Source organism: Ursus maritimus, unplaced genomic scaffold (genome assembly GCF_017311325.1).
Source record: "Ursus maritimus isolate PB19 unplaced genomic scaffold, ASM1731132v1 scaffold_15, whole genome shotgun sequence".
Taxonomy (NCBI): Eukaryota; Metazoa; Chordata; class Mammalia; order Carnivora; family Ursidae; genus Ursus; species Ursus maritimus.
In genome coordinates this window covers 24,681,728-24,753,816 of record NW_024423897.1, presented here as the reverse complement: position 1 = coordinate 24,753,816, position 72,089 = coordinate 24,681,728, and the positions used below count along the sequence as shown (strand labels likewise).

Here is a 72,089-nt window from a genome sequence, read left to right as displayed (position 1 = left end):
TATGGCTCATGAATTCTCTGGGCGAGGAGTTTGGGCAGGAGACAGCAGGGATGGCTTGCCTCTATTCCATGAAGTCTGGCACCTCGGCTGGGAAAACTCAATTGGCTGGGGATAATTGGAATATCTCGGGTCTGGAAACATCTGGAAACATCTTTCTTCATTCATAGAGCTAGCACCTGGAATCGGAATTCTGAGACCAGTTGGGATTGCTGACTGCATGTGGCTTTTCCACATGGCTTGTGCTTCCTTACAACATGGTGGCCTCAGGGTAGGCAGACTTCTTATATGGTGCCTTGAGGTTCTAAGACTGAACAAGGTAGAAGTTGTCTGGCCTTCTGTGATCTAGCCTTGGAAGTTATATAACGTCATTTCTACCATCCTGTATTGGTCAAAGAAGTTGCAAGCCCACTGAGATTCCAGGGGAGGGGACAAAGTCTCCACTCTATGGGAGGAGTGTCAGAGAACTTGCAGCTGTATTTTAACATTCTGACAACATTTTATTATTTTTACATAACATGGACAGTATACTGGTTTGAACAGTGTCCCCCCAAAAGGTATGTTTAAGTCCTAACCCTCACTATCTGTGAACGTGACCTTATTTGAAAATAGGATTTTTGTAGATATAATCGGGTTAAGATAAGGTCATACCAGACTAGGGTAGGCCCTAATCTAATGACTGGTATCCTTATAAAAAGGGAGAAGTTTGGACACAGGCACATGGATACATGGGGAGAAGGCCATATGAAGACGGAGGTAATGATTGGAGTGATATTTCTATAAGCCAGGGACTATCAAGGATTACCAGCAATGACCTGAAGCTGGGAAGAACCAGAGACATCCCCTAGAAACTTCAGAAAGAACATGACCTTGCTTACACCTTGATTTTGTATTTATTTATTTATTTATTTCAACTGGAGTATAGTTGACACACCATGTTACATTAGTTTCAGGTGTGCAACACAATGATTTGACAATTCTCTATGTTCTGCTGTGCTTACCACAAGTGTGGCTCCCCTGTGTCACCAGACAGTGCTATTACATTGTCATTGATTATAGTCCCGATGCTATGCCTTTCATCCCCGTGGCTTATTCATTCCATACCTGAAAGACTGTACCTCCCACTCCCCTTCCCCCATTTTGCCCATGCCCTTATCCTCCTTCCCTCTGGCAACCATCTGTTTTTTCTCTGTATTTATGGGTCTGTTTCTGATTTCTTTTGCTTTTATTTTTGCTTTTTAGATTCCACACATAAGTTTAGTCATATGGTATTTGCCTTTCTCTGTCTGACTTATTTCCCTTAGCATAATACCCTCTCCATACACCCATGTTGTCACAAATGGCAAGATCTCATTCTTTTTTATGGCTGAGTAATATTCCCTTATACACTGCTGTACCACATCTTCTTTATCTATTCATCTGTCAAGGGACACTTGCCTTGCTTTCTTATTTTGTCTATTGTAAATAATACTGCCATAAACATGGAGGTGCATATATCTTTTTGAATGAGTGTTTTCATTTTCTCTCGGGCACCTTGATTTTGGACTTCTATCCTCCATAATTGTGCAAGAATAAACGTCTGTTTTAAGCCACCACAGTGGCTTTGTACTTTGTCCTTTGTCACGGCAGTCCCGGGAAATGAACACAGTTACCCGTGTCCGCATAGATCTCATTGTCATTTCATAGTTATACAAAGTAACCATTCAATGCTTAATCATCATTTATTTAACCAATCTTAAGTAGATCTAAGGAATTTAGCCCAATAATTAACATGAAATTATATTCTATGCAATTGAGTGGTGAACCACAGCCTTCCTTTGTTTTCCTCACAGGGCCAGCACAGTTAGCACAGAGCTGGCATTCAAAAAAGTATCAATGAACTTGTTACCACCAAGAGAGTATCAAAAAATAGGAAATCTGATTACCTACAAGCATTATATGAAAGGATCCCAAATATTAAGGATTTTAAGAAAGTCCTCTCACTTCTGGAAACCTGCTTGGTCAGTGACTTGAGGAACGGTAAAAAACTTCAACCTAAGAGAGTATTCCCGTAAAGCATCAAATATTTTAAAGAGAAAGCGGTTATAATTCAAAAACGTTAAAACCCATTGTTGTGTACAGATGTGATACTTCCAGGTCCCCGGCCAAAATAGGAATTTTAAACATCGAAGCCTCTTTGCCAAGTGTTAAGAAATGATTCAGAAATGTCAGCCTGGCAGACGACTACGGAAACCTACCCCGTGCATTATAGACCTTTCCTGCTGTTCCTTTATGACTTCTGGGTTGGATGAGGCCTCCTGTGTTTTCCTTCTCAAGTTCAACTCTCTGTTTCTTGGCCCCATTTGTGACTTCCTGGACGCAGAGGGAAGGCATGGGGTAAACCTGGAAAAGAACCACGGGCCTCCTCCCTTTCCCTCGTGGGGCCAAGTCAGAGCAAAAGGCCGAGTGGCCAGCTCTGGAAGCGATGAGGCTGCAAGCCCTTCCAATCTCGTGGTTTCTTCCTTTTACAGACCGGGAGTCTTCTCAAAATGTGCCTATAGAAAAAACATAAATAAAGCCTGTCTTCATTCTAAGGTGCTTGGCAGTGTGTTTGCCATTTCCAAGGGGTCTTTAGCTGCTCTGAACACAGCAGACTGGACAACTGCTGTGCAGCAAGAGTCCTTAGTCCTTATTTCAGTCCAGAAATCCAAAGAAAGTTGTGCCGCACGGTAGGTGTTCACGGAGGACTAAGGGATTGGGTTGGGTTGAAATCTTCACTTTTTCTGAATATTTGGAAGGCGGTGTCCTCGGGGAATGCCCTGAGAGATATTTTCTCTTTTCTCTAGGGGTCAATGGAAATGTACCTGCTACCTGGACTCTTTCTGCCTCTCCCGGATGCCGGGTTCCGTGTCTGGATGGGCAGGGCTTCTCCTCTGGCTCAGGATCATGCTGGGTTCCAACAGGCTAGGGAGACGACGTGTGTGTTTGGGAGAGGGGAGACTGTGTGTGCTGCACACCTGCCATTTCTCGTACCCCCAAAGGACAGTGGGCTCTTTATTTGGCCCCTATTTTGTATCAGGCTCTAGGATCAAACGGAAAACTAATTTGGCTAGAGGGAAGGGTACTATTGCAGTCACTAAGCGCCGCCCCCAGATCTTATCCCCTTTCTTTTTTTTTTTTAAGAAAGAGAGAACTCATGAGAGAGCTCACTCACACATGTGATTGGGGGTGGGGGTGGGGAGGGGCACAGGGAGAGGGAGAGAGAGAATCTTAAGCAGACTCCATGCCCAGTGCAGAACCCCATGAGGGACTCTATCTCTTACAACCCTGAGATTATGACCTGAACCAAAATTACAAATTGAGGGGCGGGGTGGGGGGTGCATCTGAGTGGCTTGATTGGTTAAGCATCTGCCTTTGGCTCATCGAGCCCACATCAGGCTCCCTGCTCAGTGGGGAGCCTGCTTCTTCCTCTCCTCCCCACTCATGTGCTCTCTCTCACTATCTTGGTCACTATCTCTGTCTCTCTCTCAAATAAATAGATAAAAATCTTTAAAAAAAAAAAAAAGAGTCGGATGCTTAACTGACGGAGCCACCCAGGTGCCCTGAGTCCCCTTTCCTCTTTGCTGATAGAACACTAATTTTGGGGAGGAAGGTAATTGATGGGAGTGACTCCAGCTGCCCAGCCCCAGGTGATTGGTTGACTCATGTTGCTAACCTCCTTTTCACCTAAAAGTGACCATGTAATTGTTCTGGCCAATGAGAATTAAGTAGAGGTCTCCTAGGGGCAGAAGGCTTTTGTTTGGCCTAATAAAAACGAAATATGAGGCTAGCAACATTCTATCTTTTTCTGTCTTTTAACTGCCTTGAACACGGATTTGATGTCTGGAGCTACAGCCACCATTTTGTGACAGTGGGGAGGAAAGGCCTAGGAAATGATCTGTAGACAAGTGTGAAGGAAGGGGTGAGGGAGTCCCACAGTCTCTGGCTCCAACATGGTTGAGCCTCTGAATCAGTGTCAGTTAACTGCCAACTCCTTGATTACTGCTGCCTAAGCTAGTCTTAATCACCACATGGTTGAATGCATTTCTAAGTGAGGAAACATGCTTCTCAAATTTTATACCAAAGTACCCCTATTAGTAGAGATATAGTGATATTGAACATAGAGTATATTTCAAACTGGCCTTCCATCAGCAAGAAATGACTTCAGATTTTATCTGAAACACACACACACACACACACACACACACACACACACACACACAGAGTATTCTAAATACAATATATGGATAGTTATATTAATTTATAAAAATATTGAAATTGTTATCAAGAAAAGAGTTAGAAAGACCTTTTTCTTCCACATTGTAAAACTGATGCTGGCAAGAAGCAGTTTGCTTAGCCTGGGGCTTTTTTTTTTTTTTTTTTTTTAACAATTGAGGTATAATTAACATATAACATTATATTAGTTTCAAGTGTACAACATACTGATTCAATATTTGTCTATATTTTGAAATGATCACCACAGTAAGTCTAGTTAACATCTGTCACCATACATAGTTACAAAGTTATTTTTTGTTGTGTTGCAAACTTTTTAGATCTATTCTCTTACCAACTTCCAAAATGCAGTGCAGTGTTATTATTAACGACAGCCCCCACGCTGCACATTATCCAGGGGCTTCGAGTAGCCCCTGGCACACTGCCCATATCCCCAGAGGTACAAATACCACGGCTGGAAATACGAATAAAACAAGCAGCAGGAGAGAAAGATAACGAGGTTGGTGGAGCTACAAGAACAATGGCCTCGGCATGCCAGGCTAAGGAATGTGGACTCAATTCCCTTAGAAACGGGCCACACTACAGAAGATAGAGCATTAGGGAGATTATGCAAAGCCAAATGGTAGAGCAGTGTGGTGGCAGGATTGGAACCAAGTGCATACGGGGTAGCAGGTAGGAGACTCTGTCGTGTGTCAGGTAGGACCAAGTTCCACTATGAGTGGCAGATAAAATAACAGCTTGAACGAAGTAGGTTTTTATTCCTTCCTCAAGAGCCAAGAAGTAGCTCTGAGTTCAGTAGTCCAGTGCAGGAAGGGTGGCCCATGTCTAGACAATGCTATTCTGGTGATCAATGGCTGCATAGCAAACCACCCCAATAGAGCGGCCGAAAACAAGAGCAATCCTTGACTTTCCTCATGAATCTGCAATGTAGGCAGGATGCTGTGGGACAGCTTGTCTCTGCTCCTGACAGCAGCCATTTGGGTAGCCCAAAGGCTGCAGGTTACTCAGTAAGTGCGATCTGGAACCATCAACGGGCTTGATCACATGCACACCTGGCAGCAAACACTGGCTGCTGCCTGGTGCTCATGAGGCTGTGGTTGGAAACATCGATGTGTGGCCGCCCAGTGAGGCTGCTGGGCTTCCTCCCAGCCTGGTGGCTGGGTGCAGACGGCAGTATCTCAAGAGCAGAAGTGGAAGCTGCCATTTCTTTAGACTTAGATCCAGAGATGGGCAGAGAATCACATTTGGCTAAGGAATCACAGAGCCTATACTCAGGGAATGGGGCATAGGCCTCGCCGCCCAAAGGGGGAGGACCACCAAAGAATTCTGGGATCATGATTTAAAACCATCATAGATGTCATTACTTAGAGCCTAGTCCCAGAACCCCCACTGCTGGCTGGGGAGGCTGGGAAATGTGATATTTATTTGGGGTTCTACATGCAGCTAAAACAGAGATTTGTTAAAAAGGAGAAAAGAGAAAATGGATATTAGGGACAATCAGCAATCTTTGCCACTGGCAACACATTACAAGGGACTTAAAGACTAGGATTAGGGTGGCAGGAATGGAAGTGAACAGGAAAGGTGGTGTGAGGGATGTCAGGGAACAAGAATCAGTAGGATCTGAGATGATTTGGACTAAGGTGTGTGTGTGCGCACATGCACAGAGGGCTCGAATCCCAGAGACTGCCTAGAGACAGCCAGCCAGATGCAGAGTCAAAAACTGTTGTGTTCACTTCATTCCCAAGGCCCATCTGGTACCAGATGAATCTTTTAGACTTTGGTCAAGACCCACATGACCAGGGCTTTCTCTTCCAGAGAGCAGGGCCAGGCTCAGAGAATCCTGAAGAATAGCAGATATTAGTCTTCATAAATGGTTGCAGTCCCGTCAGTTCCTCTGCCACCTTGCCACACCCCTTCGACCTTTTGACTGCTCGACGTGTGGAACGTGGTAGAAGGGATGCTGTGTGACTTCTGCAGCTGGTTCATAGATGGTGCTAGAGCTGCCACCTGGCCTGGCCCTGGTGGGACCTGAGGTGCTCTGTGGGGAGTCCAGCCACACTAAAGCCACCATGCTGGAGGGAAAGAGAGAGAAGCTCAATGAGCTCACCTGCTGGAGTCTTCCTGGTCCTGGTCCTGGGCATCTCCGTGGGCGAGCCTTCAGATGACTCCGGCCCCCAGCCTTTGAGTTGCCAGTTGAGGCTCCAGACAAGTTGCATCAGAGACAAGCCACCTCCCCATCCTCTTGTATATTCCTGACCCACAGAAGCCATGAGCATACTGAGTGGTTGTTCTATGGCACTGAATTGTGGGGTGATGTGTTAGTCAACCATAGTGACTAGACCCTCAAGGATTGTGAGGCAGCTGTGGGTGGCAGGTATCCCTGAGGCTTGGAGTCCTTCAGATGTAGTGATTTGGACCCACCTCAGCAAGGTCGTCAGTGAAGCTCTTGGGGAGTTTTTCAGCCTCTGAATCCTGATCTGAACTAAATGGTTGGGTTTGATCACAGTAGACCTCATGCCTCTGGGGAGATCAACAGCCTTTGCCCAAAGGGCAATGGTTTGGTTCTGAATCTTCATAATGATGATGTTTGGCGCCTTCAATCCCCATCCACTTCATTAGAGTGGCGTGTGAACTTGAAACTATGGCTGAACAGTGCATGGATCATTCTCCTTCCTCCCAGCAGGGCCATGGCAGCTTTATTTGGTGTGCAGCAAGTAGCCGTGTGGTTCTGCATGAGGACTGGATTCTGAGCTTAGCTCAAACCGCAGCCCTCTAACTCCATCAGTTCCTCCCATGACACCTTGGCAAGTCATTTATCCTCTCAGAAAGCATTTCCCGTGTCGCAGGATTAGGACGAGGGTGAGGAAGACAGATGTTTCATGAATGCATCTCAACGTACACACACACACACACACACACACACACACACCCCTGCCCCTCTGCCCACCTGCTCCAGCAGTTGGCAGGAGAAAGCATCAGAGGTGATGCATTCTGGAAGGTACAAACTGAAGCCAACTCAAGGGGACAGAGCAGGGTCCTAGGAGTAGGACTTTTGCTTTTGGTAGGACTCATTTTTATTGAGGACAATAAATTGGAGCCCAGAGAAATTAAGCAACTTGTCCACAGTCACACAGCTGGTTTCTGGCAGAGTGCGGATCAGTATTGAGGCCTCTGCTGTTCTTTTGGGGACATCAAGCTGAATGAAGTAACCCAGGAGGAAGGGGTGCAAGAGACTGAGGCAGATGTAGGGATGGAGTGGGCTCCAGTAAGAGCTGAGGGCTTGGCTGTCCTGAAGGCTTGGGAAAAATGGAGAAAAGGTGGCTGAAGCTCTGGAAAGGCTGGGGGAGGAGTTACAGCTGTTTCCTTCCACCCAGTTCTGAGTTGTATGTGCACGGCCTGACAAGTGGCTACAACGCCTTGTGTGGTTGTTGGAACTCACAAATTTCTAGAGCCCACAGTGTGAAGAAGTAAACTAGGTCAGATCCAAGGGTGACACGGAAGAAAGAAGAACACCACAGATTTGCAAGTTAGGTTGCTCATCATCACACAAATATGCCCTTTTCTCCCAGGCCGGCTGGGCCCCAACTCCCTCCCATCTATAATCATAGCTCTTCAGGAAGGGGATCGGTTTGTAGCTGTGGAAAATTCTGGACAAATCCATGCACTATTTCTAGACGTCCGGTGAGCTCCGCAAGTCTTCACCCTAAGCCCATTAATCAAGACTGATGACTTAATTTACTGTTGAAACAAACATGTCAATTGTAATGTGATACATTACAAACATCTCTGCTTCCCAAATGGCAGGGGAGTTACTGCCAGAGAAGAAAGGAGAATTAAGCCCTCTCCAAACAAAGACATTCTCCCTTTGTATAACCAGAGACAGGAGATAGGATCTCAGTGTGTGTCCACTGGCTTCTGTGCTGGAGATGCCAATCATTTCTTCCCTGCCCCCCAGAACTTGCAGCAGAGGCCTCAGGAACTGCCCCCCACCCCAAATGTCGCAGCTGGCCAGCCCTTGCGGAGTCCTTCCGATTTTCCAGCTGTGTACTTGGGGATAGGAAGCCACGGTCAGTTAGCTGAAGGCTATGTCGACCGAGGAGCCAAGGCTGCTGTTGTGAGCAGCCATTTTTGGCTTGATCCCTGGGGAACCTGAAATGAATCAGATGTACAACAGCAGTGAGAAGCCCCAGCGCTCCAGGGAGAGAGACAGTGATGGAGAGAATAGGTGACCTGGTTCCAGATACTTTCCTGTTGTCTGCATGTGACCTTCTGTACTTCCTCTGTCGACTGGAAACGAAAATTAATCAAAGATGGGGAAGAATCTTAGTACACGCCCAGGAGGACTTGCTGGGCAAGGTCCTGGGGAAGGGGTAGCTGGCCTCAGGAATATTGCAGCGTGCACGTTCCTCCCTTTCAAGGAATTATTTTTTCTTGAAAAACAAACAGTAGTTTCTAAATATAGGAGTTGGATAAAAGAAATATATTTTCCTTAGGAACAAGATGTTTTTTGCATTTGCCAGATGGACCTAATAGTCATCTGTCAGTAATGCATTTGTTTCCCTCATGGAGACATTTAATCATTTAATGAGTTCATATAGGCTGGCTCAGGTAACACTGGCCAGAACACACACACACACACACACACACACACACACACACGTGCGCACGCGTAGTTCCAAGGGAGGCATTTGCCTGATGGGGATTATAAAGCTGGTCAATAAAATAAAAAGCATTTACAGAACAGCTTTGTGAAGTCCAGCCTTAATAGATACTACGCCTCTGTCATTTCCCCTCATAAGACCTAGATTTACATCTGTGTTTCACATACACTTTTGAAGGGTTGCCACAGTTAACAAGTCTTGAAAAGTTTGTTTTGATGGTACTTAAAAAAAAAGTCTGGAATTTATGGATTAAGGAAATGATGGGCTAATTGGCTTCTCAGGGGGACTGCATTCTCTCTCTCATTTTTTGTTAGATGCTTACTCTTGCAATTTATGATTCCTGTTCATGATTTTAAAGCTCCTAAGAGCCAAGCAGTTCTAGCCCTTGCTTATTTAATTCATTCAATAGCTAGGTCAAACACATCCCTTCTATTTGCTAAAGACCGGGAATAGATGTCTTAAAGTGTACTAAGATTTCAAGCTAATTTAAGTTTTATCTCTAAGGTCCCTTGCAAGTGTGATTTGTCTACAAATTACAAGTGCAGAAAGAAAAAAAATGCCCACTTTTTGAATTTTTTCCTGCAAATACTGATCGAGCTCATCTTAAGTACCAATCTGTCTCGGCAACGTTGAGAAGAATGAGGCACGGTCCCTGAACACAAGTAACTCACAGCAGAGGCATCTCGCCTGGTAAAAACAGGATGTGTTTCTTGGGGAAATTCTCACAGTAGGACATATGACCCTTTGGTTTGGAGAACACTTTGTTCAAAAGTAAGCCCCGGCCGGTCTAAGTGGTGTGAAGTAGGGGCCAAGGGTTCCCCAGGGCAGGGCCATTCAGGGGGTTTAAGGCAGGAGGTGGGACTCGAAAGGCTGCTGAGCAAGTGTTGGGGAGCTAGAGGAGTGGAGGGAATGGAGAAAGGCCCATCCAAAGAGCTGACCTGAGCCCCAAGGCAGCAGAGGCCACTTGAAGAACGTTGTGGGAGATGAGATCAGCTTGTTCCGGCAGGTTGTAATGGCCCTTTGAATCCCATGGCCCAGGGTCCACCTCTGTTCTCTTCTGTATTCTCTCCGTGCTAAGGCGTAACATGAACAAGCTCTGAATAAACAGAGTTGCAGGCCAAGATCTATTTGGGAGGAATAATCTGGTTTCACTGTGTGGGAAAGATCAGAATGCAGGAGACATTAGAGGTGGGAGACAGGGACCAGTTAGGAGCAATTATCTAGGAAAGTAATCAGTGCTTTAGGAATTTAGCTGGGATTGCTGATTTTAGTCTGGGGTTATAAATTCAGAACAACACAATGCTGAAAGGGAGGGTTACTGAATAGGACCACGCCTGGGTTCACTTGGGAGGGAATGAGGACAGTGTCTCATCCAGCTGCTGCCTGGGCTCCCTCCTCTGTCCTATGGGTTTACCCCCAACCCCTGCTCCCAGGGCTCCCTTCTCTTTGCCTTGTTCTCAGGATTGGGGTGCAGGGGGAGCTTCTTGCTTACCATCAATCAACAATTAGCAAGGCTCGTTGGCAGCTGACCATTTGGGGGATCTCTGGTCCAGGTGGAGCATCCCCTAAACCATCTTCCCTGTCAAAGTCCTCCATGTAGGTGCTGGTTTGACTTAACCCAGTCTCTCTTTACTTACTATTGTAATGTAGCAAAACATCTAATTGCCTATGCCCATTCAGATCTAAAGATACAAAGTATGCTGTGTTAGGGGACAAGCCCAAAGACATGGCCGCAATCATCGCACCTGCCCCAGCTGACACCAGCCTGAGCTCAAGGCCCCTACCAAGGAGGTGGCATTTCTAGCCCTTTGCAGAGCATCATTCGGGATCTGAGAGCCAAGAAAGCCAACATGTTCAGGTTGCATATGAGAGTTTGTCTCTACCCTGGCAGAGGCCTGGGGACGGCCTCCCTACGAATGCAAAGTGGAGAGCTTTGGAGTAAAACTCAGCTCATTGGTAAAACTCTGCTTTCCTTTAAAGGCTCTGGTCATCTTGTTAACAATTAGGAAAGAGAACAGTCTTTTGGAAGTAGACATCCTAATCTTCTATCTTTTATTATAGTTCTAAAAATCTCCCAGATGGCAGCAGATGCCTTTGTCCTACATTGAAATTATTTGTGACCAGGTCAGAAGAGTCAGTCTTGGGAAATCACAAGACATCCCATGAGCACTGACCAGAAGTTAGATACTTTTAATAGCAACATGTTTTTTAAATTTTGTGTTTGTATCATTTTGTTCTAAATGTAGAATCTATTTGGAATTTGGAAAAGAAAAAAAAAGAAAAGCAAAATATATAACTCACTATCACGGGCTTTAAAAGAAATAATCCAAACTTGGTATTTGGTTGTGGGAGAGAGGGTTAGTAAGGGTGTCTGAGTCTCTTCCCCTACCCAAATCCCACCCACCCTGGAGCGTTTGGTCCAAGTTCCTTCTTTATAAAGCCTTTCCTGAGTCAGAATAGTCCAAATTCACCTCTTTCTTTCCTGAACTGCTATAAAAATTAGTCAGTACCATACTATTTAGTTCATTGTTAACTGTTAACTCTAAATTTTCCCACTTGTTAGCTATGTGGTATTGGACAAGTTACTTTACTAAACTGTAGTTTCCTTATGTATAAAATGGGAACAAAAATAGTACCACCTACTAGAAGTTTTTTGAGGAAGAAAGTAAGTTATGTAGAACCATATGCCCCACTTCATCCACTGGGAATGTAAGTAATGTAATTCCACCCACGCCCTCAGAATATGCCACTTGAGGGCCTACGTGTCCAGATTAGGAAAGTTCATCATCCTATTCCTTCCCTGTGGACCATTTCCAGTGTCAGCCTGGAGACCCGGAAATGCCTACTCAGTGTCAAGGGTCAGTCCTGGATCTTCTCTCCTTGTGTTGGGGTAGGGATGGTGCAGAGAAAAGTAAAGAAGAAAGAAAAGGCTGCATATGGACTCCTTTATGCTATGTCACCATAATAAGTCTTAACCTAAAATATTTAGCTTCGAGTTCTGTGGGTCCTTCTAGCTTATGTCTAAATGAGGATGGGGAGGAGTGCTCTTGCCCCTCCCCACCTTAAAATGGGGGAATTTTGTTATATATAAATTTTATTTTAAGAAAATTAAAAAAAATTAAAGAGTGGGGGAAGGAGACCACGTGCTGGCCCCACATAATAATTCCACTTAATAAAATTATGACTAAACTCTCAACACCTTCACCCTTTGTTCTGAACTATAGAATTCCTAATCTTCCCCTTCCCTGCACCAAGTTCCACCGCCCATTGTGTAGACAACAGACCACATTTGAACACTGTATTTTGCAGGTGGAATTGCATACAGTGCCTAAAGGGCATTACTGCTTTAGGATTTAATTGCTAAGAACTTAAAATAAAAGGAATGAACCAGGGCTTTTACCGCCATTTTGGACACAGAGCTATTGGGAGAAAAACCTCAAAGGTGGCCCACAGGTTGTGAGCCAGACTGGCCAGACTTCCTGGGCTTCCTTTTGAAGGAAGGGCTGGGGCACAACTGGGTACTCAGGGGAGTCTCCGAGGACTACAGCTTCTTATCTTCTGAACATAAGTTTAACTTCAACTTGGCAAATTAACTGGCTTTGGGACTTAAACTATCTTAATAAAACCCCTGGTTGAAATTCAATGACATAGACTGAGCTGTTGGCCAACTTCATGTCAGTGAAATATTTATTCCTGTCTGGTGTTTGTTGGTAGCTGGTGGTACTTAAATCACAGAAACTTTATAACAAATCTCGTGAGACAATTTGAAGAAAGAGCAAAGAAAACTGGCCCATGGAGCAGACACAGGGACTGTCAGGATAGCCACTAGCATGTGGGGCTGGCCCTGCCGTCTCAGGTTCGTGATGAGCTATGAGCGGGGAGAGAAGAACCTATCGCTAATGCAGACATCTCTCTGGCAGGGGATTGTCCTCAGCTCCAAGCAAGGATTTCTCTCAGCAGTGTGCATTTCACCAAGCTTGGTCAGGGGCCAAGAACTGTGACAAGCAGCCACATCTCTGGATGTGGAGAGAAGAGATGACACAAGCAAACAGCTTCCAGAAAGCTGAAGGAGAGGAAGGGTAAGAGGATCTTGGCCCTGACCCGGAAGAAATCAGTTACTCATGGAGCCACCACCTTCCATTTCTTTCTCTTATAATTGACTGGATGTTGTCAACTTTGGTTTTGATTTCAGAAAGCAATACAAACCCTCTGAGTTCTCTTGAAGAGGTTTTGCTCCTCTCTACCTATCCACCCTCCCCCCACCAGGATCTGTGTCACAGAGATTAAGCTAAGGTGACAGTCCCCAGTGTGGTGCCTCTGCAAGTGGAGGCCTTTTTCACTTTTTCCTTCCCTAATCTCTTCTTGGCTGCTAGATTGGCCTTATGGAAAAACTAGGTGACAACCACCAGCTGGAAAACTCCCTGACCCTCAGGGTCCCTTCTCTCCCTGGTAATGCTAACACCACTAGACCATTTAGAAGACCATTCTAGACCATTCTAGAATCTTGGTCTTCCCCTTTTAAAATCCAAATGCCTGTGGAAAGGAGCATAAAATCATTTACACAGCATAAGACTTCTCTTATGATGTCGTCCTACTTTAAAAAGGAATATGGCATCATGGGTGACGTTAGCAGTGGCATCCTTCTTTCTGAGGGCTAGTGCTCTAGCTTTCCTCCCCCACTCGCTCTACCAAAGAGACTCTTAGGAATAAAGAGAGCATTCCTGATTTAGAAGAGGGCTCTTGGAGAGGCCAAAAGGCCTCCAGCCTTGGGAGTTTGTTCAGGGCTGGCCTGTTTGGCTAATTTGGCTGTTGTTTGCCCACTTCGGGACAATAAGCAGGAGAGAGAGCTTCTCCAACTCATCAGTGAGAGGCAGTGGAGCCTGGATGACTGGTAAGTGAAGAAGTGAAGTTCATATTTATTCACTGCTAGCACCGGCCCCATGGCAGTGAAGGCTGGCTGTCGGAGATTGTTCCAGTGTAGGGGTCAGGCAACCTGGGTCTTCAGACCTTCCGGAGCCACCAGCTGCCTATTCTGTGGCCTTACTTGGCAAGTCACAATCTACTTCTGACATCTCAGTTTTCTTATCAGTCAATGGGATTGATAACGTCCACTTTATCCTCTCTGCAGATTTTTGTGCAACCATTAAATGTTGGAGCTTGTGTCAGGAACGGCTGTGCTCCTTCCCCTCCCTCTCCTAGGAGTGGCTCCCAGTGGCTCCCTGGGCAGCGTGTACTTGGGTATGAGTGAGTAGCTTGGACTGATGACCAGAAAAGGCCCTAGATTAGAAGATTAGATTCAGATGAGTACTGTCGAATAGGATGAACTATGGAAACTTCCTGCTATCTATCAATCTTCTATCTATCTATCTATCTATCTATCTATCTATCTATATCTATCTATCTATCTATCTAACTATCCATCTATCCATTTATTGAACGCATATGAATTGAGTATCCAGGGTGTGCCAGGCACCCTGAGGCCCTTTGCATTTCTCCTCCGGGCCTGAATGTCTGCTAGACTCTAGTAGTGAGAAAGCATGAGGGCAATCTTCGTTTTACCCCTTTCTCTGGGATATCCTGGGGGACATTTCTGTCCTAATCATCAGCCCAGAACAAGCCTACATGGGGCCTGGGGGCGGGGGGCAGCCTGGCCCAACCAGAGCGCTCTGACCCCAGTTGTGTCCTGTTCGCATCAGGTAGCCTTGCTCCCGGACACTCCGTAATGGCAGGGGCACCAGGAGGGGCAGGGGGCATTTAGGATTGACGGGGGATGAGAGATACGGATGAAGTTTCACCCGGGGTCACCCTCCTGCCAGTTTCCCATCTGCCTTCTGCTGCTTTTGACCTTTTCCTCACTCTGCTCACTTCCTTCTAACTGATCTGTCAGTTGAAACACTGTCAACTTTCCTCTTTCCTCTCATCTGCTCTAGTCCATGAGGTAATAAGAATGACACATGATAGAGAAAAAAAAAAATTGCAAATCATTTTTTAAAGAAAAAAGGGCACATTAGAAGGTAGGGATTTGGAGACAGATTCGGGGTGTGGTGTGAAGGCCTGTCTGGGCTTTACACAGGTCCCTCTTCTCTCTGTTGCACTGTTTGCCAATTTTCTGAAATCAGTGTTTCCATTTGATAGACAGTAATCTCACATATCCTCCTCACACCAGAGAGCCAGATGGTGCTCTTCAAGTGAGCACAGCTCCTCCAAGAACGGTGGCCCTACCAGAATGGCGACGCCCAGGACAGAGTCCCGGCAATGGTAAAGCCTTACGAGATTTTCGGGTGTGGGGGTGGCAGGACTGGAGGGCTGATGGAATCTCCATAATCCAGGGCGTAAGACCTGAGGTTGCCTGTCTGGGAATCATGCATTGGGCAGACACTCGGGACACAGGGCCTGCGTAAACACTGGTAGCCCCAGTAAGAGGGCAGGAGACAACTGGGAGGGTTGGTGGGGACCCTGGGAAAATGGTCAGGGTCTGGTGGGCCTTGGTAGCCTGCTAATGTTGCAATTCTAGGAGGTTTCTTTTTCATTCTACCTTGCCTCAAACTTTGTTGGCTGAAATGAAGAGTGTTCTTAACAGCAAAGGAAACGGGCAGGATTGGAGGAGAAAATTCATGGAAATGGTTCCAGGTGCCAGTTGGGTGTTTCTTACTTGGGTTTTATTATCCCCATTTAGCATCCCATTATTAAGTGCAATGTACATATATTGCAATACGTCATGTGTGTAATTTATTATATAGAATACAGAGTGGTAAAATATACCACTCATCTGTATATGACATGTACAATTGGAACTACCAGGCTCAGAGCTATTTGAAAATCATCTAAATTTCTAATCCAAAGAACGTTACTTAAAATTTTAAGAAGTCTTGGGATATCAGAACTTGTGTTTTATCTGAACCCAAGACTCAAATTTTAGGTTTGTTTGTTTTTGCTTTGTTTTTTGTTTTTTTTTAGTTAAACCCGCCAGCATGCCTCAATTCCCAGAGACAGATGATGTCATGTAACCAATTTTTCAGCTGTTTGTGCTTCCTTCAGTCCTGGCTCTGGCAGATACTAGAATCCAGACACTAAAAGGAAAAGGATAAGAGAGAAAGAGTCAGTGATGCCTAGGAGACAAGTGTCATGTGAACCTCACTGGGCATTTTTCTTTGCTTACTAAAAAACCAGAGAAAAATCTTCCATTTTTCCTATTCCATAATCATCAGGTGGAATCTACAGAGCTCAACTGAGAAAACCAAACTAAAAGCAAAGAAAGGGGATTTATTTCAACTTAACAAGGGTTTATTGAGTGCCTTCCACATGCTAAGAGCTGGGGTTACACAGATGAACGAGACCTAGCCCTGCCCTGGAGGAGTTTGTGATCTGTGTAAGGACAATAGAATGTAAAGGAGAAAGAACACTAACAATTACTGATGACCTGTTTCATTCATTCATCTAACAAAAACTTCTGAGTGTCTACTATGTGCCAGAAATTGTTCTAGGTGCTGGGGATGTAGGGATGGGAAAGACAATGCAGACCTTGCTCTCATGAAGGTTTCATTCCAGTGGAACAGATAAACAAACACTTTTTAAAAAATGCCATGCTGATTGTATGGAGGTTTGTCAAAGAGTTAAACATAGACTTACCATATGACCCAGCAATGCCACTTCTAGGTATCTACCCCAAAGAATTGAAAGCAGAGATTCAAACAGATATTTATGCACCCATGTGCACAGCAGCGTTATTCACAATAGCCAATAGTGGAAACAACACAGGTACCTTTTGATGCATGAATGTGTAAACAAAATGTGGTGTCTACGCACAATATTCTGTCTTAAAAACTAATGAAGTTCTTACACCTGCTGCTACATGAATGAACCTTGAAAGCATGATGCTAAGTGAAAAGGACACCAAAGGACAGATTATCTTATAATTCCACTTACGTGAGGTACCTAGTGCAGGCACATTTCCAGAACCAGAGTGTGTAAGAGAGGTTATCAAGGACTAGCGCTGGGTGGGTGGGTAATTGGGAGTTACTGTTTAAAGGGGACAGAGTTTCAGTTTGAGAAGATGAAAAAGCCCCGGAGATGGGTAGTGGTGATGATTGTGCAACACTGCACACAGTGGCTCAATTCCACTAAATTGGATACTTAAAAATGGCACAAATGATACATTTTATGTTATGTATATTTTACCACAATGAACAAAGAAACAAAAAATGCCATGCTCATAACTGAAGGAGGGCAAGAGCATGACAAGGTATTGACTTTAGATTGTGTGGCCAGAGATGGACTTTGGAGAGGGGCCATATAAGCTGAGATCTGAACATCAGGACTGAGAAGCGAGCAATGGGCAATCAGAAGGAAAAGCATACCTAGAAGAAGGAACTGTTAGAGCCAAGACCAGAAGGTAGAAATAGGCTTGGAGTATTTGAGGAACAGAAAGAAGCCTAGAAGGATGGGAAAAAATGTAAGGGGGTGTGGTCAAGATGGGGACTTTTTGAAGTCAACGTAAAGAGTTTGGGCTTTATTCTACTGTAATAGGCATTTGTTGGAGGTTTTTAAGCAGAAAGTAATGTGATTTGATTCACAAGATCAAATCATTTGATTCAGGGCCGCTATGTGGATATTGCAGATATCAGAGGTGAAATGGAAGCTGGTAACTAGTTTGGAAGCTATTTCCATAGTGTGCATGTGAATAATGGTGGCTGGGTCCAGAGTGGATTTGGGATGGGTTAGGAGGCAGAACTGACAGGAGTTACTGATGAATTGAATATGGGGGTATCATGAGTGGAAAGACAATCTAGGGTGACTTCTTAGTGTTTCTCACTGAGGCATGAATCATGGCCCCTTTTGTTACAAGTTTGCAGGGTTCTTGTCTCATGGAGTCAAAGAATGAATCTTGTGGACACAAGGGTAAAGTGAAGTGAAAGTTTGTTAAGTGAAGGTGAGAACAGAAAGGAAAGGAAAAAGCTCTCTAGAGAGAGAGGGGTCCTGAATGGGTTGCCACTGTGGGCTTTTACTGGCAGTCTTTTATTGAGAACTGACCAGGAAGCTTATAGCCTTGAAATTCTGGTACCATCTTAGTTTGAGCAAGGACTATTGATAACATCCTTAATGGCTTACTTCTTCGAGGTCTGGTCATTTCAGTGTAGCTGCCAATAAAACAAACAAACAAACAAACAAACAAACAAAACAAAAACAAAACTCCCCAACATTTAGGGCCAGGTGGTCGGATTTGTTCCCTTATCTCTTGTTCGCTCTGTCTCCACCTGGCAGGAATAGTCCCAGAGCCCAGGACCCTCCAGTCTCTTCCTGCCTGTACCTTAACCCTTTCCTTACTCACTTTGAGGGAGATGGGAAATCTTGAGGAAGAGCAGGTTTGAGGTAGGTGAGGAATCAAGTCTGAAATGTCTACTAGGCAAGTAAGTGGTTGTGTTGAGTAAGCAGTTGGATACGCAAGTCTGGAGTTTCAGAAGAGGAAGGGATGAAGCTATAACTTAGAAAGTCCTCAGCATTTAGACTGTATTTATTTAAAATGGTGAGCATGACTGAGATCACCTATGGGAAGAAGTGTAGATAGACCTAACCAGGGGACCTACCACCACGATTCTACGTCGTTAAGCACGTACACGCATTCCATTTTGGAGTTGCTCATGCACTTAAGTGGGAGCACAGTGACTAAACTAGAAGCAGGTTTAGGAATGAGATGGGGAAATCCGTTCTCACAAAGTCTGAGAGGGATTCATGGATGGAACATTTTATGAGGACTTGAGCCATAGGCAGAGAGAGATTCATGGGGAGAAGGCCTCAGGAAAGTGTTACAGATGGAAGGAGTAGTATGAGCTAAGACTCAAAGTTGGAGTTTAGCCATTTTTTTAAAGAAAGATTTAATTTGAAGGTCTTAGAAAAATGTAGAGCTATGCTGCTCACAGTAGAGTGCTATGTACCAGGGATGGATGTGTGTATGGGCCACAGAGCATTCATAGTCCTGGAGGTCAATTTTGCTCAAACTAAATCTTTTCACATGATTTTAACTAAAAATTTTAAATTGAAAATACTGTTATGTCACAGTAAAAATAGATGTATTATGGAATATAATGCAATATTTATATAAATTTTACTGGTATTTCAAATTTTGAATGGCTGCCTCTGGGTGCACACCAGACTCTCATTCACACACACACACACACACACACACACACACACACACACACACACACATTCCCTCTATGGTTAGAGAACATTTCATTGAAAAAAATTGAAAATGACTGAATTGTAGCTGATATCTTTACATAGATAGTTATCAGGTAATTCATACATGAATCTTTTTCTTCTATTCATCTATATATTGCAAATACTAGTCTTCAGATTATTAAAAGGCCTCCTTTCAATTTTTTCTTGCTTTTCTCTGTCCCTCCAAGTTAGTCCCTCTAAAAGTTTACCTAACTTTTGGTCCTAATGATAGTTATGATATCTGACCTATGGTTGGCTATTTCGTTATTGAACATGACTTTATAAGGACCTGGTACTAGTAATGGGTCAGTTGGCTCAGTTCAGAGGCATTCACTCAGTCTTGTTCTTTCTCCCATCCAGAATGTCCTATAATCCAAATAGACTCGTCATCCCTAATTTAAGTGTTTTTTAAATTGAAATGTTTATTGAGATAATTGTAGATTCACGTGAGTTTTAAGAATTAATGCAGAGAGATCCCATGTACCCATTGTGCAATTTCCCCTAATGGGAACATTTTGCAAAATTGTAGTACAGCATCACAACCAGGGTATCTATTTGTTTAAAGATTTTACTTATTTATTTGAGAGAGAGAGAGAGAGCACGAGCGAGAGAGCACAGTAGAGGGAGCAGCAGAAGGAGAGGGAAAAGCAGACTCCCCACTGAGCAGGGAGCCCAATGTGGGGCTTGATGCCCGGACCCTGAGATCATGACCTGAGCCTAAGGCAGCTGCTTAATGGACCCAGCCACCCAGGCTCCCCTCACAACCCGAATATTGACACTGATGCAATCCATGTATGTTTTTCAGATTTCCCCAGTTTTATTTGTACTTATATGTATGTGTGTATGTGTGTGTATGTGTGTATGTGTGTATGTGTGTGTGAGTGTGTGTATGTATGTGTGTGTGTATGTGTGTATGTGTGTATGTGTGTGTGTATGTGTGTGTATGTGTGTGTATGTGTGTGTATGTGTGTGTATGTGTGTGTATGTGTGTGTGAATGTAGGTTCTATACAGTTTTATTACCTGTGTAAATTTGTGGATTCACCATCACAGTTAAGGATACGAATGTTGCAACACCACAAGGATCCTCCGTGTTACCCATTTATAACCACCCTGCCTCCTCATCTCCACTTCCATCCCTATGCCTTGGCAACCACTAACAAATCTGCCCTCCATTTCTAAAATGGTGTGATTTTAAATATTATATAAATGGAATCAGACAGTATATATCCTTTTGAGATTGGCTGACTCCATTTTTTGATGTCTGCTACAACTGTTCAGCCTCCCTCTTCCCCTCTGTCCCACATCTGGGCAAGCTGATAAGAAAGCCTGGCGCTTGGGGGAGATTCAAACCATGTGAACCCCTGCTGTGTGCAGGAGTCCTCCCCCCTGCCCCAGCCCATAACCACAATGAAAACCCCAAGCCAGTCTCGTTCCCAACTCCCTCAAGCCATTTTTGGGTCTCTTGGGAAGCTTGCCTAGCTGGCCTCTGAAAACCATATTATGTGAATAATAAACATTTTCATACCTCCTTGATGTGTACATAGCGTTCTTAGTAATAATATTTGAACCATATTTTTGGTGGGAGTCCATCCTTTTTCTACAGGATGGCTACCATAGTGTAATTTCTTACATATTCATCTAGGTTGTTGTATGTATCAGTAGTTGTTCCTTTCTATGACTGACTAGTAATTCCATGGTATGGACGTACCGCAGTTTAACCATCTACCTGCTGAAGGATATTTTTTGTTTTTTACGGTTTTTAGCTCTTACAAATAAAGCTGCTACGAACTTCACGTGTAGGTTTTATGTGAACATAAGTTTTTACTTCTCTGGGATGAATGCCCAGGAGTACAATTGTTGGGTCTATGGTGTTTATATGGTATATGTTTGTTGTGATTTTTGCCATATTCCCACCAGCGATGGGTGAGTGAGTGATCCAATTTCTCTGCATCCTCGTCAGCATTTGGTGTTGTGAGTATTTTTTATTTTAGTCATTCTGGTAGGTGTGTGGCAATATCGCACAATTTCTTTGATGGTGTTAATTTTTGTAAAATCTGGAAAGATCCCCAAATCTGCTGCATCTGTCCCCACCCTGCAAAAGTGCCAAACTCAAGTAGCCTGACTGTGGAGTGTTACAAGTGAGGCTGGGTCTCTGGAGCAACCCATCATGAAATGTGGAATCTAAGCTTGGATGGTGAGAGATACTTATCACCAGGAGCCACTGTAAATAAGAAGTCTACTTATACTTACATTAGTCATTACTAATGGGATAGGGTTACCCATATGTCTTCTAGGGCAGGCAGGTAATTGTAGGATACAGAGGCTGTGCCAGAATTACGAGGGCTTGGGCCAATGCAAACTGAGGAGCAGCAAAATTCCACCTATAGAAATTTAAATGATTCAAAATGCTGGTCTGGGGTGCAGCTTGCTGCCTTGAAATGAAGTGCTAATCTCTTTAAGGAAAACAGGAAAGTAGTTGTGATGTACTTCTGGAATGTTGGTGAGGTCCAGAGCTCACCGTCAAGAGAATTCTTGAGGTGTCTTTAGTGCAAAAAGGTGATTTTATTTAAGCACAGGGACAGGGAAAAAGAAGGGGGGCGGGTAAACAGAAGAGGGAATGAACCATGAGAGACTATGGACTTTGGGAAACAAACTGAGGGCTTCAGAGGGGAGGCGGGTGGGGGACTGGGATAGGCCGGTGATGGGTATTAAGGAGGGCACGTACTGCATGGTACACTGGGTGTTATATGCAAGTAATGAATCATGGAACTTTACATCAAAAACTAGGGATGTACTGTATGGTGACTAACACAATATAAGAAAAAAATTATTTTAAAAAAGTCAAATATAGAATCTATATGTATAAAAAGATAAACAGAATTTGACCCTGAAAAAAAAAACCACACACACAGGACAGGACCCCTGGGCAGAAAGAGCTGCTGCACTGAGGTCATCAGGAATGGCTGGAGATATACTTGGGAGTTGGGGGAGGTAAGGACAAAAGGAGGTGTCCAAAAGGACTTTGATATGCTAAAGATTTACAGGATATTGGAGGCTTGGTGATTTCTGAGTTAAGGTTGTTTTTCCTTCTAGTAAGGCACTAACATTAAGATAGTTGGGAACTTCCTGGAGGAATGTTATACTCTGCCAATCTCAGGTCCTTGCCAATGGGCTGCAGGTCATAAAGAAATTTAACTTTGTTTACTTTCCCTTCTGCCTTGGTTTCCCACACCATTCATGGAAGGGAGGATGATGTTAGGGCTCCAGGAAATTGAGCTGTGGGTCTCTGGAAGTTAGGCTATTGATAAGAATGTTTTTTTCCTTATAAATTACTAAGACATTGATTGGTACGCTGATGGAGACTCGTGTCCTGCAGGACAGTAATCTCTATCAGCTAACCATTTGGTTTTCCCTTCCCTTAGTTTTAGGGTAGCCAAGAGTAACTGGGAATGTCACAGCTAACCCACCTGGGAGTGGGGGGGCGGGGTTTGGTTTGCAGGATGCCAGCTTGTGCTTTGGCCTCTGCTTGCCTTCTGCTCTCTCATCATTTGTTTAAAACCCATGTTCAGGGGCGCCTGGGTGGCTCAGTCAGTTGAGTGTCTGCCTTTGGCTCAGGTCATGATCACAGGGTCCTGGGATTGAGCCGCACGTTGGGCTCCCCGCTCCATGGGGAGTCTGCTTCTCCTCTCCCTCTGCCCCTCCTCCCCCCAACTCATGTGCCCTCTCTCTCTGATAAACCAAATCTTAAAACAAACAAACAAACAAACCAAAAAAACCCATATTCAGAATCAGATCAGTAAGGGAAGGGCAGAGCCCTCTTGTAAGAACCCATGTTCAGTTTCTTTAGGGGATGGGCTACATGAGAGGAGAATATGGATGGCGGAACTTTCTGGGAGGGGTCTTCATTGAAAATTCTGTTAAGGCTAATGATGTTTCCTTAAAAAAAGAGGTGCTTCTCCTACAGCAAAAGTTGCTGAAGGCATGAAGTTAAACTTTATTTTGACTTAGGTAGTGGAAAGCAGACCCGCCAGCCTCCTGGCCATCACAATGCTCAGAACTTAGGGCTGTTATATATACACAGACAGACACAAAGCAGAAAGGAAAGAGTTTTAGAGATGGAATCTGTGATTATCTTGTTGGGTCTGGGACTAGAAATAGAAAAGGAATGCATTTCTGGAAACAAAAAGAGGGCCTTACCATGATACTGCTGTGTTTTTTGGAGTGGTGTTGTTGGGATCCAGAGCCAACGGCCAAGAAAGAATTCTTGAGACACCTTCAGTGCAAAAAAGGTGGTTTTATTAAAGCTTGGGGACAGGAGCTGTGGGCAGGAAGAGCTGCTGCTGCCTCCTGTCCTGGGATGGTGGGGAGCAACTGATTATATACTTTGGGGTTGGGGGAAGTAAAGGTAAGGGAAGTTCCAAAGGATTTTCACATGCTGAAGAAGACTCACAGGATAGGAGGCCTTGCTATTGTCAAACAAAGGTTGTTTTTCCCTCTAGCAGGGCATTAACATTAAGACAGTTGGGAGCTTCCTACAGGAAAAGTTACACTGTCCGCCTCAATTTGTCCATGGGCTACAGGCTAAAGGACATTTAATTTTATGCGCATTTCCTTCTGCCTTTGTTTCCCACATCATTTTGACCAGCAGGCAGATCAGAGAGGCTGCAGAGTGTTCAGTGGCAGAAGCCTCAGGGCTAAACTTCAGGATTTTAGGGGCGCCTGGGTGGCTCAGTCGTTAAGCGTCTGCCTTCGGCTCAGGGCGTGATCCCAGAGCCCTGAGATCGAGCCCCGCATTGGGCTCTTCCGCTGGGGGCCTGCTTCTTCCTCTCCCACTCCCCCTGCCTGTGTTCCCTCTCTCGCTGGCTGTTTCTTTCTCTGTCAAATAAATAAATAAAATCTTAAAAAAAAAACATAAAAAACTTCCGGATTTTAAAAGACTTAGAGCCCAGATGCCCATCGATTGACAGATGAATGGATAAAGAAGATGTGATATATATATACACAATGGAATATTACTCAGCCATAAAAAATGAAATCTTGCCATTTGCAAAGACGTGGATGGAACTAGAGGGTATTATGCTAAGTAAAATAAGTCAGTCAGAGAAAGACAATTATCATATGAGCTCACTCACATGTGGAATTTAAGAAACAAAACAGAGGATCATAGGGGAAGAGAGGAAAAAATAGAACAAGACGAAATCAGAGAGGGAGAAAAACCATAAAAGACTCTTAATCATAGGAAACAAACTGAAGGTTGCTGGAAGGGAGGAGGGTGGGGTGTGGGGGTAACTGGGTGATAGACCTTAAGGAGGGCACTTGCTGTAATGAGCTTGGGTGTTATATAAACTGACGAATCACTGACCTCTTACCTCTGAAACCAACAATACATTATATGTTAATTAATTGAATTTAAATTTAAAAAAAAAGGTTTAGGAGTAAGATTTAAGGCCAAGGTCAGTGATTGGTAATCTCTAGCGACAGTGAAATAAAGTACTGCTCGTGCAATATAGATCTTATTCTTCCTTAGAATTCATAAACAAGAACAAGTAATGACAAAGATTTAAAAGACACAAATACTAAAAATAAAATTGGTGGAGCCTCTCCTCTGCACCAGACAGTCTTGATCTTTGCAACAATCCTAAGGAGGAGGAATAATTACCCTCCTTTTGTAGGTGACGACACTAAAGATCAGAGATGAAGAAACTCGTCCAAGTCACCCAACCAGTAAAGGACTCTAGGGACCATGGTCTTTCTACTTTGATTTTTATGGAGAAAACTGTGTGGATAGAATGGATGCTTAGGGCCCTGGGACTCCAGTTAGAAAGGTTTGGGAAGGAGCCTGAGGCTTGTTGGATGTATGTGGTGTAGTTTGGGAATGTTGGTGAGGTCCGGAGCTGATGGCCGTGAAAGAATTATTGAGATGTCTCTGTGCAAAAAGGTGATTTTATTAAAGCATGGGGACAGGACCCCTGGGCAGAAAAAGCTGCTGCATCAGGGTTGTGAGGGGTGACTGATTATATACTTAGGAGTTGGGGTAGGTGAGGAAAAAGGGAGGTGTCCAAAAAGACTTCGATATGTTAAAGAAGACCCTTAGGACACCGGAGGCCTTACTTTTGTCCAGCTAGGCTTCTTTTTCCTTCTGGTAAGGCATTAACACTAAGATAATTGGGCGCTTCCGGGAGGAATGTGGTACTCTGCTTGCCTCAAGTATTTGTCAATGGGCTGCAGGTTATAAGGAAACTTACTTTCACCTGCATTTCCTTTTACCTTTGTTTCTCACATCACTATGGAGGGAAGGGTGGTGTTAGGGCTCCAGGAAATTGAGTCTATGGGTCTATCAATAGCCTAACTTCCAGAGACCCATAGGAATGCTTTTTTCTTATAAATCACAAAGACATTTGTAAACTGATGGAGACTCATGTCTTGCAGGACTGTGATCTCTATTAGTTAACCATTTGTTTTTCCCTCCCCTTAGTTTTAGGGGAATGTCACACATATCCCACCTGGGAGTGAGGGGCAGGAGGGTAGTGGGGTCTCAGCTTGGACTTTGTCTCCCTCATCATACGTAGTTCCCACAGTGTGGTGATCCATGTTCTGAACAAAAATTGGAACAGGTAGAGGACCGTTGTCTCACTTCTAGATACCCACCAAGTAAAGAGCAAACTCTTGAGCAGGACGTCGAAGATGTCACAATGTGTATGTGAGTCTGATGCAGTCTTAAGAGAGATCTGTTATTTATTTTTAAATGCTTCTGAATATATTCAGAAATGCCACATTATGTGTGTGCCACCTAGTTTGGGCTCTAACCAAATGTGCTTTGCCAATTTGCATAGTTGATGTGAGAATTTTTATTGGTGAAATTAGTGGCATTTGATTAACATGGTGAAGGTTAGAAATGGGATCTTTTGGTAAATATAGAGCTATTCAAGATAAGTGGATTAGTTAAATAATTTAGAAACCCTCCACTCCTGCATGAATAGAATGAACTTTGGAAAATTCTGGTTGCCTCATGCTACTATACTGGGGACAGAATCTTGCCTCTGGAATCCTGGCAATTTCTTGTGAGAAACTGGTGTGCAAGGCTGTATGAACCACTTTTTTCCCTCCTTTTTACTAATAAATATTTAGTTAATGTCTGTAGATGCAGCAGAATTTGACTGGTGGCTTGCTTTTACCATAACCAGGTAACACGTTTGTAGAAGAGAGTAGCTAACGCTCCCGATTTAACAATTCCTCAGTGGCTCCCATTTCAGCATTGAGTAATCTGGCTCAGGTCAATTTGCAACAACCACTCACTAGGGTGTGAGTTTCTGGAGGGCTGAAATTTACCTCATTTACATAAGTATCTATGAAATGGTTGAAAGTGAAAGGATTTTGAAAGACGGAGTTTAAATGTCAAAGTACCAGCATTTCAGAAAAAAATGGCACAGCATAATTGAATTCTGAGAATGCAGGACCCAAGATTGGCTCTCTCCCCAGTGTCTGGTTCTGAAATGCAGATCCAGTGACTGTGACCTGAGCAGCCTCCATAAGATACACCTCACAGACTCACACTACTAAGCTCTGTAAAGACCCTATTCCCTGAACCCAGGAAAATACTGACTTGGGGCTTGGAATCACCCCAAGCAAGGGTGCTTGCTGCAAATGCAAATTCCTTACCATAGTCCAGACCTCCTGAACTGGCACCTGCTCTTATGGGGCTCACGTGTCTAGATTTTTAACAAGTTTCCCCGGGGGTTCTTATCTATTTAATACAAATGAACTTAACAGTTGTTCAGGGGCAATAAGGAAGCAATAGTACATTAAAAAGTTACATTGATTGTAAAAAGGCCTCCCGATTCAGAAACATTAAAATGTGGGTAAAATGTGCGTCTTAGAATAAAGGCAAAATAGTATTGCATCTTCCTAGATAATACTTTTGTATTTTAGCCAGGCTCTCACTGCCTAAGTGAAGATGGGGTAAATGTGAGGTTTCTTTCTATGTTCTGGAGCAAGCCAATGGGAGATGTATGGGGGTAGGAAGTCTCTCCTGGGTCCCTTAAAACACATTAAGTTGATTTTTATTTGAGTCTCAGATTTAGCTCAATTGCCTTGGCCCCCACCTCCTTAGATATGAAGGAGCTCTCTTAATTTTGAGATTTAAACAACCCCAAACAAACAACCCCACCAAAGCCACCTTCGAAGAGGGTCAGTGCTAAGGCAAAATACACAAGCAGGGCTCTGACTCTGTTACTTTACCAAGAGGCCACAAGCCTCTCCTTCCTGGAGGCTCTAGCCTAGAGCCTTGCAACATATGAATTCCTAACCTAAAGAGTTCCTTCTCTTTAAAATTCATAAAGGCACAGCAGAACAGAACAGAGCACTGAATGGAAATAAATCTATTCACTAGTACTTCTTACATCTCCTATTTAGTTCCTTAGGAAATAAGAAGGGAAATTACAGTTTTTATTTTTCTCCAGAATAATTTTTTTCTTTAAAAAGCAGGGTGGGAATGGTGCCCTTCCCCTTCCGAAGCAAAAGTTTTCCAAATTGCTAGTTTTTTAATTCTCCCAGTTAGTCAGTGGCATCTGTTGAGAGACTGTCCCGTGTACAGAGCACTGAAACAGACTGTAGGGAGGATTGAGTGGGGGAATGCCAAAGGAAAAGGAAATATGGTTTCAACCTCAAGAAACAGAAGTACTAGCTTAGGAGACAGAAACACCCCAAAATGAGATGATTATATCTCTGCATGAAATTCTGGAAAGCATTTATTCATATCTCTGTTTACTAATCTGTCAATAGCCATATACCCCTGTTGGGTAGCCAGCCATGGAGGAAATGCTGGAGATGAGGTCTAAGTCTGGAGGATCATGGTGGGAACAGCCTTCCCTGTTGAGTGTTCTAGATGCAGGTGAAGGTATTTAGCAGGAGAAGTGAGCAGGCAGCAGCAGAAGCCCAGGTGGCATGGATCACACTCTTTGGGGTCCCTTAGAGCTGGTGCCTTCCCATCCTTCACTTACTGGTTGTGTCATGTTGGACAGATCACCTTCCTGGACCTGTCTTCTTGGTTATACAAAGGGGATGCTTAGATCTGCCTCAGAGGGTTAATTTGAGAATGAAAATAATGTGCAATGTTTGGTAAATAGTAGACATTACATAAATGGGCAGTTTGCCTTTGGAGTAGAGAATGATTAAATTCAAAACTGGTGAAATGAGAGAAGAGGTTGAGGTCATTGGCAAAAGGAAAGGAAACCTCAAACGTTTCCACCTTGTATTGATTCCCCAGGAGATAAAATCCACACCATGGAATAGAGCTTTTTTCACTTTTTAGATATTGAACTCTGAAAAAACCAGAACCAAAACCAAAACCATGGCACAGTGCTGACCATGGCACAGGTGAAAATATCGAATAGTCAAATTTATCAGACACAAAGAGGTTTCAATCAATAAGCTGACCCCAATACTGTGGACATAAAGATTCTAAGGTGTAATTAGAAAACAAAGATGAAAGAAGGTCCCCAAAGGAAATAAACATTTAGGCAACGGATTTCTGATAGCAGATGGCACGTTAAAAAATCTCTCATCTGACATGGACTTTGTGTATTAGAGCCCGATGTACTTTGAACACTATCCATGGTCCTTTTTTCAGGTGGAGGGGAGAATGAGGCTTTGCCCTTCAGTTTTTTCCACCTCTATTTTATAGAGAGCTCTATCAGTTGGGGAAGCAGATGTCATACTCAAATTGGAATGACTTGGAAAGGGTTTATTTACGGAGTGCCTATTTGCAGACATGTGGGCATAGAAGAAGCAGAAGAGATAGTGCAGTGGCCCAGGGCTGGTGTCAGCAGAGCTGTGACTGTCCCTAGGTCTGAGACTTTGAGAGAAGGAGAGAGTCATGTAGGAGGGGACTATCTTGAGAGAATATGTAATCTTCGACTGAAGGACATGGTCAGCCAGAGATGACTTCACAGGAAAAGAGCCAGAGGAATAAATATTGAAGGATAACAGGGTACCCAAAATATGCCTCTTTGGCGTAAGGATTATTTTGAACTGGTTGGTTTTTTATTTTTCAACTTTTTTTTTTTCCCTGAGAGAGAGAGAGAGAAAGCCTATGAGTGGGTGGGGGGAGGGCAGAGGGAGACAATCTTAAGAAGATTCTGCACTGAGCACAGAGTCCAACATGGGGCTAAATCTCACAACTGTGAGATCATGATCTGAGTCAAAAATCAAGTGTCTGACGCCCAACGAATTGAGCCACCCAGGTAACCCTTGAGCTGATTGTTTTGAGAAACAGCAGACATAGTAGAAGTCCTGAAAATAGAGTAGAAGTTACCCCTTTGCAAGGCACATTTGCTCTTAGAAAAGAAATTTCCATTTGTAAGTGTGTCTCCCTCTTTGTACAAGGAAGAGAAGAATGACTGTAAATCACAAGAGAATTTTATTGATGGAGAAGGTACCTACTTAATTTGGTGTAACAAAACTTAATTTGGTGGAAACAAAGGTTTACCTTGCTTTTCCTGGTAATCTCCTCATAACTGGCCTCCTCCCACACCTTTCTTTCTTTTGTCTTTAGCTGAAGATGGAATTTAAGCTGGAGTTCTGGACCACCTTGGAGAGTTACTAATTTTTCCTGGGGTATCTCACATGTATACATGACATATACATGTTAATAAACTTCTTTGTTTTTTCTCTTGTTAATCTTTTATTACAAAGGTCTCAACTAAGAATTGAGGAGAGTAGAGGGAGTTGAAGCTTCAACATATGAATTTGGTGGAGGAGTAGGAGACACAATTCAACCTGTAACAGTTGGACATAGGGTTTATACCATTGAACTCTTTAAATGATTGTTATGAATTCACAGGTAATTGGAATAGCTCACAAAACTTCCAGAACCTCTCATTTTGGTTTGATTACCTATCACATTACTCTTCCAAATACCCTTTTCTGGTATTGGATGTCCACTTCTACCACTCTGACTGTAAGGCTCTTGAGACATGGAGACTCTCACCTGGGTCACTGATTTCCAGGTGTTAGATCCAGCTAACTCCATTCTAATCTAGAGCTTCATTCAATCCTGTGAGTAACTTTGCTTTCTTATCTGCAGTATTAGTCAACAAATTCCCATTTTACTCAATCTAAATTGAGTTGGGTTTCTGCCATTTGTATCCCCAACTCCTGACTAGTCCTGCTTACAGATAGAAGGCATTTATTTCTCAGAATTTTGTTCTACTTACATAGGGGCAGTAAAGAATTAGAAATGTCACTCAATAGAGACTTGAGGCCAGTTTTCTAAAACAGCAACCAGCTTATCCCTATTACTAGCAGGTGGGTCTCCCCTTTGAAGGGATCTATAGAGCTGAGAGGGGACACAGCACCCTTGTTTAGTGACCCCTGTGGCTAGTCATGTTTCTCAACACTGACCTTTAGAAAGATGTCACATACAATGTCACTATTCATATTTGGCATTCACAGGATCACTCCAGGTATCAGAGAAGGGTTAATCCTACATCCCCCAGCTACTCATTTTGCTACTCTCCTTGTTCTTGATGAAATGGGTGGGTGGAAGCCAGGATGCTCTGGAGACAACAGTGGCTTCATCAACTCTCTAATAAAATGCCTTGAATATGTTGCTTCAGAGGCTGCAGACAGCTACTGTGCTAAATTATTCACCCTGACTTTTACTGGGTACCTTCCTCCCATTTCAATTACTTGGGATTTTTATAGAAAATTGGCTGTGGGAATTTGACTGCTCCAACTGCCTGGTAATAATCTGGTCTGAATAGTAAACTCAGCATGGGTTGATTCTGGGACAAGCCAGAGCATTCTCAAAAGAATTTGTGAGAAGCTGCCCTCCACTGCAGAGAAAGCTAGGAATCTGTTTATACAAAATGATGCTATTTATTTGTGAGACTTTTGTGCTATTTACACAGTAGCAGGAAAAAATTAGAAATGTCACTCTTAATCAAGATTTGAGGCCAGTTTTCTAAAATAGCAGCTAGCCTTTCCATAAATACTTTGACCATTGTCTAGAGGGGCTTTGAAAATGCTTTTGAACATCTGTATTATAGTATAAAGAAATATTGATGTACACACACAGCCATACCTATAATCGACAAACACTTGGCTGGGTGCTTACTCAGTGCCAGGTACTGTGCTCTGCTTACATTCACGAGCTTACTTAATGCTAACAACAATTCAGTGGATAACGGTGATGTTATCCCCATTTTACAAATGAGGAAACAGACTCTGAGAGATTAAGTGACATGGTGAATTTAACTTAGCTTCTAAGTGGTGGTTTGATTTCAGAGTCTGATTCTTCATGACAAACTGCAATGTTTTAAAGTTAGGTCATGTTTGAAAGCAGAGAAAAATACGTATGAAATTCTTTAATTAGTTTGTTTACACTCCATAGTCAATGCTAATTGTTTCTTGAGTTTTCTTTCATTAGGATCAATAGTGCCCATAAACACAAGAAAATTGCCTTGGATCTCCCCAGACACACTGAATTATGTTTCTCACATGTGCTCAGTCTCACTTGACTCATATCTACAGTGATTCTCTCCTTCTGTAAGAACTGGGGAGTGTCTAAGCTTGAGAGACTAAACTATGTATCCAAGGTTTTCAGACAGTCTAGATGGCAAGACTCACCCTTGAGGGCAGAGGGAGTCCTTTACAGAAACTTGGCTCAAGGAGGAAAGGCCAGCATCAGGAGAGAGCTCAGTTTAGAACTTTTGGGATTTGCTCTTTTTCCGAATCCCCCAGAACATGTGACAGAGTCCCAGGGAGATGAAGTAATAAAATTAAAAGATCCAAGAACCCCTCTACTTATCTCTGTCGGAGCTTGAAAGCAGAACGCAGTGCCCAGCACTGCCGTACTTCAGTGAGGACACGGGCAGAGCACAGGACACAGGGACCAGCATGTTTCTGAAACAGGGCAGGTGGGAGCATCCTAGATCTGGCAGCCAGAGGCAGCAGTCTCCAAAGCAGGAGAGAAGGAGTCAGCAGGTTCCACATGCAGCTACAAGAACTTGTAGGAAGGAATGGTGCTCTCTATTCATAGCCAACTCCTCTCCATTCTCACAGTCACTGAATACAACCAGGAGCTGCCTCAATCAGCTGGGAGAATTTTGAAGGAGCTGGACCCCCCAAAATATGTGAGTGGGTTGGAGTCAAAGAAATACTGTCCTGTTGCCATTAGTGAGATTCTGATGGTCTCAGGAAATGTGGATCAATGCAAATTAAAAAAAAAAAAAAGAAACTTTTTTTTTTTAAATGCTTTTAAAGCTCCCCCTCCTTTTTTTCTTTGTTTTGGAGAACTATACAGTAAAAGACAAATAAGGATCTTTCCAACCTGGTCCTTGGGTGGAACCTTTGGGTTTAAAAAAGATCTTGTTTGATGATGTGTCTTTCTTCCCTATGCCTTCAGCATCTGAAACACAATAGGATTTTTTTTTTTTTTTTGAGTAAGCAGATCTTTAAAAGTGTGTTCAGTTCATTATAAAGAAATGTAAAGGAAAGATCTCAATGTTGATGGAAGGATCACGGATATCTGATAACCCACTGAGCCACTATTACTCTAAAAATACACACTGACTAAATCTATCAGTGTAACTCAGCATTTTACTAGATCTAACTACCCTGGAAATAAATCAATCGACTGCATGCTTTAGAGTATCAAATACCACACTGTGTAGAGGCTGCATAAAATAATATGGTGCAAATGGTCCTAAGTAATAGTACTCACAAGTACTACTGGTGAATTCTGGTACTCAAGTACCTGGTACTCAAGTCACTTCCTAAATTCTCTCCACTTTGTGACTTATCATCATGCGCAATGTGGACAGACTTGGCCTCCAGTGGGTTATTGTCAGCAAGTCACAGTCTCTTCAGTACTTACCTTCTGCTCTTTCTGGTGATCAAATGCTTGGTGGAGGCTTTATTTCTCCCAGGGTATTTACCATGACCCAGACAAGGTAAGCAAGAACATAGAAATGAGAAAACAAGGGGAAATCCCTCCTACATATCACATGTTCTAGAGCACCTGAAGTAATTCAGAGCCTCCAGCTACCTTATCTTAGTGCTTCAGGGACACTTTGGAAGAAAAATTTCAGTCAAGACCTCAATGCCACTATTTCAAAATTGAACTACAAATTCATAATAGCATGGCCAAGACTCACTGATATTTCAGCTTCTTCTTAGCTGTTCAATTTCCTGTTTAATAGGAAGAGAAAATAAACTGTCACTGTCAACAAGGAATACATCAGGGCTTATGTAATAGTGGAAACTAAAAACCCAGAGCAGGCAGGCCTAAAGGAACAGAAAAGTTCTGCTCAAATTTGGTGTCTAGCAGTTTCCATTTCCAGGGTGAATGCTGTCAACACAGTGCTCTTAGCCATCACCCTCAGGATGTGTGGCTTTGCAAAGTCTCTTGCAAGCCAGGTCAGTATAAATCCATTCCTGATGCAGTCATATGAAAGTTATAGTTTTTTTCCCCTATGAGGAGAGTGTCAGAGAGTATTTTCCTTATTTTTTTTGGAAACTTATATGTTTTTTCAGTTCAAACAACCTGAATTGGATGTTATAATGAGTATGAGTTTTTGAACACCAGCATGCCTTTGGGCTTTGCCTCCCCCAATCTCAAGCCATGGTATTTGGTGAAGAGGTCCCCTATTATATCCCTGGGGGTGCATGTATGTGGGGGGGGGTGTGGGGTGCATTGTATTAGTTATCTATTGCTGTATAACAAATAGCCCCAAAGTGTATTGGCTTAAAACAACAAATACTATCTCATAGCTTCTTTGCATCAGGAATCTGGGAGCAGCTTTTCTGTGCCTTTACCCCAAGATCTCTCATAAGACTGCAGTCAGGGTGTCAGTCAGGGCTGGAATCAATCTCAAGGCTTGACTCAGAGAGATGTACTTCTGAGCTCACTCAGATGACTATTGGCAGGACTTTAGTTCTTGCTGGCTCTTGGATAGAACCATCACTTTCTTGCCTTAAAGGCCTCTCCATAGGACAATTTGTAATATGGCAGGGTGAGCAAGTGTTGTTGTAACAGAATCTCAGAAGTGATATCCCATCACTTTTGGCTATATTCTGTTCATTAGAAATTTTAATTAGAAATTAAAACTCATTTCTACTCTACACTCATTTCTACTCTACACTCAAGAACAGAATACACATAAAAATAAAACAAGATGAAATGAGAGAGGGAGACAAACCATAAGAGACTCTTAATCATAGGAAACAAACTGAGGGTTGCTGGAGGGGAGGGGGGTGGGTGGTGGGTAACTGGATGATGGGCATTAAGGAGGGCATGTGATGTGATGAACACTGGGTATTGTACACACCTGGTGATCACTGAACTCTACCTCTGAAACTGGTAATACAGTATATGTTAATTAATTGAATTTAAATTAGAAAAAAAAGAACAGAATACACAAGGGCATGAAAATCAGGTGGCAGGAATCAATGAAGACCATCTTAGAGGCTCCCTATTACAGTATGTGCTGACAAGCCTGGGAAGTAATCTGGAGTGATCCATTTCTTTGGCTACAATGATTGGCTACAAAAATTTAGCTTTTGCATGTGATCAGATGGTATAGGCATTTATTTCAAATCAGGTCAATGAGACTTAACCTTGGAACTTTGGCTGAAACACTTGGAAAAGAGACCTTCTCTTTTCACTGGAGTTTCTAAGACATCATCCTGGAGTCTCAGTGGCCATCTCTGTCACCATCTTAGGAAAGCACCTTGAAAACAAGGCCAACATAGAGGAAATATGACCAAAAAGTAGAACTGAAATATTCCTAGTGTCACTCTTTGAATACCTCGATCTGGGTGTAATTAGAGCCACTTCTACCCCTGGATTTTCTGTTTCATATCCTAATAAATACTTTCTCTCTCTCTCTTTACTTAAGCCACCTTGAATTGAGTTTCTGTCACTGCTACGGAAAGACTACTGATGTACAGATATAGTATAATAATGATACTATAATTATTTTAAAATTTTTCTGTCTGGTAAAAAAGAATCACCAAGAGCTTAAGGTTGAACAGGGATGACAGACCAAATCACTTCTCGCATTTGTAGTAAACTATTTACTCAGTATCTTAAATTTATAGGGCCTGAGCCAGTGAGAGAGTTTCAACTCACTTGCCCTAAGTCCTTGTCATTACAACAGTAGGCAGTAGTACCTTGTTGCCCTTCAGATGCTCAGCTGACTCTGTATCTGGCTGAACTTGGATTTGAGAGGTAGTGCTACTCCAAGTCAGTGTTTCTCAACCAGGGGTGATTTGGCAATACTAGAGAACATTTTTTGTTGTGATAACAGAGGGGGGAAATATCCTACTACCATGTAATGGGTAGAGGTCAGGGATGCTGCTAAACTTTCTACAATGTAGACTGCCTCCTCCCCCAGGCCCGCAGAAAGAATTATCCAGCCCCAAATCTCCATAGCGTTGAGGTTGAGAAATCCTGCTTTGTGCCGTCTGTGGTTACTTGGCAAATTATAGTGTGGGACTATATTTGCTTGTTTCTGGATAAATAATAATACAGGAAGGTTCAAGCTTGAACATGTCAGAACACGATGTCTTGGAGGAGAGTCTTTCTTCATCTTGTCTCCCATGGTGGGTCCTAAAGCCTGTAAAGTGACTCAACAGAGAATGGGTTCTTAATGTTATTCAGTCCCTATTCAAAAACGGATTCCTCAAACATATATTCGTATCCTCTGTTCTGTTCTGTAGAAGGACTTTCAACCGAGGATGGCCTGGGGCGCTAAACAAAGGGAAAACACAATTTAGGATCTCCTGATGGAATCTGGTTCCACAGCATACTTCTTGACACAAATCCACATTCTGGTTTTAAATATTGAGGGCCTTTTCCTCTAGCTGGAAAACAGGCAACTCAGATTTTAATCTGTGACATTAAGATCTGAATGAAAACCAGGAATAAAAGCTTAACCTCACTTTTCTTGCTATTAAAAAATTTAATTTTTCCATGATCACGTGGTATTTGGCTTTCCTGCTTCCATCCCTTCCTGGGGATGTGTTTTGGATCCTATCTAGTATTGCTACTAATGGAGACTTGTTCTTTTGTTTCTTCAAGTGCCTAGCACATAGAGGATATTCGACACACTTTCCACTGTGCTTTGTTATAAGAGATTCTAAGGTCTCCAATAGTAAGTTCTCATGACGGGGTCCTTCTGAGGGTTGGGGGCTATGAGGCAGTTAAGAGCTATTATCTGAGGTCCTGGATAATAGTGTTTGCAGTTGTACCAAGCAGGAGAAAGCATGTGAGGGGACCAGTGCAGCCTAGAATCCAGCCCAAGCTCCCCTTCTCAAGGTCTGTGCTTGACTAAGAGATGTATTCACCAAAGACACTGACCACTGGCCTGGTCACACTCTCTGTGGTGTTATGTTCCTCTAGAAGGGATGCCCCTGCCTTCAGAAGAGGTTAGGGGAGACACCATGAGGACCCAGACCTAAAATGCCCACAGGCTGTTTGAAAGAGACATTTCATCCTACATGCAGATGTCCTTGAGCTACTGGAGTCCATGCCTTACTGCAGGCTTCCATTATCCACACCTACAGTCTGGGCTCATACGCAGTATAATTATCATTTCAGCAAGGTCCTATTAAGTCCTACTACCCAGCTATAAAAATATAGCAGGTGCTTATTAGGTTCTGACACAAACCCAAAGACAAATTGCATGGGCACTGTGCTTAGAGCACGCACCTGTGTCTTTCACTTGAAGTCCACATGGCCTTTATGTTTTACTGCAGGGTAATCATTTGAAAAGCAGAGCTGGGATGTTTTGTTTCCCCTCTTGCAGTTAATTGTTAGCTAAGACACAAGGAAGGTGAATGAAAGAAAACTTCCCTGAATCAAAAGGTGAAGTCATCTGTAATGACTCAGACCCAAAAAAAGTAGCTGAGAGGACGTCATCAAGCCCACTATATTATTACCTTCCCCTCTTGGGTTTCCCTTCCCAGTGAATGACACCAGAGTTCCCCTAGTACTCAAATTGGAAACCAGGTTGCCAGCTTAGACCTCTGTCTTTCTCTCTCCTCCAAGCTTGAAGAATGACCAAATTCAGTTAACTCTACCTCTTTAACACCTCTTATATCACCTCTGCCTCTTTGCTTTCATGACTTCACTGCCTTAGTCCAGCGGTCATCATCTGTTGCCTGGCCTGTTAGAATGGAGAGTATCCTGCTTTCAATCCCTTCTCCTGGCAGCTGCCCCCAAGAATGTGAAAACCTAAGTCTGATCATGTTGTTCCCCAGCCTTTACTCTGCCTTTGCCTTGACCTTCTTTCCCCCCAGTCCTGTTTTTCTGATGAACCTCTAGTTACCTAGCTTTGTGAGTCAGCTCATGTGTCTCTTCCTGGGGAAAACCCTCTGCTTTCACCTTTCTACAAGTGACCACTCCCTTCTTCATACCCTACTGTGTCCTGTACATACTTCTTCAGTACACTTGTGTCCCCTATGCTGGAAACTCCTTCAAGGTGGGATATCTTCAACCTACAGGGTCCTACATGGCCTCTGGGGCAGGGTAGCTGCTTAGTAAATGCCTACGGTTCACAAGAATACTGTTTCAGACTTTGTCGCTGACAAAGAACTTTCAAAAATACCGTCGCAGGATTTCTTTTCCTTCGGTGCCCGTGGTTCTTGGTCACACCGCTTTGAAGAATGAAGAGGTAGACCAGACGAAGAGTGGTGGGCGGCAAAGCAAGGTTTATTGAGAGAGAGTAAAGCACAGTTTATTGGGCAATAGCACAAAGCTCCCGAAGAGGGAGGGGACCCGAGGGGTTGCCAGTTTGGCGTTTAAATCTAGAGGTTTTTATGTACTCTTTGGTGTGGGCTGTTTTAATCTGATTAACCCTCCGTGTGCCTGTCACCCAATCGATCAGGTTTTGTCCACTCACTCATGAACCTATCAGGTAGTTGTTCACGTGGGAAAGGGTGGAGGGCTCCTTCCAGGGTGGTGTAAAGTCTTTTTAAGGGTGGTTTCCTTTTAGGGTGGGGACCTCTTGTCTCTGCCTGCCTTTCTTTGGACTATCCTTCATTACCACTATCTCACTTAAAGGTTTTTTTCTCTGAGACTTGCATCCTGGCTCTGGAAAAAGTCCCTTGATATTTCTGAACTTCAGTGTCCCTATATATCAGGTATAATCATACCTATTTGTGGACTAAGATCCATGTTCTTCTCTTGGTCATGCAGTTGCCTCTCCAAGAGAGACTGAGAAAAATGACCATTTATTTACTTATGTAACAAGTGCAAATGCTGTCTGGCAAAGTGCAAGCTTTACATCAACTGTAATCAGATTCACATCTCAGTTTCCACTTTTCCACTGACTCAGACTGTCTGTGTAGAGTATAAGTCACTGTAAAGATGTTTAAAATGAATTTGAAATGATTGCATATAATTTAATAAATCTGAAGGACAATTAGATTCCTGTCACTGTGTTAGAAGCTTTCACATTCATCAGGCCAATTATTATTATAACCATCGTGCCCAGTGTGCTGTATTTACCCTTGGTGAACCTCCTGCCTGCTGAAGCCAGGGAATCATTTGATTAAAACATTGATTAAGTGCTAATTGTATATTTTCCACAGCAACTAACACAGTGGTTTGTACAAAGCTGTGATCTAAGTCGTGTAAGACTTAGCTCTCTTGGAGGAGTTCATGAACATCTAATCCCTTTAGATATTAGAACTAAATGACTAGCTGGAATTCCTAAAAAATAGGTCTAGAAACTAGGAGCACAGGAAGGCAAAATCACTCTCAGCTGAGAGATCAATCCATCCTTGCGTTATGGAGGAAAATGAGAATTTCCTTGAAGACCAATTACCAAATAATATTAGCTGACATTTATTAAGCCCTTACCATGGTAAACACTTTACAAGGAATATCTCATTTAATCCTTTAGAGAGTCCCATGGGGTTATGATTTGCAATTACATTTTATAGAGGAAGAAACTGAAACACAAGGGAGCAGAATCAGAGGAGTGGCAGCAGCAGAAGTTCAATCCGAGAGTTGGTTTCAGATCCTACGCAATCAACCCATCCTCTAGAAGGCAACCAGGCAGTGTCTGGTGATGGCATTAGGTGTCACCTCTGCAGATGAATGATTTGACAAATCTGTCCCAATTCTGCTGTGCTTGGAGAACCCCCCCCCCCAGTCCCTGTTCTGTGAACATGGATGGAACAACCGATGTGAGTGTCGGGATCTCCTCTCTCTCTCTCAAGTTAGACATTTCCAGATCACTTACGCAAGATGGCTTTGGGTTTTGGAGAGATATGGAGTAGAGCTGTGTGTGTGTGTGTATGTGCACGTGTGTGTGTGTTGGGGGGGAAGGGGGTGGGAAGGGAGCTACTTTGAGGACTCTGCATCCTCGCTGTTCTTCTTGGAGCTTCTTCTCATTTTAAATACTGACCCACCATTTCTTTAGTCAGTCGGAGTACTGAGCGCTCAGGTCTGGATGCAGTGACTCTAGCGAGAGCCAAGGACAAACTCTGATTCACCACCCTGGATCCAGGACCTCAAGGCCTTCTTGTAGACATGCCAGTCAACATCTGGTGCAGAAAGCCGGGCTCAGATTGCAGGCCTACTGCTGTATAGTCACTGCTGAGGGCTCTTTCCAGGCACCCAGAGGAGCACAGTTTTCCAAGAGTCTCTCCATGGAACTTGGAGTCCATTGGAAAATTCCAACACTTACAGAGGCAAAAATGAATTTTAGAAGGCTGTAGTAATTCAAAGCAAAACAAAATAATCCATTTCCCCGAGGGCGTTTGAATTTAGCTTCTGATGAAAATAAGACTGTTTCAGTGACATCATATAGCCGTGTTTATCTCATCCTGCCATCTCTGAGCGGGGCCAGCTCAGTGCTTGCTCCCAGCCAAAACCAACAGCCGGGCCTCTTTTGCAACATTGAGAACTCACTCTTTTATTTGATGCTGAGAAATCTCCCTAAAGGAACGCTTCGCAGAACTGTGCTCAGTATCCTGCTCTTTAGTAGGAAAACAAATCCAGGATGGTTTTAAGGACGATCGGTTATCGCAGAGTCAAAGTTCATACCATTAAACCAGGCTATTTTTCCATTGGATGTTTCACTTACTATGTGCTCAGAAGGGCTCCAAATAAAACAATCTGGCCAATTCCTTCTTCACTTCTCTCTCTGCCAATGAATAAATGCTGAATATTATAGTTCACATGACTGAATTTATTCTCCGCTCCACAGCCTGTTATTAATGTAACTTCCATTTTATTACATGCCTGCTGTATGTGAGTCTCCATTCTGGCTGCCACGGTGAATTGAAGGATGAAAAAGACACTCCTTTTCCTCTCTAGAGGAGACTGAAGAGATGTCACCACAAATAAAACATCTGAACAAGCCACGTGATTATCACCATTCGCTGATGCACCCACTAGGACCCAGAGGAGGAATCTGAGTGAAGAGGAATTTGGCCTGGACTTATAATGCTGCACAGAGCTTTCTTGAGCAGATGTGACATCGGCCGAAGACACACGATTGATTATGCTGTACCAGTATTTGGGGGAATAGCTGCATTCACCATAGCCATTCATTATCATTGAGTGCTGTGATCTGTGAGTTTCAGTTCCGACTGCAAAACCCAAAAGGGTCAGTGCAGATCGCACTGTCCGCTTCCCGTCTTTAACAGAGGTAAGAACCACCTTCCACCCCAACCCCACTCCCCATTGCACAGAGAAGAGTTAATCAGAGGTCCCCCCTTGGCATATACTTTGCCTTCTTTTTGCTCTGGCCAGCAATCCAATCTCTGAAAAGGTGGGGGGGCTCATGGCATCTCAGGAAGATGCTGGTCACGGGTCCAAGGAGCTCCGGGTTGCTGGTGGTGCACATTTCTGTTGTAAGGCCCTGCGTTCAAGCAGACTGAAAACTCCAGCTCCCCATCTACCTCCTGGGCCATGTTTCTCTTAGCTCAGTTTCCCAGAGCTGTGCAGAGGCCAGGGCAGTGGATCCAGCCAAAACATGTCCTTGGCAGAGACGCCAAAAGGGAGCCCTGAAGAACAAAGGAAGTCTAGCAGATAACTGGCTCCTCGGAAGGAATCCGGAGGGTTAGAGCCACAGTGAGCTGTTGGCACCAGCGGGGGATGGAAACGGCCTTGCAAACTGAGTCCCAGCCTGTCTGTGCATCTTGGTGGCCTGAATGCTGTCAAACCACACCCCCTTCCTGGCAGACACGCGGGGTGAATGACGGCTGGGTGCAGGATGCTGTGTCTCCGTCTTAGATGTGCGGCCTTTCCTAGGAGCCCAGGCAACCTGGGAGGAGGAAGCCGAGCCACACAGAGATGCTGTGTGCTCTGACTACCACAGGGGCCTGCTCCTCGTTTCCCTCACCACCCCAGTCCCAGCCAGGGGGTCAGAGGTGGGGCAGTGAGGATGAGGGGATTTGTCATGGTTTCTTTATTTTTTTAATTTTTATTTTTTAAAGATTTTATTTATTTATTTGTCAGAAAGAGAGAGAGAACGAGCACAAGGAGGAGAAGCTGCAGGCAGAGGGAGAAGCAGGCCCCCCCCTGAGCGAGGAGCCGGGACTCGGGACTTGATCCCATCCTGGGATCATGACCTGAGACAAAGGCAGACGCTTAACCAGTTGAGCCACCCAGGGGTCCCACTATCATGGTTTCTTTAAAAAGAAAATGCACAAGTTCTTTCTATTTAGCCAAGCCTCAGGCAGATAAGAAGTATGCCTTTCAAACACAGGACAGGGTCTTTCTGATACTAGAATCACTTGTTTTGCAGCTAAAAGGGCAACAACCCTTAGGCCTGGTGAACCTGGGTCAGAAGATAGAACCTGGGTATTTACAAAGTTTACTGCACAACCCCTGGTGAGTCCTTTACCCTGAATCAGTAAAATCCTGCTTTTTTTTCTTTTAAAGATCTATTTATTTATTTGTGATAGAGAGAGTGAGCACAAGCAGGGGGAATAGCAGGCAGAGGGGGAAGCAGGCTCCCTGCTGAACAAGGAGCCAGATGTGAGACTCGAATCCAGGACCCTGAGATAAGGGCCTGAGCCGAAGGCAGGCCCTTAACCGACTGAGCCACCCAGCGCTTAACCGACTGAGCCACCCACTTGTCCCAGTAAAATCCTCCTTCTAGTTGCAAATGGAAGGATTGAGAATCTTGTGTTTTGTATACCAAGCAGAGGTGCTGGCTTCACTCATTCACTCTTCAAAATATATTTAGATCCCGAAGATGCGGCCTGATAGTTTAGATACCAAATGGTTCGGTATCTGTGTTGGTACCACACCTATGTCAACTAGTCACCTGATTTGGGCCAGATGATTTCTATATCTACCCTTTGTTTCTGTATTTCCAAAAAGGCAGAGTTAGCTGATTGAATAGAGCTGGGACCAGGAGTTCACCTCTTTGTCTGGGTTGAACACAGGACCCCCACAAGGCCAATGAGTTCCAGTGACCAGAGACCAGCATCTGCTTTTATTCTTCTGAGGTTTAGTGACTGAGAACTTGGACTGGTACAAGGCCTCCTTGTTTGAGACCAAGCTCTGACGCTTAGTAGCTATATGACCTGGGGCAAGTTGCTTAACATCTCTATGCCTCAGTTTTCCCATCTGAAAGGTAATACAATCATAGTACAGTCCTCATAGATATCAGTAGCATGTAAAGCACTGGAAGAAACTCTCAATAAATGTTGGCTGTCATTATGCATTTTGTATTTTACAACTAATCCTTTGGAGGACATTCCAGCTTAATTACTGAGAGCTTCTCTGGGTCTTGAACACAAATTTACTTTGTGTGCTGGGATAGGAGGCTACATGCTTTCAGAGTCAACAAATATCCACTGAGAGCCTACCCTGTCCAAAGGTGCGCCGAGAAAAGGCATATACTTTGCCTTCACGTGGCTATTCATCCTGTTGGGAGATACTCATTTTATTGTGGTTTACTTGTTTGAAACATAGAAAGTATTATGAATAAGAGAAGCATCTGTAGGTACTTGGAATCTTTTTTTCTTCTCTTTCATGGCTAGAATCTCATTTTGATTCTGACAACAGCCCTGTGCAAAGCAGACAGTATTTGGAAGAGTGGTTTTCAATTCTCAGTGTCTTGGTGGGTTCTTTGGAGGTCCTTAGAAGCCAATGGGGGTGGGAGGTGAAATGGGTGTAAGGGTCCACTTGAGGGACCACCTCCAAATACACACGTATGTACCTCCTCCAATCAGGATATCTCTGTGGCAACATATTTGACATTGAACTTCCTCATGTCATCACATCAAGTTTCTGCTGGACGTAGACACTGGTGTGTGGAAGAAATCCATGGTCTGACTTATTGCTGCGAGTTAGGACTTCTGAGAGGTGGGCCTTGCCATAAGACTGAGACTCAAGAAATACCTTCTAGTAGAGGTATTTGTTTCCCTTTGGGGTTTGCTTAGTATACTGGAGCCTGGAAACAATTTAGTCCATCATTTTAGAGGATAAAACCACTTCCAAGCACCTCCTTCACTTGAACATTATAAAACCTGCAAACATTGTGATTGAAATGAAGGAATCAAACCCCAGATTAAAATACAAAGCACTACAAGTCTGAAAGATATATAATACATTTTAACCTGTTTTATAAACATACTCCATTTAGGAATATTAAAAATTATTGACCTCATGTTCACAAAATATTTTTACAATAATTCATATTTATCAGTACACTTGTTTCAGTGCACTAGAAATTTATTAATTGAATTTACTTTAAAACTTTAACTTTTTGCTACAAATAGAACCAGAAGCTATTGAACTTAAAATTTTGCAATTTTAAGGCAGCCAGAAAATAATTCCATAGTGATTAAATTCTGAACTTGATGTCCAGAACATCTTTTTTTTTTCTCCTTATTGGTAGTCATAAACATATTTTGTGTTTTTGAGAGTCTCAAAAAATACTTGTACTGATCTGGGCCATTTGGTGGAGAACATTCTTAAAGGTGTAAAACCAGAAGCCTTAATTATTAATGTATATTCATTATATATAATATATACCATATAATGTAGAATATATTAATATAATTAATATAACCCTCATGGTGTATAAAAATTTTATATATATTATCTCAGAAATCTTGGCACTGTAATTTTAAATAGCCCTTTTGGCCTTTAAAGAAGACATAGAAGCCTCCACGGTATGACTACAGGAGGCCTCTGGGCCTGAGCGCCAGGAATGCTGCTCCTTTCTGAATGTCCACCTGGCCCTGGGGCTCTCCCATTGCCAGTCTGTCTACGGTTCCCTCGCTGAGCCTGGAAGACATGCTGTCCCCCATCTCCTGAGCCACGCAGGGACAAAAACGGGCCCCTTGTTTTCCTTTTTGTTCTTTAGCAAAGTTCATTTAAAAATGCCAGCATCTCCTCATTGTGAAAATGGAAAAATATGAGAAAACAAATACAGATAATAAGAACAACATAAAAAGCTGCCGGTTTCTAAAGCACCTGCTGCAGCTTTCAAGCCTCCCCATACAGTCGGGGCTCCGATCTTCTGCCCCTGGCGTGGAGGAGAGGCACACATCCCCGGAGCTTTTCCTGGTAGTCTTTTTTCTTGCTGTTTGCCTTGTTTTATTTTATTGAAATGACCTTGTCGCACTGGTCCCAGAAGGTTATCAACTGCAACATCTATTTCAGGAATGGAAAATATTCACCATCCATCAATGGGGGTGGCGTATGCAGTGGTACTCAGCCCCGATTTCCTTTCAGAGTGGGGCCCTTTGGCCCCCCGCTACCGGGAGTAGTTGTGGCTGAAGCACTTGGTGGAGTTTCTCTGGGAATTAGCCTCTGCCCAAGAGAGCCACGTTGCCCAAGGCCATAACCCTTGCCTGGGAAAGCCTGCGTCCAGGGAGTGTTGGTTATTCAATGTGGAGGGCGTGAGGTCCAGGCCCCTTGCCTCTCCAGGGGCAATCTCAGCTCTAGGGAATCCCCTGAGGCCTCTGCCCCAATTGCAGGGCAGTTCAGCTTCTCTTGCCCTGCCCTGCTTCCCTCACCCCCTTACAGAAGTATATATAAGAGCTCTCCTGGATAAGCCCGCCCCATGCAGCTCTCAGGCTTTTGGAGTCTGCTTCCCAGGGAACTGATCTATGGCAGACTGGGCTGACTCTGGGCGGAAGACCAGAGCCCCGTGCTCAGAAGGGACTTGCACTTGGTTTAACGCTTTCCTGCAGTCATTTTGAAATTCTTAATTTTTAAACATTGGGTCCCATATTTTCACTTTACACTGGGCCCTACAAATTAAGTAGCCTGTCCCAGTGACAGGCACTGAAGGGGAAACCGACCTGGAGCACGATGTTGAGAAGGAATCTGTGATGTCTCCTAGGCTTGGGAGGGTAAGTGTTCTGTCTGCCATGGGTGTAGGGGGAGCTGAGGGGCGGGGGGGAGCGTTAACTGCCTTCTGTCCTGGCTTTACTGAGCTGTATTTTCTGAATACAGAAAATACAGAAAGGGCAGATGGAAAACATAACACAAATAGCACGTACCCTGCAACAGGTTTCAACAAAAATGGTGATGAAGAGATACATAGGGTGGAGTGAGGGTCAGGATAAGGCAGTTAGCATTACCTGGTAATCTTTTTTAAAAAGCGAAGTTGTGGGGTGCCTGGGTGACTCAGCTGGTTAAACGCTGGCTTAGGAGAGAGGCTTAGCTGGGTGTTTCGATTCGATAGCACACCGCACTGCTCTTTTCTGGTCTAAGTGAGGCCTGGTTTTTATCCTTCTAAGTTTCATGGATGGCTTCAGGGATGGCTCGGGGGCACGCTCTCCCACCGTCTGCACAGCTGGCGCACTCGCACCTGGGCCGGCCCTGGCAAGTGGCTTTCTGAGTTGACCCATTTCCCCTTTGCACTTTCACAGTATGACAACGCTTCCCCCATTAAATAACTGGGCACCTGCCTTTCCGATGAGGTCTTCTGGGTGCAGCCATTTTGATGGTGGAACAAATCAAGTAATTACAAGTATATTTTCAGTGAAAAAAAGATTCTGAGTAATACTCATGACCGAAACATCATCTCTCATTTTCTCCTTTAGTAGCACTTTTACAAAACTACCCTGTGAACATGTGCGTCGTTCATACCTGAGCCATACAAGCCGAGAGCTTTCCCCAGTCCTGCTCTGCTTCTTGTCCCAAAGTGGTTTCCCTTCCCAACCACAATCCCAACTGCTAGAGTTGCATCAAAAACAAAGAGAAAAGAAAACAATGGTTTATTATTATTAAGTGAAACATCTGTTTAAACAATGTACCCAATTTAAAATTGGTAAAAATAACACTAATAATTTTATATGTGTGTGTATATATATATATTTACACACACATATAATTTGAAAGAATACTTGACACATGTAATAAGCATGTGTAATGTATGTACATATATAATATATTTACATATATTAACTCACTTGATCCTCACAACACATTGAGGCACAGAGAGGTTAAACAATTTACCCAATATTACTTTCAATGCACGTGGACGGGGCTGGGGCTCAGAACCAGGCAGCCTGTGTTCTTGACTGCTATGCCATCTGCACACATGTTCTCCAATTGAATGGTGAGGCAGTTACCAAATGCATTATTTTTTACCTTAAATATAAAGTTTAAGATACATTAATGAAAGGTGTGTCCAAATACACAACTTGATGAAAGCTACTCATTGGTCGATGCAAATGGAATTCATTGTGAAACAGCCGGCACAAGGCAATTGATAAATGAACTTCATTTATCCAATCTGGAGAAGACCAAGGGTATGAGTAGGCCAAGTAGAGAGAAGGCAGACCATAGAAATTCTGGAATGTGAGAGAACTGAGAAAGGGGTTTTGAGACTTTTGAACCTGGAAACAGAATACAAAGGCAGAACTACCTTCAAATATCTGTGAGGAATCTCATAATTTTCTTTTGAATGAATCATGAATGAAATATTACCTATTAATCTTTTGCCCATTTAGAATAAGTGTTAATATCAGAATTCATTTTAATCAAATGTCCTTGGGCTCAGAAGAGTGGATTTTAAGATACTTTATTGAAAGAAATTTCCTTTTTTTTTTTTTTTGGAAGAAATTTCCTAGTAAGTCTAGATTTTGCTGGGTCCTATCAACAATGGGGAAGGAAGCAAAGTGAGGTGAGGCGGGTTATGGTCAGGGGTGGGGAATACAGAAATACAGAAAGGGCAGATGGAAAATATAACACAAATAGCACGTACCCTGCAACAGGTTTCAACAAAAATGGTGATGAAGAGATACATAGGGTGGAGTGAGGGTCAGGATAAGGCAGTTAGCATTACCTGGTAATCTTTTTTAAAAAGTGAAGTTGTGGGGTGCCTGGGTGACTCAGTTGGTTAAGCATGGGACTCTTGGTTTTGGCTCAGGTCATGATCTCAGTGTCATGAGATCAAGCCCCACATTGGGCTCCATGATCGGCATGGAGCCTGGTTAAGATTCTCTGTCTCCCTCTCCCTCTGCCACACCACCCCCTCTCGTGCGTTGTGTGTCTGTGCGCACCACGCATGCTCTCTCAAAATAAAAAAGTGAAGTTGTGTCAAAACAGCTTCTTGGAAGCACCCTCCTTTGACTATGGCCCACTAATACACAGAATTATGTGGGGTACCCTGTAAAATGCCGACTACAGTGCCTGGCCCTCTGGACACAACCTTCCTGACATTTTTGTTTCTATAGCTCCCTGGCAGAGCCAGCCCCAGAGGCCAGACAGACCTGTTCTGACTGGTCTGCGGCTTTCACCTTCACCTGTCTGGAAACCCTGGACTGCTCTCCAGTGTCCACAAGACTTCACGGTTTTTGAACTGATAGATTAGAGCGACAGAGCATATTTCCCCCTATTTCAAAACTTCTGTATAAAAATGGCTTTATTATTCTTACACTTAGTGTGATTGCCCATTTGTCAGCTAGACAGGGGCTCCCTTTATAAGGTTTGGAATTCAGTACCTATTGGTATTCCAACTGGACATGAAGCTTTCTTGAAGAATGGCTGCTGGATACATAATATGTTGAATTTAATGACCTAAACATATCCTGCCAGGGTGCATTTTCAAGACGAGCCAATGGTGCTTTCTGAAGAGTTTATGGTTTTTGCAATAACTTGGTCATTTTTTTCCCCCTTGGCCCACTGATACAGGAAGGTTAACCAAAAAAAGCCTCGGGAATGGAGTCACATGATCTGAGTTGGTGTTCTTTTTCTGACCTGAGTTTTATAGACTTATGGAACCACTCTCCAATCCTCAGTTTTTACATGGACGAATGGGTGTAATTTTACCTCTAATATTTAATGAAATGTGGGACAGCGGAAGAGTACTATGTGAAATTTTATAAGTTTGGTGAATCATTTTCCTTTTAGGAGAGCATCTGCGTCTAAAAGTCTGGCTCATGGGGCGCCTGGGTGGCTCAGTCAGTTGAGCATCTGCCTTTGGCTCAGGTCATGATCCCAGGGTCCTGGGATGGAGTCCTCCCATGTCAGGCTCCTTGCTCAGTGGTAAGCCTGCTTCTGTCTCTGCCCCCCCCCCAACTTGTGCTCTCTCAAATAAATAAAATCTTAAAAAAAAATGTCTGGCTCATGAAAAAAAAATTGGTGACTGACAGCTGATATTAATTATGTACTCACTGATTAGATGGGTCACTTCATTTAGCCCCATAACAATCTTATAGAGTAGGGGTTTTGTTTTTGTTTTTGTTTTTGTTTTTCTCATCTTTGTAGGTAAGGAAAACAGAAGCATAGAGTCAACAACTTGCTATTGGTCACCCAGGAACAATGGTATCAGCTGGGATTTGAACCCTGGCTACTTCCTGCTGGGGCTTGACTTTGTAACTGTGAGTCCTTTGAAGGCTTGAAGTGGGGGCCAGCTAGCTGAGCAGTAATTCTGTCCAGACACAATGTCTCTCTTTTAAATGTTTTTTTTTTTAAAGATTTTATTTTTATTTATTTGACAGAGATAGAGACAGCCAGCAAGAGAGGGAACACAAGCAGGGGGAGTGGGAGAGGGAGAAGCAGGCTCCCAGCGGGGGCGCCTGATGTGGGGCTCGATCCCAGAACGCCGGGATCACGCCCTGAGCCGAAGGCAGACGCTTAACGACTGCGCCACCCAGGTGCCCCTCTTTTAAATGTTTTTTTACCTTTATTTCATATGTCTCACTTTAGATAGTATTTATCTCAATAGAGAGGAATATAAATGTGGAGAAACATCATCTCTACACTTTGGAAAACCTAATTAGAAATGAAAATTTAAAAGACCTGCCACGAATTTCTGCCCTGAGGCTGACAGTGGAAATTTGCTCTCAGAGGTCATTGTGGGTTGGCCACTGGAGGCTTTCTTAAGCAGGAAAATAAACGTTTAAAACCAAGAATATGAGGAGATGAACATTTTAAAACTCCAGGGTTTTGGAGGCTATCATGTTAAAATACCTTCTGAAAAGCTAATGTATTAGAATTTGTATAGGTATTTGTAATTTATGTAAAATGGCTGTCCTAATTTGGGGCTGATCACAATAGCTGGTGTATCATATGTACTCAATAAATACATTTTTTAAAAAAAGATTTATTTATTTATTTGAGAGGGAGAAAGAGTATGTGCAAGCATGAGCAGGGGGGAGGGGCAGAAGGAGAGGGAGAGAATCCCAAGCAGACTCCCTGCCAAACATGGAGCCTGATACCGGGCTTGATCCCACCACCCCGAAATCATGACCTGAGCCCAAATCAGGAGTTGGCTGCTTAATAGACCGAGCCATCCAGCTACCCCAATAAATACATTTTAAATGAGCAGATGAATGAATGAATCTGGCAAAGACAATGTCAGTTCCAGCACTTGCCAAAAATAATAATATCTAATATTTACTAATGGCTTATTATGTGTTAGGTATGGTCTAAATATATAGCACACCGTAGCTCTTTCAACTCTTAAACAACCCTAGGAAGTAAGGACTATTTTTTTTTTCTTTTTAAATATTTTATTTATTTATTTGACAGAGGTAGAAACAGCCAGCAAGAGAGGGAACACAAGCAGGGGGAATGGGAGAGGAAGAAGCAGGCTCCCAGCAAAAGAGCCTGACGTGGGGCTTGATCCCAGAACGCGGGGATCACGCCCTAAGCCAAAGGCAGATGCTTAAGGACTGAGCCACCCCAGGACTATTTTTAATCTTTATTTTGAAGGTAAGAATAATGAGGATCAGAGGTACTTTCAGTAACTTACCCAAAGTAAGCTGTACACCCAAGATTTAAACTTGGGCCCTGTGGCCTGGAGTCTATGCTTGAAACTGTAGGGACAAGCACTCTCTCCAAGAAATGAAGCTCGTTTTGGCCTAATTAAGCTCTGCTTAGTCACCCCCAGGGGAGAAGTGGTCTGCAGGCTTTCTGGAGGGGCCTCTTGGAGCTGAGTGCTGGGGCTGACTAATGAGGTTATGTGAGGGCAATACTGAATTGGGCAAGGAGTGAGGGTGGGTTGTGGGCCAGGCTTTTAGTAAAGGGAATCATCACTTTCTGTGGCTAACAGAGATAGTGCTCCTTGGGCAGTCCTTTAGCTGATCCAACTGGCTCTCTTAAAAGTGAATGGAGGGGTGCCTGGGTGTCTCAGTTGATTGGGCATCTGACTCTTGACTTAGGCTTGGGTCATAATCTCAGAGTCCTGGGTTCGAGCCCCACATTGGACTGCGTGCTTAGTGGGGAATCTGCTTGAGTATTCTATCTCCCTTTCTCTCTGCCTCCCACCCCCACTCATGCACTCACACCCTCTCTCTCTCTCTCTAAAATAAATAAATCTTTCTCTCTTACAATAACACGATGCTTTTTTTTCAGATTGTTTTTTACCCCAAAATTGTTGCAATATACATTTTTTAAAAAGATTTTATTTACTTATTTGATGGAGAGAGAGAGAGAGCACAAGCAGGGGGAGCAGCAGGTAGAGGAAGAGGGAGAAGCAGGCTCCCCACTGAGCAAGGAACCCGATTCTGGGCTTGATCCAGGACCCTGGGATTATGACCTGAGCCAGAGGCAGATGCTTAACCGACTGAGCCACCCAGGTACCCCACAATATACATTTTTAAAAACAATATTTTCTTCTATAATCACAAAGCAAAACAAGAGGCAGAATACCCATCATCATTTCAGAAACAATGATTGTATACTTTTAACATAATATTCAGGTATTTTTAATGACTATCTTATACCAATTTTTAATCATATATACTAAGTGTATACATTTACTAGTTGAAAAATATATTGGTTCTACCTACCTACTACTTTTGATACACTATACAGTAACTTTTGTCTTCTTCCTAATAGCACAATTTATAAGGACAGGAACACAAAAGATATGTTAGAGAGGTGAAGAAAGTATCAGAGAAATTTCCTCAGCCTTTGTTTGCCATCTCTTTACCTCTCCTTTATGCACATACTGCATTTAGCTGGTCCTCTTTTATCCCCCTTTCATCCTATTGCTATCTAAAGACCTCTCTGCCTTCAGAGCAAGGACAAGTATTCCATATTATTTATTGTTGCTATTGAATTAGCTTATATTACAAGTCAAAAAAAGAAGAAAGAAATGCTTGAGGTTAAGAATGATACACAGAAACTGAGGGAGAGTAAAGAAAAAAAAATATGGAAAGTGGTCATACCCCATCAGTGATTATCTGGCAACTCTGGAACAGAGGTTCCTATCTGGACTTAATATCATCAATATAGGGTCAAAAACAAAGTACAACGCTCCAATGATCAGGCTTTATGACTTTACTTTTTGAATATAGCTCAGTTTCATCTCTAATTAGTTGAAAAAACATTTCATTCTGAAGAAGAGCTTATTTCTCATCTAGACATATAAGAAGAGAAATGGCAAGGCTTTCTTTACTACTTGCGGAAGAACCAGAGGGGCAAAATAAATTTTTCCTGTATTTGTACTCATGATTCCCCTTGTCTCCCCTGCTGTCCTGCATAAAGACAAACTTCACAGGAAACTGAGAGATTATACAAAGTACAATCATCTGATAAAAACAACAACAACAACAATTTTAGCTTATCTCCCTGACTCTTCCCACCCCACCATCCCCCTTACACAGCAAAGATCAGTGTGTTGAGTTTGGCAAGGAGAGTAACTAAAGAAGGTAAAGTGAGAGCTCACAGAACACTTAATACTAAGTTAAAATTCTAACATCATAACATCAAGGTGTCAATCCAACTTTAAACCCATTTGGGAAAGTTTAAGTTATTAATTTAAAAATATGGTAGTACTTCTTTAGCAACTGTAACCTCTTTATATCCTCTTAATTGCTCATGCTAACAACTTTATTGCATACACTACTCCTTATAAATAAATAAATCTTAAAAAAAAGAAGTGAACGGAACTGGGAATAGGGTGATTGAAGGGCCTCAGTTTTCAGCACCTAAATTCAATATGGTACCTAACATGTTGTCCCCTGGCAAGATGAACAAAGGTCAGAGAAGCCCAACCTCAGAGAAGCCCAAGAAAGAGCAATGCTATCAGCAGAAATAGGGTCTCCTCTCTTGGGACTGGCCCTCTAGGAGGTCCTGGGTTGCCCTGACAATCCTGACAAGGTGAAAAAAAAGCAAAACAAAACAAATGCACAGCAGGGGGTTGTCTGGATGAACTTACAAAGGGATTCATAAGCTTCTCCTAGCTTCTCCTTGACTGTCATAATGACAGAAAGGAACTTGTGCTGGCAACCAAAAAGAAAGTTCTCCCACAGTCCTCCAGGATGGTGTGGGGTGGGATGGATAAATTAAAACCTGGAAATCTGTCCATTAAAGTCAGGTTGACTAAAAAAAAATTAGGGAGGAATAAAAAGCATTTTCAGCAGCCCAATGTGGACCCACTGCTCTGCCTCTTGTTGTGAGACTTCATCTGGGGGTTCAATACCACCTTGCTCCTCAACAACATCAGGCCAGGGCTGTGCAGATGGGTCCTTGTACAGGTGTGGACTGCAGACTGTCTACTTTGGCTCAGAATTACTGTTATATTCTGATATATTATTATTATTATTATTATTATTAATTTTTAAAGATTTTATTGATTTATTTGACAGAGAGGGAGAGATGGCCAGCGAGAGAGGGAACACAAGCAGAGGGAGTGGGAGAGGAAGAAGCAGGCTCCCAGCGGAGCATGGAGCCCGATGCAGGGCTCGATTCCAGGACCCGGCAGAAGGCAGATGCTTAACGACTGAGCCACCCAGATGCCCCCCGATATATTATTATATATAATAATTTATTATTATTATTATTAACCACAAAATCTTACGGTTGAACTAAAACAGATAGATCATATTACATTTATTTTTTAAAAGATACTTTTGGTTACATAAATTATTTGCAAGGAATAATAGTAATAGATGGTAGTAATAGATGAACACATTATAGTTATTTACCATCCCGAAATGTTTTTCTTATTTCAAATTATAATTTTGCAGGGATAAACTCCCTCAGGTATGAGAAGGGAAGGAAAACAAATGACAGCCTCTCCCTTGCCTGTTTCTGATTTGAGCTTTTCACTGTCTTCCATGTCGAGACTTGGAGCACAGGGCAAGCACCCCACCTGTGTCAGCCACCGACAGTGCCATCATTTTAATCACTCAAGAAGCCTCCCTTTCGGGAATGTATATTGCTTCTTGGCTCCTGCCTACTCCTTGGAAATTTGGGGCAAAGAGGCAGGAAAAATAATGTGATTGTTCAAGCAGAAATCAATGGGCTGGGATTGTTTCTTCACCTTGGGTGACTCCCTTGGTACTCAAGGAATAAACAGAATTGGCACCGAGCAGGGAAAACAGCACATCCCCTCTGGACTCACTCCCTTATTTATAAGCCATAACCTCAGGGACAGTAAGCCGGAGGACCTGCCAGCATGCTTGAGCCAGGATCTCGGCTAATGTCACAATAGCAGTGTTTCCCTGACATCTAAGAGCCCATGATTGCAAATAAAGCCTGAAACAAACTAAGCATTGAATAGTAATGTTATTCCAAAGAGGAAGTAGCAAGGTATGATGAACTGGTTCCCCCCAATTTTTTTCAAGTTTTGGAACCATGTGTGATGATGGCTTTGGTCAAGAAATAAAGTCGGGGAGTTTATAAGACTCAAGAAACCACAGAGATAGCTCCCTTGTTTGCGTCTTTGAACAGAGTAACAGCATGATCACGTCAGGAATTTGGCAGGGTCCAGAGGTTAAGGCCATGGGTAACTAACAGGGGATCCATGGTAATCTCATTTGTCTCAGAGTAGAGACTGCTAGTGTTCCCTTCTTCCTAAGAGAACCTCGATTCAATGTTATCAGCACTGTACCCAACTGGAAAACCACGTTTTCAAGCCTTCCTTTAGATAGGCAACTGAGTTTTGGCCAAAGAGATATAAGTGAATGTGGCATTGTGATTTATAATAAGAAATATATATTTGGTTTTCATCCTCATTTCTGGATCCTAAAACTCTTAAAATGTCCTAAGTGATGAAAACAATAAAACTGTCTTGATATTCATAACAAACCCCTTTCAACCACATGTGAAATTATGCTAGCAGGTGACTTTTGGACTGTACCTAACGGTGGGGCTAGAGGCAGGAGACCCAACCATGTGATTGGAGGGCTGGAACTTTCAGTCCCACCTTTTGGCTTCTGGGGAGGGGAGAGGGGCTGTGGTGAGGTTGAACTGATCAACAATGGGCAATGATTTAATCAATCATGCCTATGTGATGAAACCTCTATAAAAACCCAAAAGGATGGGGTTCAGAGAATTTCTGGGGTGGTGAGCATGTGGAGGGTCTAGCAGAGTGGCATGCTCAGAGAGGACATGGAAGCGCCAAACCCCATTCCCCATATCTTGTCCTGGGCATATCTTCTATCTGGTTGTTTCTGAGTAACATCCTTTGTAATTAGCCAGTAATCTAGTAAGAAAACTGGTTTTCTGAGTTCTGTGAGCCACTCTAGCAAATTATTTAAACCCGAGGAGGGGTTTGTGGGAACCTCTGATTTATAGCTAGTCAGTCAGAAGCACAGGTGACAGCCTGGACTTGGAATTGGGATCTGAAGCTGTGGGGCGGGCAGTCTTGTGGGACCGAGCCCTTAACCTATGGAATCTGAAGCTATCTCCAGGTAGACAGTGTGAGAATTGAGTTGAATTGTAGGACACCCAGCTGGTGTCTCAGAGAATTGTGTGGTGTGGAGAAAGGCCTCACACATCCTACGTGGGAAGTGTTGTGGGTTTGGTAGCTGTGCACGAGAAAAGGAGAAACACAGGGAAGAGAAGTGAATTTTTCCCACACAGTGAAAGTTATTGAGTGGGGTTCTTCCCGAAAGCTTCTACTGAAGGGGTTGACCCAGACATGTACCCATTTGTCCTTGGTGCTTCCTCTTCTCTCTGACTGTAGTATTGGCAGCTGCCATCTTGGGAGAAGAGGAGACCCTGAGGTTGTAAAACATACCTAGGATAGGAAAGCAGTAGCACAGAAGATATCTGGGCCCCTGATGACATGGCAGAATTTCCAAAGCAGCCCTAAATGGCTCATCTCTGAACTTAACGGTCAGGAGAGAACACTGAACTCCACCTGGCTCCAAGTCACTGTTACTCTGTGGACCAAGAGTGTTGACATCGCCTGGGAGCTTGTTAGAAAAGCAGTGCTCAGGCGCCTCCCGAAGTCAACTGAATCAGCATCTGCATTTGGACAAGATCCCCACAGGCTTTTCTTGTACAAAAATGTTGAGCACTGGTCTAGATGTAGTTAGTATCTGTACCTAGTTTCTCTGTTTATAAAATTGTTAACTGATATATCCTGAAGAATCATGCATCCTATTTGTTGGTACTAAAAAATGATAAGAATTATATAACCATAGGGTAGAACAACGAAAGGGACTTGAGTTCTTCATATACAAAGAAAGAAAGCTTTCGTGTAAATTAGTCAACTCATGGTCCAGCCACTATGCTTGGTAACAGAGCTGTAAAAATACCAGGGTCTCAAGTTCATGGTCTAATGAGGAAGACCATAGGCAATGCATTACAATAACTTGTTTAAATGCAGCAAGAGATACGCCCAGGTGTTTGGGGAAAATAGACGAGGAGTCTAAGCCTTCTCTCCTGGGTTATGGAGCAGGTTAGAGAATACTTCTTGAAGAGCTGTCACCTGTGTAGTTACAAATTATCTTGCATCTTTCCCCAGCTTTAGGACGCAGAAGCTAATCTTTTTGTGCTTAAGTCAGCCTCAGGGCCTCCCCCAGAGGAAGTAAACAGTTGCCGGCACTAATGTCTTCGCCCTATGTCATCTTCAGTCTCTTGGTTTACAATGTGTGCTCTTTGGCTCACTTACAGATGAGCAAAATGCAGATACTGAGTGGGGGGAATTTCAAGGGACTCAGAGTAGGAGACTAACCCTGTAGGAGGGGTTAGAGTTCATTAATCACTAATACCTTCTCAATTTTGTTAACACTGGGTTTTGAATTCCAGCATTGATTAGGTATTCCTCTTGCTCTGTCTTCTCTAATATGAAGTTGGAAATCCTTTTAACAGATGCTTAGAATAGATTTTTCTTTCTCTTTATATTTCTATTTGATATTCTTCAGTTCATTATATTATTAAAAATGAAATCACATTTTTGGGTATTTGTGGTTTGGCTGACTGGCTGGGAAACTGTTTTTCTGGCATTCATTAATAATTCTTTTCTTTCCATTTAAAGAACGTTTACTGGATGTGGTACTTGAAGAAAGAAAATGCCAAAGAAATGGGAGAGAGAATAAATGCCCTGTTGCCTGCAAAAACCCCAGAAACTTTTTTCTCTTCCTAATTTTTATGGCTTTGAAAGTATTGGGAATAGGAATCTTGTTCCTAACAAAACCCAAGTTTTTATTTCTCTCTTCAAGAGCTATGGCTTTAATCCACCCCCCTGCACCGCCCCCAGCTGCTTTTGTGACATGGTCTTCTAGGGTCTCATTTTCTTCTTCCTTAAAATAGACCAAAATAGCCCCATTGGTGAATACCATCATGGAAGTGAAACACACAAGGACTCAGCTTGCCTCAAACTCGTGGTCTGTCTACTTCTCTAGACAGTGCCTGGGTCTACGGCTCACTGTTTCCCACTGCCCTACGTTAACTGCAAGGAGAGGAAGTCAAGGAGAGGCTGGGAATCTTTTTATATTCTCTCTTCTGAAGAACTCCCAAGTTAGCAAGGAGCCAAACAGTGCTAACTGGAGGGTATTGCCAAGCATAATAGACTATACACAAATTAATGAGGCCTCCCTCATATTGCAACCCCAGCAGAAAACGATACGGCAGAAGCGATCCCCAATGCCCGGTTGCCTGCCACACAAGTTCATGCTCCGAGCTATGCGTTCAGCCAGTTCTAGGACGCTGACACCTTTGCATGGGTCCAACATGAGCTTTATAGCCACAGTCCTCTCCACCCGAATGTGTGATTTGGCTCTCGCGATTGCAAGAGGAAGTGCCCTTCCCTGCACAGAAATCCAAACACAGGATGAAACCACAGCTTGTTTTCAACAGGCCTCCTGTTGTGAGCCCTCCCAGCTCTCCACTGCCTTTCTGCAAGTGAGCGGGGGACCGGTGGTTTGAAGCCGTGGCCTCTGCCTCTTCCTGAGGATGCCTCCAACGAGGATCTTGAGATCATTCGTCATGAAATGGAGGTTGACCAGCGCGGCTCCACTGCACCAGATTGGGCTTGGTCAGATGTGAAGTTCTGATGTTCCAACACATGGCTTGTTTGCAAACCATGCCTTAGATATAAATATACTCAAAATACCTAAGAATATAGTGCTCTGAACGGGTGTGTCATTTATGGCTTCACTCCTCAATTATCATGTATTAAGTGCTCAGTATTCGTGCCAGGCTTGTGCGAGGTGCCACAGTTACAAGGCAGAAAAGAGACGGCATGGCCCTGAGTGCCTACGGCTTCAACTCTGCCTCGTCTCCCTCCACCGAACTCCAAGTTCAATGGGTGGCTGCCGATGGGTCTGGGGTACGGTGGGGATACAAGAGAGGTCGTGGCAGGTTCCACTCGGGCAGAAGGGTTGCACCCGGCCCGTGCAGAGCCCTTTGGTAAGTTAGAGCCTCATCCTCTGGACTCCTGTCGTTCCTTCACCAGAGCTCGGGATTCGGTGAGTGGAGTGTGGACTGGACTTACCCCACCCTCACCTCTGCGGCAGGTCCCAACCAGGACGGTTTTCTTTAGGGTGTGAGGCTTGAACTCGGTCTTGAAAAACAGAAATGTGTTCACTGAGAGACATGCTGGGAGGAAGGGCCCTTGGAGCAAAGGTAGAGAGATAAGACACCACCTGGCACATTCTGAGACCTACAGACTGTTGAACTTGGAGGAATGGGGCCCAAAAGGAAGGAGAGGTGGGCGGAGGCCTGACTAGAGATGACCCTGTGTTCCAAACTAAGAAGCAAATTCTTCATCCTGAAGTGTGTGCAGCAGTATTGAGGGGGTTCCCAGAATATGAGTGAGACAATCACATTACTCATCTTTGTGGCAGCACTGAAGTGGTCTGCAGGGGCTGAAAACAAGGGGAGGCCAAGTAGGAGAATATTGACATAGTCCAGGTGACGGAGAATGAGAGTCTGAACTCGCAGTGGGCAGCAGGGGTGGAGAGGTGAGACTAGATCTGAGAGAAAGACAGGTGGTAGAAACAGCAGAACTTGGAGGCTGATCAGATTCTAGAAGATTACAGAGATGGACGCATCAGGGATGAATGGCTCCCAGACTTCTCACTTGGGACCCTGGACTGATGCTGGTACTTTCTGCTTCGGAGGGATGCAGGAGGAAGAGGAACTTCATGGTTGCTCTCAGAAGCAGATTGCTACGTGCTCTCTCCCTAATGGCTACCATCTGCTCATGGCCCTGTTCTAACCGCAGCAGCGGCGACGGGTGTGGCAGGCAAAGCACAAAGGAGCTTATCAGTCTTCTCTTCGTGGTACAGATGACTTCGAAGGCTTTAGTCAGATCACACCCTGAACTTGAGCAGCCTGCTTTCACGTCACACAGAGAAAAATGTTCTTTCAAAGCTTCCAAAGGCTCTGACCCCATCGGGAGAAGCCAGTGTCTGCCATTGATTGTAGGGGGTGATGGGGGTGATGGGGGTAATGGGGGTGGTGGGTCAGCCCAACGATACTAGAAAGAAAGCCACTAAAGCACATGCCTGGACACACGTTAATACCCTCCACTTGCCCAACACAATGGGAAGCCTACCCTTTTTAGCACCGATAAAACCTGCTACTCTTCAGCTGCAAAGTCTGCATTAAACTAGAGCTCTTTTTACTGATGGCTGATAAAGTTAAACCTGCGAGCACCAATTTTCATCGTAGATAGACAAATATATATTTTCTTCTTCTCATTTCTCAATTTAACGGTGGTATATGTTTTTGAACTTTTTACTATGGAGAAATGCACACACGTAAGAAAGTAGAAGAGATAATATAACATATCCAACATGGTATCCACCTCCAACATAATTCCACCAATAATTAAGTCGTAACTAATCTTGTTTCCTCTATATCCCCGTTAATATCCCCCTTGCCTCTTAGATTATTTTGAAGCAAGTCTACTATATCCTGTATCTATATCTATAGATATATATACACGCATGAAATACCACAATATACATATTGTATGAAATACGTCATGTAATATAATAATATATATAAAGTCTATATTTTAAATAAACTCTGGAACAGTCTGAAATGTAAAGATCAGGAAGATAGTACAGAGAGTTTTTGTATTCCCAATATCCAAATTTCTCTGCTATTAACCTTTTACATTAGTAAGTTACATGTATGATAATTAATGAACCAATATTAATACATTATTATTATTACCTAAAGTCCATACTTTATTCAGATTTCCAATGTCCTTTTTCTGTTCCATGAGCCTATTTGAGGTATAGTTTTCTCTGCATTTAAAAATCTCTGTGGACTTAAGGATGCGATGCTCCCTTGTCCCCATTATCTGTACGTTTTTCAGGTCCAGGAAGCCTGCCTCTGATCAAGTGTTTACTTTATGCCCTTCCACCCTCCCTTCCCTTCCTCCCTTCCTGTCCCCTACTCTCACTTGGGAAAGGGTTGCCACAGCACACAGGCCCACAGAGGTAGGAGCACTGATCCCTTCGCTACCCTTAGGAGCCCTTTGGGCACTTGCTGGATTCCTCTGAGATTGCCACTGTGGGGTTCAGGCGAGGACACACCCCTGAATGATGACGCAGAGAATTCAGAACGAGGCAATGTATGCTCAAAAATACGTTTGTGAATCCAGCACAATAATCCATGAAACAGAATGAAAGGCTCCCAGACTGTTAGGGTTTATTTTCGCTTTGGCTGTTCACAGCATGGAGCGGGGGAGGGTTCCGTGACTTGCAGGCCTGGTGGGGGCCTGGGGAGGCGGCGCTGGTTGGTACTGGGTCAGTTCGCCCCTCCTCACGATGCGGCCACCTGGACACAGGCCATCTGCTCTCCGCTGGCGTCACGGGAAGTCATTTCCGTTTGGAGGTGCTTGGCTGAAATCAGCGCAGTGTGTGCGGTGCCACGTTTCTGATGCAATGCCTGCCTCCAGCCAGCCCGTCGAACACATCTAAGTGCGCTGGGTGGCTGGCTCAGGGCCAGGGTGGCGTCACTGCCATTAATAGAAGTCGAGGGAGCTCAGAAAAATGCTTTAGGTCTGGCAAGGGTTCTAGGTACTTTCGCCACAAGCATCTTTGCCATAGACGTTTGCCGCAAGCATTTGCGACACATAACTTTCTTAAAACATTTCCCCGTCGTAGAGACCCATTAAATATTTGCTGCATAGCTGCTTCCTTATTCTTTCTTTCTTTGTTTTTTAAAGCTGCTTCTTCATTCTGACAATTAACACCAAACCAAAGACCCAATACTCAGGGAAAAAATGGTGTTTTGTTTTTGTTCAGAGATGTCGATATTGTCTCTATTTCTGTTGTGGAAACACATGATCTTTAGCAAGTGGAGTTTAGATGCCATCATCACTACTTGCCAAGTAGGTCATTAGGCTCCAGAGCCTCAGTCTTTCTCATCTGTAGAATGGGAATTAAAATTCTAACTTTGCAGTAGAATTGTGATGATGAAGTCAGTGACATTCGTAAACGACTAGCACGGGGGCCTGGTGTATTGTGGATATTCAAGAATTGTCTTATTATCCAATTCACTATATAAGTGCTTTGTCTAATTTTCAATAGCCTTCCTTGCTTACTGTTTATCCTTCCTTTTACGATTTTCTTTTTATCATTTGATTGCTGTGCTTTTGGTGACACAAAACTATGAGTATGGCATTTTTTGGCTTTCATAAAGAAGCACAGGTGAGAAAAAGGCAGAAAAGGAATATTAATTCTACATGGAATCAGTCACGGAAAGTAACCGGTATAAATAGTCCACAGCGCTGGCACAGCATGAGGTTTTCAAACGCAATTATATACGTCAATGCCCTTCGGCTAAGGATCGGCGGGAGCACATCTGTCGGGTTTATGACTTGTCGCAGGGAAGCGAACCGCACACCAGAGAGGAGTGGGAAAGAACTTGCAGGATTTGGGCTTGTGTTAGGTGAGCGGGGGAGGGCTAAAGGAAACAAGGCTTGTGTCTGGGTTGGATGCTGTCAGGAAGACGGGCAAGTCTATGGTGGAACATTTTCATAAATCTGATCCAGAAAGAGGGACGGCAAAGGTTATTATTAGTAAAGAGACAGCTGTCACTCAGAGAAGCAAGAATCGGGGGGTGTTTTGTTGTTGTTTGTGATTTGGACAGCGTTCATGGTTTTGTCTGTGATACAGTGTGTTCTTATTTATGTCCTGACCTGCCGCAGTCAACAGAGTGAGCTTGTCTGAGGCTGATGTCCTGAGAAACTGTTCATGTTCAAGGGGAGAACCCCATGGCCTGTCTGTAAGCGCTGGGCTATTTCCCAACCACTGTGAGATCCAGCTGTGAGCGTCAGGCCAGTCTGCATAGGTCAGGCTGCTTTTCTCATTCTTAGGTATGAACCTGCTCTGAAATAGAATTTCGGTGCAGATAACAGGCACTGCTTTATTTTATGAGAACTGGATTTAACCCAGGGAATTAGGTACTTACAAAATTGTTGGAAGGACTGGAATAATGGCTCTGGGCTTGGAATCCAGGAACCACCCAGAGAACCAGCCAGAGAACCAGCCCTCCAGTTGAGCTGCTAACCACTTCATTTCCCACCTTCGTGATTGTGGCCATCACCACTGACATTGTTCCCTCCGGGAATTAGCTTCCTTGCTCCTTAGAGATCAGGAAGCCATGGTTGCAACTGTTAGCCTTAAAGCCACATCACATGTTCTAGGTGCAAACTAACAGTTGTGAGCCAGGCCCCTCAGCACTCACCATGCTGGTGACCAGAGCCCCGGGCCTCTGCCGCCTCTGCCACAGAACAGCCAAGTCCTCTACCGCCACCTTGGCCAACAAGAGCAAGCCAAGTCGCAGCCAGCCCATTCTCTGCATCTCAGGTCAGCACTCTGACTGCCTGAAAAAGAATCCCGTCCAGGAACCCAGCTGCAAGAGAGTCGGGGAATCACGATGTTGATGTGTTCCAGCCTCGGCAGGAGGAACGCACAATAGGATGAGGCTGGGGTGGATGTTGGTTTCTAAGCCAGGTTTATTCAAGGCAAGCCCCAACTAGGAGTAAAGAGGCTTGGACCTAATCCTATTTCAGTCACTGATTTGCTAAGTTAGGTTAGAAAACCATCATCAGCTTTCTGGGTCTCAGTCTCCATCACCGAGTTAGACCGGATGATATCCGAGTTTCTTTCTGATTCTAGAATTCTGTGATTCTATAATTAATTTTTCTGATATTCTCCTAAATATATTCACTTTGGAAAGGATTTTCTGTACTCTTTCACATAGAATTTTCCTTTCCCATTAATACTCAGAATAGGAAGCCTCCAAGGTGGCTGGAGGCCCCAGATGATCTTTGCCTCTCCATATTCTTACCCTCCCACTTCAAGTAGGGCTGACTCCTGCGATCACTAGGATATTGTAGAAATGGCAGAGCACGGCACCTAAGGCATGGTCATCAAAAAACTACAGCTTCTGCCTTTGCTCTCTCCTGGATTACTCACTCTGGGTGAAGCCGGCTGTCATGTCATGAAGACACTTAAGTAGCGCTATGAGGAGGTCCACATGGTAAGAACCGGGGCCCTCTGCCCACAGCCAGCACCAATTTACCAGCTATAGGAGTAAGCCCTCTTGCAAGGGAATGTTCCAGTCCCAGTCAAATCTTCAGATGATTATAACCCTGACCAACACCTTGACTGCAATATCAGGCAAAACTTGGAGCCAGAGCTGCCCATGGAAGCTGCTCTCGAATTCCTGACCCCAGAAACCGTAAGAGAAATATTTAATGCCATTTTAAGCCACTGAGTTCTGGAGTACACTTTTATGCAGCAACAGAAGCTAATATATTCCCTGTTCATATGCAGAATAGCATAAAATTGCTGAATTTATTTCCTAATCTCCAACATCAGATTTCACATGCTTATCCTTTCCTGACATAAAGCTGGTAACCTTTTAGATTATGTCTCTAGATATATTAGAAGCCATTAAGAAGTGTGTAGATCAGAGTGAAAACTAAGCAATTATTTTCTTAGATTTTACAAAATGTGGTAATGGGCAGACAGGAAAAGTCCTCATTGTTAACACACCAAATAGCAAATACTTTCTCAGGCAAAACGCCAGGCATTTGAAGCTTATCACAGGGCTAGTAAATTCCTTGAAAATAAAGCTAATGTAAACATAATAAATAGTTGAAATGACTCCAACTTTTCACAGACATCCCGATCAACTCTGCAAAATGACTTTTAATTAATGAAGGCACTATGCCGTGTCTATAAGTCAACAAACATTCCCATGTGTTAACGAAAGATGAAAGTTGCCCGTGACTGGATTATTTTTGGTTTTCATTTAGAAAGAAATGAATCATTTCTTGCTCTTTTTGATGGCTTGAAGTTTCAATGAAGGAAGAGTGTTTCAACAAGACATATTGATTTCACCAGTTTCATTTTCATGAAGGCTCCTTCCTGGGTCCTGCACAGTTGCTTACGTAGAGCAGCACTCTTCCACTTCTTATTTTCTTTATTTTTTAAAGATTGTTTAATTTATTTGAGAGAGAGAGAAAGCACGAGTGGGGGAGCAGCAGGCAGAGGGAGAAGCAGACGCCTCGCTGAGCAGGGAACCCAATGCGGGACTGGATCCCAGGACCCGGGATCATGACCTGAGCCAAAGGCAGACGCTTAACCGACTGAGCCAACCAGGCGCCCCTCTTCCACTTACTATCAAACTAAGGATGCGTAAGTTCTGGAGATTATATTAACTAGAAGCCTGAGTCACAAGTGCCACAAACCTTGTATACATCAGCCTGAGCAAAAAGGAATTCATTGGATGGTCGCTCCAGTCTTGTGGACCTCAAGTCACAGCCAGGTCCCGGTAGAGCTGGGGCTTGGGGCAGCGATGGAGCCCGGGCTGGAATGCTGCCTGCTCTCTCCCGGCCTCGCCTCTGCTTCCCTGCCTGCCAGCGCTGTCCTGTGGTAGACTGGCTTTTTGTTGTTGTTGTGGAAAACACGATTGTTGGCCTCTGTCCAGTTATATTTTTCGACTTCCATCACTGGAGACTTACTTTCCTGGTCTCAAGTGCAAGTTTTTAACCAACTCTGGCCAGGGTCGGAGTCACGGTGTTCAACATGGCTGCTCCCGTGGTGGGTGGGGAGGGAGGGAGAGTTCTCAGAACAACGGTGGGCTGGGAAGACCACACTGTATGTCCTGTGTATGAGGCTCCTAGGACTGCTGTACAAAGTACCACAAACTGGGTGGCTTAAACCTCAGAAATGTATTGTCTGACAGCTCTGGAGGCTAGAAATCAGGCATCGTGGTGTTGGCAGCGTTGATTCCTTCCGAGGGCTCTGAGAGGGAATCTGTTCCAGGGCTCTTTCCTAGTTTCTGGTAGTTTCCTGACAATCTTTGGTGTTCCTGGGCTTATAGAACTATCCCCTAATCCTTCCTTTATCTCCCTGTGTGTGTTTTGTGTCCAACTTTCCCCTTTTTAAAGGACACCAGTCATACTAGATTAGGGGCCCACCCTAATGGTATTACCTCATCTCAACTAATGACATCTGCAAAGACCCTATTCCCAAATAAGGTCCCATTCTCTGGGGGCTACGACTTCCACATACGCATTTAGAAGGAGGGGGCCCTATTGAACCCATAACATCCCATACAGGGCAGCCTCTGTCTCTATAGGATATCACAAAGCAAAGAAGGGAAGCAGGAAGGAAAGACAGAGTTGTAACCTAAAATTATGAAACCCTTCAGATTTTGTCATCCAAGAGAGAAAAATAAGTAAAAACCTGCACCCAGAGAAAGAAATGAAGAAATGTGTGTGTGTGGTGATGAGGGAAGTCAGACTCGCAGGGAGAGAGATTGATGTGCATGGAACACCGCATGGCTATCACGACTCATTCGACACATCTACCTGCATGGACTGTTCCATTTCTCCTCCTCAGGCCTGGGCCTCTTGAGAACGGAAGCTCTGCAGCTGCCCCTGCTCCACCAAACGTGTGGAGGCCAGCAGAGGTAACGGCAAGCGGCTTCCGGGGCCCCGGATGACAGAGGAGTCCACCCAAATCCTGAAACCCCCATCTCCTTGCACCGCCCATCCCAAGAGAAGACAGGGATCTCCACAGCAGCAGCACCAGTGGGGGCAAATCCGCCATGATGTCACACGGTCCCCCAGTGAACCCAACTCTAGCCCGTGGTGGGGGAGGGACGGATTCCTTCATGGTGTCAGTTTTTAATCAGAAGAAGTGATAAGGTACTGAACTGACCTAAATTCCATACCTAAAATTACCATAAATCAACAAGATGGAGATTTCTGCTGTCTGTGGGATGCATTTGATTTGCAGAACAAATCAGTGGGGTTTTCCTCTTATTCCCATACTACAGATAAAAAGACTGAGGCCCAGTGAAGTTGAGAAGCTTGAATTAAACCTCAAGAATGGGTGAATTGTATGGTATGTGAATTATATCTCAATAAAGCTGTTACAAAACAAAATATAACAAAATAAGTCAGCTTGATAATAAAGCCCACATATCATATAGCATAGAAAATGCCTTGCTTAGGTGGGGCTAGCAAGAACAAGGGGTTGTTGGAGGTTACATTTTTCTTCTTTAGGAGGGTGTGACATATCCCAAGACAGAGATTTATTTATTTTGTTATAAAAACATTCCAAGGCCAGAGTCTGACAAAACAAACTGATGTAAGCTCTATCATTCTGTGCTCCTGGGGGTGTGTCTTCCGTGGAGAGTTATGCTGTCTTCTCAGAGCACGCAGGGCAGACAGAAGCCTGCTTTGCTCATGAGAGAAAAGGAAAGTTCACTCTCTCTCTCTCTCTCTTTTTTTCTTTTTGACATTAGCTCAGATCCATCACTTTTCGAAACCACATTTTGTGTGGTTTTGATGAAATCTTCATTTAATTCCTTATTTAAAAGCGCTGTACCTCTTTGAAGAGGAGATTGTCAGATACACTCAGAATTCATTCCGTTTTCATGTGGCCTTAAAAGCAAATTATTACCTTATAAGATTCATGAAAAATATTCATACCCATTTTTTCCAAGTCCCTGGTAAATTCACAAGCATGATGACCCCTTTCTTTTATAATTTATGGTAATGAGTCCAAGTTTGATCTCACTTTATAACATGTCCTCTTAGAGAAATTACTTGACTGAGGCTGTCAGTATGGATATTTGTTGAAATGACGACTTCGAAAGCCTTGTGAGTTCTGTTCACAAGCCACAGGAGGAATGAAGGTGACATAGGAAAGTCTTTTAATGATCTCAGATGAGGTGATAAGGAAAATAATCTACTCACTGCCAAAGCCAAGTCATACATTGGGATGAAGTCAGTGACATACACAATGGATTCCTTTCTCTTGAAAACCATGGTCTGGACACATTTCAGTAACTGTCTTCTTCAGACACGAGCAGCGAACCACAGAGAAACCATGAGGTCTGCGATTCTGCATGGGGCACTTTAAAAATGCTGACTTGCTGCCATGGGCGTTTCCCCCGGGTACTGAGCAACACGAAAAATGCAAATTGTGCGACAATGTGGCTCGTGTAAGCCATTTGCAAGGGGAAAACAGATGTGATATGATTTATTGTGATTTGATACAATACTGCACTTTATTATAAACATAGAAAGCCAATTCTTTTTTTTTTTATTTTTTAAAAATATGTTATGTTCGTCACCATACAGTACATCCTTAGTTTTTGATGTAGGGTTCCATGATTCATTGTTTGCGTGTAACACCCAGTGAACAATGCAATATGTGCCCTCCTTAACGCCCATCACCGGGCTAGCCCATCCATAGTCTCTCATGATTCCTGTTCCCCTCTGATTTCCCCCAAGACTTCAAAGAAGCAGTTAAGAGTTGTTGTCTTTGGGAAAAATAAACTGGGACTGATGATGTCTTTTACCTGTCATGGTTAAAAAAGATTTTATGCTGAAGGTATTGGGAATATTAAAATTAATGAGTAAAGGAAATAAAGAGAAAACAAAGTAGTGAGTTGCCACTTCAAAGAGAAGAGGACTCCAGGAGTGCTGGGCTTGTCCCATGGGAGTGGACCCCAGCAGCCCATCACTTGCCGACCCACCAGTAAAATCAATTACAGATACAGCTTTGTCTGTATCTGAATGGCCTTGTGTGCTGGTTGACCCCTTTCGATCCTTTACACCGTCCAAGGAAACACCAGGAGATGACAACACATTGCAGGGGATGGCTGAGGCTTCTGGGGGTCCCCACGCTCTCCGTTGGACCTTGCTGACGTAGTAATAATGGCACATATAGACACCGTCATAAGCACGGTGGTGGCTATTGTTAGAATATGTGCCATGGCGTCTCAGTAGGTAGGTAGGTTCTCCAAAACTGGAGAGAGTCACAGATGGAAAAAGATTTTGGATTTGAGAGAAAGAAGTCTGCAGTCTTCATTGTTAGAATAACCAACAACAAAAAGCGAACTTTGCAGAGGTTAAGTTTTGACCTTCTCCTGAACCTTCCTGCTGGGTTGAAATTTTAGGAACATGTATTCTTTGAGACTTGTAGAATGCAGTGTGATTTATTTTACTTCGCTATTTAAACTGTATGCTTTTATTGTTTTAAAAACTGCATATTCATGTGGAAAAAGAAACATCTGTTTTCTGGGCCTTCTAAACCTTCTCTTAAATACCATTTCATTCTCCATATTCCACCTTCCTCCAGCTGTAGGTTTTATCTGCTGGAAGAGAATAAGAAATGGGGGTGTGTTTTAAAAATTAGTGCTGCGTGATGTGATGAGCACTGGGTATTATACTGAACTAATGAATCATTGAACATTATATTGAACACCAATGATGTACTCTTCCTTGGCTAATTGAATTTAAATAAAAATAAATAAAAATCAATGCTGATGGGTTCCAGCATCAAATCAAAAGATGAGTATTTCCAGTGAAAGATTTCAAAGGTTAAAAATAACACTTAATTTGTGTGTGCGTGGGGGGGGGTTAAAATAGAATATAAGATTTTGAAAAATTCGGCAAATTGTCAGGGTAGGCTGCAAAGAGTATGTCGACATGCAAATATCAGCCAGTTGTGTTTTCTGACTCAAGATGATTTGCTCTGCTCTGTCTGATTTCTCAATGTGACAGATCTGTAGGATAACCCTCTTTTCCAAAGTACAAGAGAGAAAACTGGACTCTGGAGATACGGCCTTGTTTCCATATTTCTGTCCCTTAAAGTGCTATCGTTATTCATACCCCAGAGCCTTTGCACTTACGCTTCCTTCTCCTTGTAACGCTCTTTCCTAAGAGCTGCACTTTGTTCCTAAGGCTGCCCTTGTTTCACCATTTAGGTCTATGCTAGACTGAATAATGACCTCCAGTGATGCCCACATCCTAGTTTTGGAACTTGTGAATATGTTACCTTACACGGCATGAGGGACTTTGCAGATGTGGGTAAGGAACTTGAGATGAGATAATCCTGCATTATTTGGGTGGGTCCCATGTAATCATAAGAGTCTCTATAGGTGAAGGAAAGAAATAGGAGATTGAGTATCAGATTCAGAGATTTGAAGGTACTGGCTTTGGAATCAGGGGAAGAGGGCTACAGTTAAGAAACGCAGGCAGCCTCTAAAAGCTGGAAGAGACAAGGAAATGCGTTCTTCCTAGAAACTTACTGATGACTTGATTTTCACCCAATGACACCCATGTTGGAATTCTGACCTTCAGAATTGTGAGGTAGTAAATTTGCCTCATTGTTTTAAGTCACCTAGTTTCTGGTAATATGTTACAACAGCGATAGGAAACTATTACAAGGTCTTAACTCAAATATCACTTATTAGAAAGAACTTCATACCCTAACTGAATAGTCTCAGTCACTTTACCGTATTATCTTCTTCACGGCATTTATCAGTACTTGAAACTACTACTTTAGACACTAAGCACATTAAAAAGTTTTTTCCTTCTGTTAGCACACGAACTCTTTAGGGACAGCAAGGACTCTGTCTTGCTTGCCTCTATGGTCCCAGCATCTTAGAAGAGCGTCTGGCACAGAGTAGCTGCTCACATAATGTGCGACGCCTCCTTTCCAGTCTTCCTTCTCCTCTCCTTTTTCAGGATATATCTGGCAGAAGGGGGAGAACACACTATTTTCATTTTAATTTTTTTTTTTTAACTGCAAAACAAACCATTTGGGGCCATGCTAAACACTGAGTGGGAGCGAGTGTCCTCTGATCCCCTCCACTCTCCTGATTACCTTTCTACTCAAGCTTGGGAATAAATCAGCCCAACCAAGTTATTCTAGAATTCCATCAGATTGTTCAGCCAAGAAGGAGGCTGAAATTCCAAGATTCAGATCTCTGGTAAATTTCCTGAGGGATGTAACTTGGGCCTGAGCTTGATGTACTCCCTGATATGATATTATCATTCATTTGTGACTTTTTGGAAGCTTTCTGTGGCATGTACAGCAGAAGAGATTGGCCGGTGGAGTGAGTGGAGGCATTCATCAAATGCCTGTGCTTGCCACATAGGGTCCTGCCTTGCTGGGCCACCATGGACTCATTCTTTACTCACTCTCTTCCATGTAGGTTATGTTCTTAGGCTCCCAGGAATCTTTGCTGCTCCCTTAAAACACTGTACTTTCATGCCCTGTGTCTTTCTCATGTTGCTTCTGAGCCTAGAAAGTCTGTCTCCTTCTTGTCCACTTGGTAAACTTGTGTCTTCCTTTAGAGAACAGTTCTCCTCATCTACTTCCCACCACATTTCCCCTGGGTAGCTGGTATTGACTAAGAGTTATAACACAGGCACATCTTCACGGTCATCTGTCTGAAGGCAAGGGCATTGTCTTGTGAGCTCTTGAATCCCTAATGCCTAGCACTGGAACCAACATGGTTATTTGTTGGAGGACAGCATCTCTCTCCTGTGCTGGACTGGACCAGGGCAATGCATTACTCATTTCTGTATCTTGAAACAGTGAAGTGGTCCAGAGTGACATTGAATGCAAGTTTAATGACTAGACTGAAATTAAATGGCATGGATGGTAGAAACTACTCACTATCCCCTGGTGATATTCTTAGCTTGAAAGAGTTTTAGTTTGACCTTTGGCTATTGAGAACATTTTTCAATTTTACAGCTTACTGTGGCCAAGCAAGCAAGTTCTGGCCAATGAAATGTGAGCAGAGATGTCATGCGGTAGCTTCTAGGAACCTCCATTGAGATATGGATGGCATGTGCCCCCTTTGACTCTTTTTGGGTCTATCTCCCATTTTTCTGTCTGGAACATGGATGCCTCTAGTTATGCAGCGTCAGAATCCCAATGTGGTGTCTCGTGGCTAGTAACAGTGGGATACTGTTGATACTCCAGGCCTGGGACAAAAGAAATGAGTAGTTATTGGTATCTAGGTGAAGAGGGCTGTGTGGAGAAAGCCACCCATCAGGAGTTATAAATTTTCATGGAGAGAATCAGATAGCCCTCAGGGAGATCACTAAGGGAATAAATATCTGACCTGACTTTCCTCTGTCCACAAATCAATGTTCTCCACAAGCTGAACTGTGTGGAAATCAGAAAGTGAGAGAGCCCATTGATGTGGGGACCTCCAGGGGCATAGCAGGTGAAGAAGGATGGAGAGTGGGTACGGCTGGGTAAATAAAAGATAATCGGTGCATTTGGGTAGATCTATTTTCTCATTTTAAAAGCAAGGAAATTGGATTTAATAATCTCCACTATTCTTTCTGCTTGTAATATTCAAACTGGATTTTTTTGTATTAATTGGTTTCACTTTCTCAGAACTTTATGCCAAGGCTATAGGGCAACCTACAGTTAGACATTCCAGAGTATCAGTTACAGACTAATGTTCCAACTCAAAATCGTAATAGTTGATGAATAGAAGACACATGGAACAATGGGTCATATTAACAAGCGCAGAAACACGGGGCACCTGGGTGGCTCAGTCAGTTGGGCATCCTACTCTTGATTTTGGCTCAGGTCATGATGTCAGGGTTGTGGGATTTAGCCCTGTGTTGGGCTTTGTGCTCAGTGGGAAGTCTGCTTGAGATAATCTCCCTCTTCCTCTCCCCCTCCTTCTGCCCCTAACCCCTCTCACGACCTCTCTCTCTTTCTAAAATAAATAAATATATATATTTTTTAAAGTACAGAAATAAATCCACACAGTTGATTTTATGATAAAAGTAACACTGCAGTGCAGTGGCAAAAGGATTGGGTAGTCTATAATAAATCACACTGGGTCAATTGTATATGGACATGGAAAAAATAAATCTTAACCTGTAACCCATACACACTTCCATATGGACTGTCAACCTAAATGCAAAAATAAGTAAGTAAGTAAAGCTTCTAAAGAAAACATAGGAGAGTATCTTCATGACGCTGTTGTAGGCTAAAAGAATGGACAAAAGACTTTAGCAGCGCTTCATAAA

The 72,089-nt window shown here is 43.5% G+C and overlaps 1 long non-coding RNA gene across 1 annotated transcript; it reads left to right on the top strand.

Annotated features, from left to right (window-relative positions):
• The first annotated feature begins 39,025 nt into the window (after nt 1–39,025).
• LOC103664624 lies at nt 39,026–59,003 on the top strand. Its single transcript, XR_569105.1, has 3 exons — nt 39,026–40,793; nt 41,895–41,980; nt 56,787–59,003. It is a non-coding gene; the product is annotated as an uncharacterized LOC103664624 (long non-coding RNA).
• The last annotated feature ends 13,086 nt before the right edge of the window (nt 59,004–72,089 follow it).